The following is a 72,089-nucleotide window of genomic DNA, read 5'->3' on the forward strand; positions in this document are numbered from 1 at the left end:
CAAAGCCAAGCTTTGTTCCTGCCACAAACCTACTACTCCCTTGAAGTTGTCCTGTTGCTTTCATAAAGCTAGACTGTGGCCTAGTCAAAGGGCAGACAGAAGCAAGAGGGTCCCTACTGTGGACATATTCCATCTGAAAACCATTAAGAATCTGCTCCCTCAGCCCCATGTCATTCTCATTAAACACTAATCAAAAGGCCGGGCTCATCCTCTGCTGTGTCCCCTATTTCTCTTAATGCACCTGCAAGTAAAATGAGACAGACTTAATGGACTGAGGCTTTGACTGATTCTCATAGCTCAGCTGTATGGTCACAAGTTGCTTCTCCTGGTAATTTACAAGGGTTCCTGCTGTATGATAAAACACAGGTGCTCAGGCTGTCATCCAGAGCGATGATTTATTAGCTTTCGTGGTACCACAGACCTCAGGCAGCAGGCACTAAATCAAGAGAATATATACTGAAATAATGTGTTTTCCAATGGCGACCCATGGAGACTCTTTAGCTGTTCATGCCCTCTACCCACCGTGGTTGGTTTTGCCATTTCTCCTCATTATTTCAAAGCCCACAGGATTCACTTCCTGTCTTAATTTCTCACCTGCCAGGATGGTCTCGGCACCGGCTTTATTGCTATAGATTTCTAGTTGATCCCTCAAACCACTGAAGAGTTCCAGCTAATGAGTAGGAGGAAAGGAAGCCCAGGGGTTTGCAGGCCTCAGGGACTCAGGATCTGTGTTCTGGTTTCACTTTGATAGAGTTACCAGACAACAAAATCTCACATTGGCCTTTCAAATAACTCTGCCTTGAGGCTTAGTATGTCTGGACATCTATGTAAAACGTTTGGTATACTAAAATTCTCTTCATGGAGATTTGTTAAGAGGGCCCGCCTTTCTGTTTCCATGACAGTGACTATCAATCAAAGTGACTTCTTGATTATCAGAGAGCCCTATGAACATATTAGAGAAATCTTTAATTACTATTAAATGCCTGCCAAACATGGAACAAGGGGAAAAATTACCCAGTCAATCAAAATGGAAGCACAGTGTAGATTCTGAATTTGTAATGAAGGGACAGAGTAGGGCTGCAAAGGGAGTTTCAGGTAAGATAGTAAGCACAGGGGCGAGCTACTCCAAGCTCTGGAAAGATCTGAAAAGAGATATGACAGGAAAGCCAACAATCTGTACTCTCAGGTAAGGTAGCAAGAAAGCAGATGCAGTTACATTTGCCAGGACTTATCTTTTCTCTCATTATCAGTGCACAGAGCAGGGCAGGCCAGACCTCAGCCTCTCGAGGGAAGGAACCAGTCCTTCCCTTCCAACAGGGTTCACCCAAGTCTTATCCTCTTATTGGAGAATGAAAGTAAGAGCAAAGCTCTGACCAAAGCTGTGAATTGCTGGGTTTGTCTTGTGTGTAGCAGTATGTGACAGGTTGGAAAACTGATTCCCCAGAGCAGGAGACAAAAAGGTGAGCAGCCTCTGGGAGATGCTGGCACTAAAAAGTGAAATATGTGGTGGGGAATATGGTGACCACTCAGGAGACTGGGCAGAGGCTCGGAATTAATGTTGATTTAGTTACTTAAAAAGGAAAACACATATAGTTATTCAAGGAAATCTCCAGCACTTGGTGAGTTACCCCTATGACCCTTTGGAAGGGCAGCCATAGTAATGGGGAGACAAGCCCTTGTTTCCGGGACCTGCAGTGTGGAAGGTCTGGGGAAGTGGAGGTGGCTGTGTGGCCAGGTCACTGAGCCGGGCTTGGGAGTTTGGGCATCCTGGTTTTAACATGCGGATGCTTCTTCAACTGAACCAGTCCCTACCAATTCTTTTTGACTCTCCCTTCCTAGCTCATAAGGTTGCAGAAAATTTTTTCTCTTTTTTCTTTTAAATCTTGCAATTAAGAAATAAGGGGGAAATTTGGACTTTCAAGTTTTATTTAATATTTTAAATGACAAGGCCTTGTGTAGCTTAGGCTGGGTGTAAACTCTCTATGTACTTATGGATGAATCTGTACTTCTAATCCTGATTCTTTCTCTTGAGAACTGGACTTTAGGCATGTGGCACCATGTCAGTTTATGTAGTACTAGAAACGAAACACAGGATCTGTGCATACTGGGCCAGCTCTTCACAAACTAAAGTACAATCCCTGCTCTAAGGATGCGGACCTTTGAGATCAATACATGTGGAGATCTCTTCTCTTCCAATTTGTTTTGTATCCAGCCGAAGGCACCCTGGGCACTGTGTTCCTAGCCAGCTCCATCACAGATCTTCCCTAGCCATGAGGGCCTGTTCATCCTGCACAGCTACTTCCTGGTGAGTTTTGGATTGTCGTTTCATTCTGAAATGCCAGAGAAGTCAGCATCTCAAGTTTCCCTAAATAATAGGAGTCATTATGTTTACCATATTTGGGAAAGAAACAAAATGAGAAAGGAAGTTGTATAGCCACACAACTTGATTTCTTTTTTTTTTTTTTTTTTTTTTTTTTTTGGTTTTTCAAGACAGGGTCTCTCTGTGTTAGCTTTGGCTGTCCTGGACTTGCTTTGTAGACCAGGCTGGCCTCGAACTCACAGTGATCCACCTGCCTCTGCCTCCCGAGTGCTGGGATTAAAGGCGTGCGCCACCACGCCCGGCCACAACTTGATTTCTAAGACAGCATACTAAAGATAATTGACTTCATGAGGGAATGAATGAATTCAGTGGAACTATACCTAAATTATACAACCAAAGGACATCAATCAGTGTATCTACCATTCATTTCTCTCCTGTTAGCCATCTATAATAATCATCACCATGATGGTTTACTTTGTTATTCTTGGTAATTTGAAATTTCTACAAGCATGTAATAAAAACTGTAAGGAACATCTCTCCTTCCATTTTTGACTATATAGTTTTTATTAGCCAGAAGTGTGATTTCTATAACCCAATTCTCACAGGTAGAGAAATTATTTATTTATTTTTCAGTTTTATTAGCAAGTCAATAATGTTCAATTTTTAAAGCTTGTTCAATGTTTTCTCTAAGATTCCTAAGGGAAGTATATGCCCATTTCAAAATGCAATTTGTATCACCAGATCACTGTGGAATTGTATACTAATTTATACTGTAACCCAAAATTTATGAGTCTTTACTTCCCCCATTTCCAGCAAATATTGATGATACAGTTTTCCAGCATTGTCAATTTGTAAAGTAAAAAATGTATCTCATTGTTTAGTATAAATCCTCCTAGTTATTGGTGAGACCAAACACTATTTTATGTTTAGTGGCAGGTTTCCTACAAGCATCTCTACCTTATGTCTTTTGCTTCTTCACTCTAGTGCATAAAATGTGCTGCTTTTCTTATTTATTTACATAACTTATAAAACTTTGTGTGCATTCCTTTGTCATGCAGGGGAGTGTGTATGAGAGTGTGTTAGTATGTATGTGTGAGTGTGAGTGTGTGTGTGTATGTGTGTGTGTGTGTGTGTGTGTGTGTGTTGTCATTCCTTAGAGGATGTCCACCTGGTTTATTGGGCCTGTTTCTCATTGGGACTTGGGGATCAGCATTAGGCTAAACTAGGTGAGCCTAGCACTGGGATTGGTGTTTTATGTGGGTACAAACTTGTGTGGCAGCCAGCAACTCTGTTTATGGAGTCATCTTTTCAGCCCATTTCTATTCTTGAAAGTTTGCTTTTCAAATTCATTTACACTGTATTATGTTATATTTTTGTGTGTAGAATTTGAACATACACTATTTTTTAAAATAGATTTTGTGTCATGTTCCTTCCAGCCTGGCATGGTTGTGCACACTTTTAATCTCAGCACTTGGGAGGCAGATGCAGGTAGATCTCTGTGAGTTTGAGGACAGCTTGTCCTACAAAGCAAGTCAAGGGTAGCCAGGACTACAAAAGAAACCATGTATTTAAAAAAAAAAAAAAAAAAAAAAAACCAACAACAACAAGCAACCAAACAAAACAAAAAAACTTCCGTCCAAATTGGACTAAGCATGACTGTGGGTCTCTATTAGTCCCTGCATATTTTTATGATTTACATGTAATTCTTCATTCCTAATTTCTGTGTGAAGACTTCTGCGGACTAGCTAGAAGAATATAGCACAGCAAGAGAAAACTTCATGATTCAATGTCAAGTGGGTTACATTTTTGGAATCAATGTCCAGCTTCTGCTGGCCTTGTGCATAAAGAGGCACAAACATGCCATCTATTTTTGCATGAGTATCAGTCTGTTTTCTTGCCCACTTTGCCCTCTCCCTGCATATTTGCAAAGCTCCTAGCCCCTTGCTGCCTGTCCAGGGCTTTGGCCATCTGCTTTTCTTTGCTCTGTGATAGCCACACCTTCCTGCTGTTGGCCTGCCTGCTTGATTTCTGACCTTGTATTTGTCTGACTCTCCAGGAGCTGTGAACTTTTGCCTTCCTTGTGTCTGCTTAATTCCTACCTCACTGCTTCTCCCTGCCCTTTGATGATCAGTCCTTCTGGATGCCTGTGTGTATAGCTGCCTGCTCTCCTGTCTGCCTGCCTTTCTGCGTGTTGGCTCACCTGCCTGTTTGCTTGTCTGTCTGTCTGTCTATCTACCTGTCTGCTTGCCTGCCTGTATACATGCCTGTCTGCCTGCTTTCCTGCCCGTCTGTCTGTTTGCTCTCTGTTTGTCTGCCTGTTGGCTTATCACACTGCAAATTCAGTGCGTTCCTAAGCCCTCCCTGTTTCAGATCCTCACCACCTGAACTCTTTACATTCTGCTGAAGCATGAGGTTTAGGGGCCAAGACCACGTTTTGCTTCTCTGTATTTCAGAGATGAATATATGACAGCTGACGCATGAGGGCTGGTCAGGGGAACAAGTCACATACAGGCTACATACGCACAGGAGCACTGTAAAGCGGTTTTGCTACTCAGACACAGGCTTTATGCAGAGCAACAGGTTTTCTGTTTGTTTCAGTTAAAAATTCCCCGAGTTCCTGGCTGTGCTATCCTAATAAGAAAAAGCAACTGATTTTTCCCCATGAAATCTTAGGATGCTGGAATTCTTTAGATACTACATTAGATGCCATTTTAGTTCCAAATGAAAACAATTCTTTTTAAACACATCTAGCTCAGGCCTCTGAGAGTTCTGTGAGTGTGCTGCCAACCATATCACCTCTGAACACTTGATGTCCTCTCTGTATTTTCTTCAGCTCACACTGCAGCCTTAAATCCCAATCACATGCCTTGGCCATACAGTTCTTTCCTGCCATTCCCATTACGTCCTCTGACTAGCTCACAGGTCCCCAGAGACTAGGATTCTTCATACCGTGTTGACTATAGCATAGTCAACTTCCTAGTGAGAGTCTCAGGATCTCCCATGACTCTTAGCAGATCCAAAGCTCCTTGGTTCCCACATGCTCAGGGTGCACGGTAAGATGAGACTTAGCCTTTCTGAATCTTATCCCTTCATCTCTAAGGTGAAATGCCAAGTGTGCACAGAGCCGGAAGGCCAAGTGTGCACAGAGCCGGAAGGCCAAGTGTGCACAGAGCCGGAAGGCCAAGTGTGCACAGAGCCAGAAGGCCAAGTGTGCACAGAGCCGGAAGGCCAAGTGTGCACAGAGCCAGAAGGTCAAGTGTGCACAGAGCCGGAAGGCCAAGTGTGCACAGAGCACTTACTGAATGGTGACTTCATCATGGTTCTCACCCATATGCTTGCTTATTTTATTTTATTTGAAGAAATGAGTTAAAACTTGGACCCATTACTTTGTTTTTAACAGGACATGTATCTTTTCTTTCAGTTAACCAGTCCATTCAAAATGAATTATATATATGACACCAAAAACTGCAGAAAGTAAACCTGAAATCATTTCTGTTGACTATTATAACTACGGGCTGTCTATTGCAGAATTTAGAGAAGTAAACTGTACCTGTCACTGATATCTTAAGGTGTGTGTTTTCTTTTTAATGCGTTCATTGTATTCAACAACTATTTCCTTCTACTTGATTTATTCTGTTTTCTTGGACCCATATCTCAGCCTCTTCACCTCAACTTCCTTTATGGTTCGAGTTTTTAGTCCATGACCAGGTTAGACATCTTTGACAACCGAGGGGTGTGTTTTCCTTATATCCCTTGGACTGGCTTTGGATTTCTGGCATCTTCTGGAGTGAATAATTGTCCAACTCTAGAAGTTTTCTCTTTAACTCAAAGACAAGCCTGTCACTGAGGTGATACAGAAAGCATAGTTTAGTCATGGCGTGCACACGGCAGGGCCAGGGTTATAGCTCCTGAGTGTGAGCTCCATTGTGGATCCTAGAGGGAGAACTCTTCAGAAGCCAAGGGCAGCAGCTCAGGTAGATCCAGTTGGATCCTACACGTTGAGCAGGCAGGTAGAAGGCTAGGTTCTTTTTAGTTTCTCCTCTCCAGGGAAAGGGCCTACATCTAGCTACTTCCTGGGCAGAACTGAAAAGTATAGCTTGAGCTCAGTGGTGACAGGAGTGTGCAGAAAGAGTCCACAGGCAGAGCAGCAGGATCAGAGCTATTGAGAGCTAGATTCCATCTCAGTCTAATTTGTGTCTTGCACAAGTATTTGCTCCAGATTTACTTCAATTACTTCAGATGGCCAAAAAAAAAAAAAAAAAAAAAAAAAAAAAAAAAAAAAAAAAAAAAAGACAAAACAAACAAAATAACCTCAAACCATACCTATATTATGAATTTAGGAGCACTGCAACTCAATTAGGTAATATATACAAATGCTTAAAACTGACAGACACAGTAAATATGTAATAGATGGTATTTATTATCTTTGTTGTTTTCCTGTCATTTAAATATTTCTAGTAGTATTTACCCAAAGATAGGTAAGCATTGTTTCCTCGATAGCTACTTAGAGAAGCTTTGTAAGATTTTACATTAGGTCTGTTTCCTTAAAGCTCAGCAATGATGGCCAAGAGAGGGTAAGGTTGGGGTTACATGAGGTGCACCTGGCCTTTAAGCTAGTTAATACAAGCTACACCTGGACACATTTGTCCCGAGACCCAGCTCTAAGGGCTGAGACTCAGCAAGCAGATGCAGACACATAGGGATCGCAAAGGTTTCAGTAGTAACTGCACCACATCTTTGATTCCTTTCTCTTCTATCACCATTAATTGAGAAAACAAGACACTGTATATCTTGATACAAAAGGACCTTTCACCTTAAGGGAACATGAAATGTTTTATTGTGGAGCCATGTGAGCGAGCATGACTAAGGAACATGGACATAGCTTGCTTCCATTGCCATATTCCAATATGGCGGGAGTTTCATAATTACAAGACAAAAAAAGTCATCAGCCAGGGCACTTTTCTAACAATAGGTAGAACCATCATGTAGGTGAATTACCTCGAAGTTGGGAGAATCCTGCTTATAGATCTCAGATGATGGCATTCTTAGTCACTGGGTTGAGAGAAGCTAGAGGTCTCTTTGTACATCCAGAAGTATTTACATAATAGTTATGAGGAGGAAAACCAGTCAGACATAGAGGCAGACCGTGAATGGCTAGGAAGGGGTCTAAAGACAATGCAAGGGAATTTGGCTCAGAACCTGCACCATTTCATTCTTGTGCAATGACAGCAGTTCTAATCTATCAGTCAGCCTTGTAGAATCTTGAACCCAGATTTGCATGTTTTGCGATATAGGTTCAGTTTGTTAACAGACAAATTCACTATGCTCCTAGGGTTCATATGCTCTTAAAGGAAGATGTGTGCAAATGTCTCAGAGACAAATATTTTTTTTTGAGATTTGGAAATGGTATTTATTTTATTTTTAAATATTTCTAAATTTTTATATACATTTATATTATTATACATATATAAAACAAACTACATATAGCAAGAAGAACCACAAAAATCAGGAATTATATTAATGTTACATTCATACTCTTTTGGCTATTTGTATTTGGCAACCTGGAAGGAAACATCTTTCCTATCTTGGTGTGTCTAGCATTCTGAATGTAAGTCAATATCTATCATATCTCATCATTATCAATTTAAAACGTCTATCTAAAAATATCTTAACCCCTAAACAACTAAGCTTAACTATAAAACTAAATGATCTCATCTTCAACCCAATCAGAGATTGAGAAGGATTAAAATTAACTAAGTATACAGGTAGTGCAGGTTAGCAGCTTCCAAAATAAGAAGATGGAAGAAATAGTTTGCTGCCTGAATAGTCACCCAAAACTCTCTATAATGTTGGAGTATCATCTTCAGCCTGCTGGCCCAGTATATATTACAGACATATTTGTGAGGCAGGAACTACTGATGACTTGCTTACCCTGTCTTGGCAGAGTTTGGGCATCGACTCTGCCTGTATTTAAGCTTGCCTATTTTTAGGCAGAATTCTGTCTGTGGCAGAAATGAGGACATTTTGCCCAGTGGCTTGTTTGCCACATTTGAAGCCATCTCCATAAGGAGGTTCTTTGGTGCTCATCATCTTCTTTGAGGTAGGCTGGGCATTGCCAGGAATTAACCTGTCTCATTGTCAATGAATCTTTAAAATAATAAAAAACATCTTTAAATGCCACATTCTGTATGTCTCTAAGGTTTCTGAAGACCTTATCTAAGTATTTCATCTTACCTTTCTGTAGAATCATATCTATCTGTTGCACATAGGATATATATTCTTGTGATAAAAATAGACTAGCCATTGATATTGCCATGAGTTGATGAACTAACAATTAACTGGTATAAGTTACTTATCCTAAACAGCCTGCAATAGCACTTTCAAAGCATTGGAGGTAACCTTGTACACTACTTCAGCTGCATGGGTACAACAACTCATTTTACAGTAGACTATATATAATGTGTGAAGAATAATCTTAAATTTGAATTCTATACCAAATGGATCTAAATTAAACTTATTTTTACTCAATATGCAAAATTATATACCAATGAATTTAAAAATAACCTTGTGAGTAACAATTAAGGCCAGGTCAGAAACCAGTCTTTCCCCCTGTGCTCTCCTATGGGGAAAGGTGATGGGCACAAAAAGATTCTGTAAGGAACAGGGCATCTAAGGAAGCAGTTAGTTAGACTGGACAGGCTACTAGGACAAGCATTATGATCATTCTTGTGGTATTTATTGTTACTTAGGACTAGGGCAGAAGGGCCCAGCAGGAACGAGAAAGAGGCTGATACGCTTTGCATTTTAACTGAGGAAATAGTCTACACAATGCCTCTTATGGATCACATATAGGGGGGAATTGTTGACAGGGAGGCCAGCCTCCGGGAAGACTCCCTGTTGAGCCTGTCTTATGCCTTAAAGGACTGGACAGGAAATTAGTCCCTTAGAATGAAGAGTGTGGTGTGCAGAATCCTAACCAGCTGTCTGGCAAAAAGCCAGTTGAGGCCAGCAGCAGCAGGTGGCTGGAATGATCTAGAAGAGCCAGCTATGTGGCATGAGGTGTATGAGGTGAAACTTCCCCTTTCGTTCTGTGAATGTATAATATACTTTGAAATAAGTCACTATTGATGCTTTTGGAATTGCAATTTGGGAGTAGGCAGATGAAATACAGGGTCCAGACACAGGTAAACAGGCTAGGAGCAGAGGCTGCCCAGTGATGCCAGGTCCTACCTTGACGTCCACAATAGAGTATAAAACAAGTACAGATGAAGCCAGCCTACTAGCTGTCTGGGTTGTGAAGTTGCCATCTGGTGTACAGGTGGAAAGAGGAAAGGCAAAGCCCAGTTGGACTGGGCTTCGAAAACTGTGGTGGGTACTGGTTCATTTGAAAGCAGCTAATACCCTAGATGAATGGTGAGAGACAGATACAGAGTATCTGTGACTCCTTGAGGGATTGTCTCAGAGATGGACAGGCCCAATCTAACCCTACCACCTAGGTGGGTAAAGTAAGGTTGGTGGGGATTCTGAGAAGAAGAACCAACTCTCCTCCCATTGGATGGAAATAGCAATCTGTTGAGCCCGACTTGCTGCCACAGTGCCCTTGGGGCCCTTAGGACCAGTCTTCGTTAGGGGCTGGATGGAGCACAGAAAAAGCATGCCCGTCTGCTGAGAAGGATGAAGGTATGTGGAGTGAGGAGCAAAGGCAGATGAGAAACTTCAGGCCTGTACAGCGAGCAGCCCGGCCTTCTCTACCTGTAGTTCTTTCCATACCTACTGCTCAGCTCTACACAGTATCTAGAAATGCCAGTAAACTGTTTTGCTGCTTTGGAAAAAAGTTATTCTAAGTTTATGTTCTTATTGAGTATTGGTGTTAAATATTTACAATTTGGAATATGTAGTAATTTTGCAAATTAGAATATATAAAATAAGCTGTTAATGGTGACATAATTTGCTGCATCTTAAGGGCGGTATCAGTAGCCATGCTAGGGTCTGATTGCATCCTCTTTAGTTAGTACTTTCTTCTATAACAAGGTTTGTGGGAAGAGCTTCAGAGAGAACTGCCCATAGCCTTGAACCCCAACTTTGGTGAAACCGTTGATAACTTCTAAAGTAATTTCTTCTGTTGTGCCTTAGAAAGCCTTTCTGTTAAATGACATGGAGTCACATTCATCTTCTGAACTTGCTACATCTCTGGAATCTTGGCCTAATGTTATTCAAAGAGAAAAATCAATGCCCTGTCCTGCAGTAGTGCCCTTAGAGAGAAACAGCTGAGAGAGGTCTGCAAGGGCCTGGGTGAAGACCCATTGCTGGACTGCTCTGGCCAGATTTCTGCCTGGCACTTGGCATTTTATCTTCTAAGGATTTATACTAATTTTTAAAATTAGTCATGTTCAAGTGGGTATGCATTGCCTTCTTGTACCTTATTCTTTGTTTTAAGGAGTGGTGATGCTTAGCTGGGCTGTAAGTTCACTGAAGAGAGGAACTTTTCTCTGGGTGTCATTCTCAGGAGAGTCATGGCTACACAACTGCCAGCTGTATGGCTGAACTAAGTGCTTAGCACTATTACATATGCTTAGGAAAGCTCTGGATTTCATTCTTGGAAGCTATTTTTTTTTTTTACTATATTTTTAACATTATGAATTGAATTAAATGATTTTTGAAGATATTTTATAAATAATAGTTATATGAAGTCAGAGTATTTAAAATTAAGCCATGTAATCTTTCTGCTCTAAGATAAATGTAGACTTTGAAAAAAAAAAAAACACTATAAACTACACCCTCCTTGGCAACAAGAGACAATGAGCTGCTTTATCTCTCTGAACATGTTTTGTTCTTTTAGTTAAGAACAGAACAAAATTTCCCCAATTTTTTTCACCATGCTTAATATGGACATACTTGATTTTATTAGGTGTTAGTATCATGTTGATACTAGGAATGAAGGGAATCAGAGAAGAAACTATCAATTTGACAAAATGGAGGCTCTTCACTTGTCTTTCGACGATGCTAGGACGATGAGGGGATGGGACGAGCAACAGTAAAAATAAAAACAATAAAACAAAACCCCCCAAGTATCCAGCAGATAAATCTGTGGTGTGAATACATGGCTCCACACCCTACTGTGCAGACTGTTTTCTCGTTATGGGTCAATAGCGGCTCTAAGCAAGACTATGTTTAAATGACTATAACTTTGAGGAATGTATGGAGAAGGCACATGTCTTTTTCCCTTTCTGGGTTTTATGACAAGGTCTCATGTACTACATGATGGCCTCGGATTTGCTGCTCAGCTGAGGAAGACCTGGAGAGTCTCATCTTGCTTCTACCTCCTGAGTGTTGTGTTACAGGCATGCACCACCCACCATGCTTGAATTATTCGTTACGCAGGGCTGGGGACAAGATCCAGGGCATCCTGCATGCTAGATAAGCATGCTACCTACAGAGCTACATCCTGAGCCCCAAGGCATATGTATGTCTTGATGGTAAATATGAAGCAGAGAACATAATGATATTCAACCAGGAGGGATTTGGGACCCAACTCCTGTTTCGTATTGGCATGAAACCAGACACATAGCAGTGGGAGGGCCTCGTAAACATAATTCACTGAAATGAGCGGGGGATAAAAGGCCCTTTTTGTTGTCTTTTGCAGATAAATTACGCCCGAAGCAGCAGAAATCTTCCTCTCCCATCTCAGATTGAATGCGCTTGTATAATAAACATTTCTGTAACATTCGGCTTCTTTAACCTAGACAGCTCAATTAGGGCTGCGCGATAAAATACAGCGTCTGTGTACTTTGTGAGCACTTAATGTGGCTGAGAGCCTGTTAGCAAGAATCTCAAAGAAAATAGGTCCTGTCAAGTGTTTAAGGGAGTTGAATGGACACTAGGTTTAATGAGCATGCATATACCTATGTATCTGTACATATATTTATACTAGGAAATTCTGATTTTGAATAATTTATTTATTCGTGTGCTTTTTGTGTGAGAATCTCTTGCTCATTATCTTTGTTATTTACTGGAAAATGATGAAAACACTTGGGAAAAGTGTTATATGTAGATGTAGATATGTAGAAGCTGGAAACCTTTTTATGAAAGAGTTATTCGTTTTTGATACACACACACACACACACATACACACGCATACACACACACATGCCTTGTCTGCAGGTAAGTGTGTATGCTTATTGCATATATGCCTGGTGCCTTTGTCAATGGAAGAAAGGTGTCAGATCCCTTGAAGCTTGACTTCTTTTTTTTAATTTATTTTTTATTTTTATGTATATGAATGCTTTATCTGCATGTATACCTGCATCCCAGAAGAGGGCATCACATCTCATTACAGATGGTTGTGAGCCACCATGTGGGTGCTGGGACTTGAACTCAGGACCTTTAGTTAAAAGCACTGGCTACTCTTAACCTCTGAGCCATCTCTCTAGCCCAAAACTTGACTTATAAGTGATATGTTTTATGTGGGTGCTAGGAACCGAATCCAGGTAGGTCCTCTGCAAGAACAGCAAATGCTCTTAAGTGCTGAGCCATCATCTCTCCAGCCCCAGGAACTCTTCTTTAAAATAGTGTATGTTCCTTGGACAAAGCAATAGGTGTCTGAATAGCACTGTTGTTTAGGTTATCACGTGCTCTGACCGTGTTCATTCTGCGTTGCCCTCCTCTGTCCCTGACATCCCTCCTTCCAGCTAGTGCCTCTCCTGCCCCTAATAGTCCTGCATGTTAAAGAAAAGGAGACATGTTTTTTTTTCTCTCTGGGCCTGTCTTATTCTACTTAACATGATAATCTAAAATGTGTTGAATTAGAGAAACACATTTTGCTGGACAAAACTCTATTGTGTATGTATACTGCTTTTTCTTTATCTATTCATGTGTTGATGCACTCTGATCCCATAACTTTGAATCCAGGAACTCTGAAGACTTATAAAGGGTATGTGGGCTGAAGGCAGAAAGGACAAGGGAGTGTGCTGCCTTGGAGTTATTTTCCCCACTCATATGTATGATTCTTTTCATTGGAAAATACATATTAAGGGTTCCCCAGGACTGGCTCAGAGGAGAATCACAGCTGCACAAGTGTTCTGCACATAGCACTGTGGTCAGGGCACAATCACTCCCTGTCCAAATTAACGCAGAAGCTTCTTCCAGACATGGCTCCAGCCTCTGCTGGACACTGTACCGATACCGTAACAAGTGTCATCATTATATGCCAAATGAAGTGCTGCCTTAGGGTTTCTTTTGTCTTTTTCAAGACAAGGTTTCTCTGTGTAGCTTTGGCTGTCCTGGACTCACTTTGTAAACCAGGCTGTCCTCGAACTCACAGCGATCTGCTTGCCTCTGCCTCCAGGGTGCTGGGATGAAAGGCATGGGCCACCATCACCAGCTTGCCTTAGAGTTTCTATTTCTGTGATGAAACACCATGACCAAAGAAAGTTGGGGGAGAAAAGGGCTTTGTTTGGCTTATGCATCCACCTCACTGTTCATCATTGAAGGAAATCAGGATGGGAACTCACAGGGGGCAAAAATCTGGAAGTGGGAGCTGATGCAGAGGCCACGGAAGAGTGCTGCTTACTGGCTTACTCTCATGGCTTGCTCAGCCTGCTTTCTTATAGAACCCAGGACCACCAGCCCAGGGATGGCACCACCCACAATGGGTTGGACCCTCCCCCATCAATCACTAAAAAAAAAAATTGCTCTGTAGGCCAGATCTCATGGAGTCATTTTCTCTGTTGAGGCTTCCTCTGCTCTGGTGGCTCTTACTTGTGTCACGATGACATAAAACCAGCCAGCACAAGGGCACTTCTGGCTTCCAGGCCAAAAGCAATCCCTGTGGCTCACCCATTGCACTGTAACTTAGGTAAACTTTACCAGTCTATGACCTCAGCCTCTGTGACAAATCATGCTATCTTCTGTCTCAGTTCTCTTTACCTGCTTCCCCCGTCCTGCTCTGTGGCCTCTGCTAGGTGTGGCTCTGTCCCCAAAAGTGTCTTGCCCTAGACTCCTTTTTGTTCCATTTTTACTTCTCTTGTGACACACCAATTTCTGTTTATATTGCTATTATTTATACGCCTTTCTCCTCTCCTCTCCTCTCCTCTCCTGTTATGCTTGGGCCTAGCACTGTTTAGCCCACTCTTATTATTTTTTTTTTTCATTTACCTAGAGCATATTTATAAGCAGGCCCTGCCTTCCAGGAGCAATGATAATAGGTTTTTTTCAAAGATATGTAAATAGTTTTCAAGTGTCTATAATAATGTTGTAAGGAGGAATGGGCCATAGTAGTTAGAATATAAAATATGTGTTAGTGTGTTCACCCTTCCCTGGCCCCAAAGAAAACCCAATCACCCTCCAGCTTAAAAGAGTTGCCTCGCCAAGTAAACAGAAAGTTTCAGAACATCAAAAGGTGAAGGATTAATTTTTAATGTTACATGCTGTTTCTGAAAGTGGGTATTTCACATGAGCTGGCTGTGTTTTTCCTTTCCTGGATTCCTTTGTGCTCATGCACATGTTTCCCAGGCTTGTTTACCAGCCTTCAGATCCAGCAGACAAGTGAGACTGCAGGGAATTCCTAGCTTGCACTTCTAATTGTTTCCTTAAATGTGACAGTAAAAATTCATTCAGAAAACTGCAGCAGATTTAGGAGATAAAATAAGGCCTCAGACGGCTGTTAGTAATACAAATAACTTGAAATTTTTTTTGCCAACTGCGTGTCAGCTGCAATTAACAATACGATGTTTGTTTTGGTGAGGAAGGATGCCCTGTGTAGGCAGTCTCTCCCCATACATCAACAATTCTTTTGTAATGTCTTCCTAATTGAAACAGCCTGTCTGGGAGAAGGCAGATGGGCGTGCGGGAAGTGTCCACGGTGTAACCATTTCTGCGCATATAACTCACAGATGCCAGCTCATCCGTGCCTGTGAGCCAGGATGCCCTTGATGAAGGGAGCGACACTCTCCTAGGAGCTTGGGTTACAGATACCATACACTAACTTTTCGGCAGATTGTAGCAAATTTGGCATTGCCTGATTCATATGCAGTGAGATTGTGGGAAGATTTTGAACAAATATTGATTTGTGAGAAGCAGAAGAGTGTCACGATTCCCATTTTAGTTCTCCCCTTTCTCACTCAGCATAATTTTTGTCTACCCTCATGAGAAGTAAATAAGGTATGGGAATGTTGGCACCCTCTGAGCAAGCCAGACTAATGTTTTCTTCTGTAGCACAAAATGTTTTCTGGTGTGTGTCAAAATTGCTTGTGTGCTCTGGTGCCTGATTCCTGATGCTAGCAAGCTCGCACTTGGTTTCAATTAAAAAAAAAAAAAAAAAAAAAAAAAAAAAAAAAAAGCAGCATTTGCCGGCTTACTGAGATGGATTTAAAAGCCAGTCAATTAGCCCAATATTAATCTGCCACCCTTCTCTTGCCCCTGCTGCAGTAATTCTAACCATAAACTATGACTGAACTGGCAACATCCTTCTTCTGATGAGGCATGGCTTAATGATAATGATTTTATCTCATTTGGGGGTATTCTTGTTCCTATGCTCAATCATACGATGTCTTTGTTATTACCATAGACACTGAATGGTGCTATATTGGGAATATTATGTAACAAGTACATTTTAATTTGTCTGGCAGTTATGGATCCTAGTGCCAGCATGGAAATGGACCTCCTTCCTTCCATGTTATAGGCTCTGAGGAATGTCTTCCATGGAAGACTTTTAAGCAGAGAGACCACCTCTATTACTTAACATGGGTGTTGGGCACCAACAACATACACCTTGCTATGGTATTTGACAGACATAGAATGACAGACATTCTGACTAGAAGGTGGTAGTTGCATCTTCAGGATACTCTTCGGAGTTCAAGGTGCCAGAGGGAGAGGAACACAGAGGACAGTGAGAGTGAAAAGATGTCATCTTTTGCAGTGTTCTCAGTTTATACTATATTAGCCATATGGTTTTCTTGTTGTCCTGGAATCTAGGCAACCAACACACCAAGTCAGAGTCAATGTACTCCCCCCACCACCACCTCTCTCTGTGTGTGTACGTGTGTGTGTGTGTGTGTGTGTACACCCAAGTGTGTGCATGTAGAGAAGCTCAGAGGCTAACCTTGGGTGTCTTGCTCCCTTGATTTCGAAAGAAGGTCTCTTCCTTTGCCCGATGCTCACCTGTTTGGCTAGATTGGCTGTCCATCAGTCCACAAATCTGGTGTTATAAGTGAACCTGCACATACGACTTCTTAAAATGATGAGTCCTGGGCCTTGAACTCAGATCTTCATGCCTGTGCAGCAGGCTCCTGGTTCTCAGATCTTGATTCTGCATTAAATGGGAAGGAAATAAAGTGATTTTGAGCTGACTTGCACTTGATTTTGAAATGAATGGGGTAGGTGACTGTTGGTAGCTGCTTTTCTGTGATTCAGAAGCTTCATTGTGCTGAGTGTTCCCAGAGAGTGGGCTGGGAAACAGAGGAAAGAACTGGAGAAGACTGGTATTTGTAGCTCTCTGTCAATTGGCTCAGAAGTCAAGGAAACAGAGGGGAAGACTTCTGGTGACTGAAGCTCTACTCCATCTTTGATTTCCCCCTTTTTCCTGCTATACACTTTAGCCTTATCCTTGATATGGTGAAATTTGTAAAAATCACTCCATTCTTTGTGAAGATAGACACTTGGACAAGACCATAGTGTTCAGACAAGAAACGCCCAAACCAACACCTTCTGCAGAAGAAAGGAGGAGAAAGTATACAGAGAAAACAAAATAAAAACCTTGAAATTCTAGCAAATAAAACTCATGTTTATAAACCTTTGGCAGGTTTTTATTTTCATTGTTTATTGTTTCACTAAGATTACAGAATCTTTGACATTGAGCTCCGTACTCTTAAGTGGTATCCAAGGGAATTCTGGGTATGTGATTAATGACTTTAGGTAAAAGTCATTCATTGGTATCACAACAGATTTTCATGACTGATTTTATGTTCTGACAATTACATAAATTAAGCCAGTAAGCCAGCAAAGTTCACCAATATTTGTCTGGATTTGTCACAAACACTACAATGTCATCAGCATTCATGGCCAATTATACTGCCTATAAGGTTAGAAACAATCTTCCCTGGCTCCTCTGAGGATCTGGTACCCACAGCCCAGTCTTAAAACACTCAGCCAAAGACAGAAAAGCAGCCGTCAACAGCTAATGGTGTCAATGCAAATGGAAGCAGCTGAGGATCTGAGGTCTACCTCCACTCTGTAGCTTCAAAAAGTAGTCTGGTGTGTTGAATATTTTTATGCATTAAAAATAAAGAAATATCAAATGTTAATTCTTTTTTTTTTTCAAATGTTAATTCTTATTTTAAGTCAAGATGTTTTAACAAAGCACAGAATATTTTTAGGTGAGTTATACATTTGTGTTTGATAAAATCTTAATTAGGGTGAGTATAGCAAATATTTAGAAAGGCTATGACATCTTAAATGAACCACAGCTGTTATCGTGACACATAACGTTTAGTTTATTGCCATTTAAATGGCCAGTTTTGTCCTATAATATGGAGAGAATAATTATCACATAACTGGCATCTTACATCTCTTTGTGTGAAGTAAGGAATTCTGGGCGCTAGGGGGGATGACTCAGTGGTTAGTAGCACATACCACTCTTGCAGAGCAGTAAAATTCACATTTCAGCACCTACATCAGACAGCTCACAAACTTCTGTAACTCCAGATTTAAGGGACCTGACACTGTCTGGCCTCTGTGGACACCTGCATTCATATGTATATGCCATGTCCCATAATACACATAATTAAAATAAAGTATACCTAAAAACATGGCTAGGTATATGTACTGGCTAATTTAAGATTACACATACAGATGACCACTTAGTACTTGTTAAGCCTCCTTGATAATTTGATCTTTGTGTGCTTGAGACCTTGGGCTATACAAGATAGCTCACATGCATAGATGTTTTTGAGTGAATATCTTTATTTGTATACCTGAGTAGTTGGGCTATCTTATAAGTTTTTTTTTTTGGTTGTTGTTGTTGTTTTTCAAGACATGGTGTCTCTGTTTTAGCCCTGGCTGTCCTGGAACTCACTCTATAGACCAGGCTGGCCTTGAACTCACAGAGATCTGACTGTTTCTGCCTCCATAGTGCTGGAATTAAAGGTATGCACCACCACCTCCTAGCCTTGGGCTATCTTGTATTAGTCTAATCTCTGGAGGCCCATCGTCTAAGGAGCTGAAGTTAGCCTAGCATGGTATTCTGTTTTTTTGGTAGAGTCAGATTTTACTTTTTGCATTTCTGCAGTTTTTGGAACTTTGTAGCTATCTCAAAGATGAGATCCGTTAGTGGACATTCCCACCATCTGTTTGTTGAGTATTTCCCTTGGTTCCAAAATAACTGATTGCAGTGCATTAAATTTATGTCCTAGTAGTGGTTCCATGGACCAAACCATCAAAGGTAGATAGTCAGTGAAAAAAGAAAAAGAAGACCATTTTCTTCACTTTCTGCTTGGAGAGAGATCATGGGGCAGGTTACAGGAAAGTCCCACTAGAAAACAGAAGATCCATGAGGTTGAAGATATAGTTATTGAAGTTCAGCAGATTGAGGCAAGTAGGCATTTGAAGTAATAATCTAGAAAAGGAAGTTAGAAGGACACCAAGATCCAGAATTCTATGCAAGGATTTTCCACAGGTCTGTGCTTGAATACTGTCTTCATAGTGCGAGAGTCTATTATGTTAGACAGTGAGAAACCAATAGAAAGCTCTAAATGGCAGATGTTGTAGAGCTCACAAAGGGTGAAACAGTTTGTGTTTTGAGAAATGACAGTGGAGGGACTTTTTCTAACAGTCAAAGGATTCATCTTAAAAACAGGCATTAAAAGTATCAGATTGATATGAAACCATCTTGAGAAAATCAGACCCAACACTCTTTAAAGAGAATCGACAATGACCAGGGTCTGGACTACCCAGCAATCATGCCTTGCATTCGGTCAAAATTACCAGTCACATGCAGAACCAGTACATCACAGAAAAGCAAATAGCAAAAACAGGTCTTGAAGTAGTAGAGAAAATTAACTGTCACACAAGAATGTTAAAACAACTACTAGTGCTCTTTCCAAGGAGTTAAAGGGAAACAAGCGTTATTATTATGATAGAAATGGAAGATATAAAAGTACTAACACTTCCAGGGCTAAAAATACGATACAAAAATACAGATTTAAGAAAATCCTGGGTGGTTGGAAGTGACAAGATCATGTAGAAATAAAAAGCATAGAATGTACAGTCAAAATAATCACAACCACACACAAGTAACAAAGAAAAGATTGTGACAGTGAGAATGGCCCTTGTAGGCTCATATATTTGACTGTTTGGTCCCCTGTTGGTGTAACTATTTGGAATGGATTAAGAGGTGTGGCCCTGTTGGAGGAGTTGTGTTACTGGGGGAAGACTTTGAAGTTTAAACATCTATGCCTTTCCCAGTTAATGCCCTCTTTCTGCCTCATGGTTGTTGTCTCAAGAAGTGAGCTCTCAACAAACAAACAAACAAACAAACAGCAAGCACAAACTCCTTCAGATGCATTATCACCATTGTTGCTAGAAAGAAATGTATCTTGAATGTTTATGCAATCTGTTGGAGTTTTTCACTTTTAAATTATATTTATGTACTTTTAGTGTCTGAGCAAAATATTGCCATTTTTCTGTCCCCAGTAGGCCAGGACAGTGTCATCTCTTGATCCTTCTACAACTACCTTCCTAGTGCCAAGTTCACAGGTATAAGCTATCATTCCCAGCTTAGATAATACTATAAATAATTCCTGAATTCCAAGCAATTTGCTTCACTTAATCTAAACTCTTCTTTTTTCTAGTGTGCCCTCCTTGGAGTGTTATAATCAAGGATAACACAAAGGGATCTATTATCAAGCATGGAAGGGAAAATAAATAACTTTTGAAAAATGTTAAAAAAAAAAAAAAAGAAGTGAGCTCTCAACTACTGTTCCAGTGCTGTGCCTGCCTGCCTGTTGCCATGTGTTGGAGGATGGTTTGATGTATTTTGATGTTAATTACTCCTTGCAGTCTCTGTGATCCACTTTTTGACCAGTAAAAGGCCATTCACCTGGGCACGGCAAAATACACAAGTGTGGCTAAGGTTCCCAGGCTAGAGAGACACAGGAATTCTGGGATGAATAAGAAGAAAGCCTCGAAAAGAGAGATAAGAAGAAGGTTACCATGGGTTAGATAGAAAGAAGCACATGGCCAGCGTGGATGAAGATTTGGCTCAGATGAAGAACATTAGCAAGCATTTGGGATTATGGATGGGAGGTAGCTTCATAGAAGTTACTAGAAGCAGATGGCAAAGGATTGGGGCAGGTATCCCCTACCTGCCCCACTATGGGAAGTAGTTTAGGGGATTAAAGTCTGCCCTGCCCCAGGTTAACTAAGGCTACTTTAAGATATAACAGGTGTCTGTGTCTTGATTGATTGCTAGCAGGTTATACTGATGTAATAATAATAATAATAATAATAATAATAATAATAATAATAATAATAATAAGCCTGATAATAACTATTACTAGGCCACTATTGATAATTAAAAACAGCAGCCATGCTCTCTGCCATGATGATAGTGGACTCTATCCCTCTGAAGCTATAAGAGCCAATAAATTCTTTCTTTTATAAGTTGCCTTGGTTATGGTGTTTTTTTCATGGCAATAGAAATGCAAATAAGACAAATATGAAGCATTAAAAAACATAGTTGTTTTTGAAAAGATGTAAAAAAGTATAAAATAATGAACTAGATTTAAGGAAGTAGTCACAAAATATTTAAAGAAACTATAACCAAAAATTCAATGAACATGAATCAAGGTTGAAAATCGGGAAAGAAATAGTACTTTTTTTTTGGCTTTTTTGAGACAGTCTTTCTTTATGTAGGCTTACTGGCCCTCCTGGACTTGTTTGTAGACTCGGATAGCCTCAAATTCATAGAGACCCGCCAGCCTCTTCCTTCCTGAGTGCTGGGATTACAGGCATGCACCACTGTGCCCAGATGAAATAGTACTTTTAAGAAACTTTATAATCACATTTCTGAAAAACCTTGATAAAAGGAAACTCTTATAAACACCCACATTTGGGCATCATGAGAGGAAACAAATCTAGGAATGACCTGGCACTTCTCATGAGAAGTAGAACACGCGAGTAGCCTATGGAGAAACATATCTAAACTACGGAAAGGAGATTCAATCCTTTTAATGTAGAAGCTTCTATCACAAACATACGTATTTTGTTGATTTATGTGCATAAGTATTTGTCTGTATCATGTTGGTGTAATTCTTGTATACTTGGTGCCTACACAGGACATAGAAGGTGTTAGATCCCCTGGAACTAGAGCTACAGACAGTTGTGAACTGTCATGTGGGTGTTGGGAATTGAACCCAGATCTGAAAGAGTGGTCAGTGCTCCTCACTGCTGAACCATCTCTCCAGCTGTGTGACTTGGCTGGACAAGGTTGAAGTCTGACTGCTGTGACTAGCCATTTTGCACTCAGTCGATATAGGCAGACTCTCCTTCTTAGTGGGGTCCTTACTCTGCCTTATCCGGTAACTCCAGATTTTATAAGGGGTGTCACATAGTCCTAGAAGTCACATCCCCTTACACACAGGATAATTAAGTACTGTTTTCTCCTTCTCGTGATAGGGCCCCATGGTATTTACAGTAAATAAGGCACTATATGTAGATGAAGTATCCTGGCTCCCTTAGCCCTAGCAAATCAGACACATTCACCCTCATGACCACCCTCCCTGCCTTCCGCCCCAAACTAACCAGGGCTTATAAATCCTTGATTCACAATTGAAGTTTGGCTTATTTTCTTACTCCACCATGACTGTCTCAGACTGATCGTTCCAGGGAAAAGAAGGGGGTCCTGAAGGATGCACTGGCTTTCCAGGACTTCCCACTGCTCACTGGCATACAGACTTACCTGCTCCATCATGGCAAGACTGGTGCTGACCACTGGGGAATCACCTGCTGAGCCTGTGTCTCACAGGTCCTCAAACCTGCATCTCACAGGACCTGCCTTTGGGTGTTCTCCCGCTTCCTCTACCTGCCTGGTACGGGAGACAGACCAGAGAGCTGAGACACTATGGCAGTCTCTCAAGCCTTTTGGAATGCCCAAGTTCCCGTTGCCTTCTCATTCATGGCCTTTTGACTGGTTTCTGGTGTTTGTCCACTTTCTAGGCTGTGACCTTGGCATGAAAAGCTGTAACACTTTTAGATCTTGTGGGGGTTCCTGAGTCTGTACAGCCTATTGAGAACTGCAGTCTCATTTTAAAAAGAGCTAACTGTAACACTCAGTACCGGAGCTCATTTCCCACTTCCCTGGGAGAGGCTGGGAACATGGCTTTGTGCCCAAGCCATAAGCCTTAACCTCCAAAGCTGCTCCTGAGTGAAAAAGTTCTCATCTGTAGGCAGGCAGTACCCAGACCAGCCTGCAAGACATGGGCTTCAGACCTGCCATTGCCAGATGCAGAATTACATCTAGCCTCACAAAATATGTTTTCTAAACTGTAAAGATGAATGCAAATTATTTTAGAGCACTAGGTGAAAATCTTTGTTATAGAAAGTAGGTCAGCAATACAGAAACAGTGAAAAGACATTCTTTATAAAGTAAAAAATAATTTTTGTTGCTTTCACATTTATTCTAAAAGATAGTTTTGGGTTAAAGAAAAACACGCAACAACAGTTAAACTGTGAGATTAATCCAATATTTAGACGAAGTACAAAGTATTTCACAAATAAGAACTTGGGGGGAAGAGGATTGACCTCATGTGTGACATGGTGTGATAATACTCAAAGATCAATGAAGAATGTTAAAAATGCGTACCATGCAATTTCCTGCTATGAGAAAGAATGAAAGAGAATGAGAAAGAGAGAAGAAGGAAGGGAAGGGAAGTGATAGCGCTGTTTTTATAAAATTATGTTTATTTCTCAGTTTCTCTCTTAACTCAGCTATCACACAAATAATTGAGATTTCATTACATTATTTTAACAAGCTTCACAGCACAAGAACTGAATAGTTATTAATCGGTTATTAACCCTCTAAGCTAATTTGGCTTCCTCCCAGCTTACATGCCAGAGATAATTGTGCTTTGTAGCTTTCCTTGTTTCAGCTATTTTCCTGATGACTCCTAGACCTCTGCTGGTGGCTAAATCTCCTACTTCCTTTCCTGGCTGGCAGGAAGTCCAGCCCTATTTTCTCCACTGCTCAGTGATTGGCTGTAAGCTGTTTAACGGACATTTGGGGAGCAGTATTAACACAACATTTGAGACAGGAGATTCTCAGAACAAGGATCACAATCAGATACTGAGGGGAGGAGAACAAAAACCAGCATTTGAGTTATATAATAACCTTATGCCTACATTGAAGGAAGATGAAGAAGGGAGGGCTAAAGCATAGGAGAGACACTACAGAGAATATGATATTAAAAACTTAAAAGCTGTGCAACAACCTCAAAACAAAGAAAAAACTAGCAAATAAAAATTCAAGTATCATAGGGAATACGTGGGAATTACATAGCAAGGTGGAAGATTTAAAACCCACTATAATGATGACAGTCTTTCACCAATTTGTTTAAAGAGTCAAGTAAAAACATTTATCAGAACGGAGAGAAAAAAACAAAATATGCATAGCTGAAGAGTAAATGCCAGAGGAGAGACATGAGGCACATGCTAAGGCTAGAAAGTAGGAATCTCCACATAAAAACTACGGAAAGCAGATACTGAGTAGAAATATCTATGGAGTATAGTGGAGTGCTTTATAATCATGAAATAGCCATCAAAAATATACAGGACTTTTTGTCTTTGTCAAATTCCAGACCTTCAAAACTCATGAAGCAAAAAACTGACAAAATTGAAAGAAATACTTGGCATATTTCAAATTATAGTTAATTATTTCAGTACCTAACTTCATAGTTAATAGAACAGTAAAATCAATAGCTAGTTTCACCTAACTGGCATTTTATTGAACACTATTCCAACTTTAACAGACCACACACTCTTTTCAAGCACAAATGGAACATTAAATGATACAGGCAATATTATAGTAAATAAAACAAACCTTAATTTTCCAGAATGAAAACTCACAATTTAAATGACTTTAGAAAAAGTCTACCAAATGTCTGGTAAAGAAAATCAGTGTTAACTCTTTCAGAAAATAAGAGAAGTATCTTCTCCGTCACCTGTGATGTTACTATTCTTCCCTTTGTATGTAAACTAGAAATATAGATGATACAAATGAAATTAATAGTAAGATTCATCTACAAGTAGGCACAAAATTTTCAATGAAATAAATGCAAACCAATTCTAGCAATGTGGAAAATGACAATAAACAATCACCAATCAGAATTTATTTCAGCAAAGCAACACCAGTTCAATACTTTAAAACTTATTATACAATTGATCAGATTAACAGAGCTAAGAAGAACACACACAAATTATATCAATAGATAGTAGAATGTACCCTGTTATAATTTAGCCACACACATGATGACTCTAGCAACTTAGGAACTATAAAAGGGCTTTTTCAAGTTGGTAAAAACAACCCATAAAGACCTATCACTGATATGATGATTAATAGAAAATATTTTTTTCATTTAGAAAAGAGGAACATAATAAAGCACTGTTTCCCCTATGATTTCATTAGAGAATTTATCCAGAATATTAAAATTAAAAGTAATCAAAATAAAAAATTTTGGTAATAAAATAAAAATTAAGAGATATTAAAATATAAATTTAGAAGTTGGTAGAATTAATACAGTACCAGAATAAATAAAAAGGCCAGCTACATATCAGTAACAAATAAATTAAAATGATGATTAAAATGTAATAAAAATAGCAGTCAAATACAAACTATGGGTCATAGTTTAACAATATATACAAAATATTTATACCAAAGACAAGAAAACAATATCCGCTATTGCTATCACTATTCAACATTTTTCTAGGGATTTAGTCACATCAGTTGAGCAACAGAAAGAAATGAAAGACAACTAAATTAGAAAAGAAAGTAAGTAAAAGATATAATATACTTCACCAATTACAGAAGAACCATTACAATAAATAACCATTGTGCTTTCTTTTCGAGGATCCAAGATGGCGGCGAGCAGTGTGGACCGCGTTTGGAGGCTCCAGTGAACAATTCAGGGAATTGCACAGATTTCTGAGCCAGGAACACCGAGGTCCGAACATCACGGCAGCGGGAGTGCTCCACGGTTCGGAGGGACCAGGGTGCGGAGGACCTGCGTGCCCCTGCACACGGGAGGAGCGTGGTTTTTCTCTGATCGGAGTGGCAGCGGCAGAGGCAGCAGCACCAGCGGCACCAGCAGCGGCGGCTGAGGTTTGCAGCTCATAGCCTTCCGGTGGAGGCGATTGGTGTGGTGGCTGGTGGGAATTGCTGCGGGAGAGGGGACTCGGGGCAGGATTTGGGTCGCGTGGAGCCTTTGGACCCAGATTGGACTCGGCGGACAGTTCGGCCCCAGAGTCCCGGGTATTGGCCCGGCCCAGCAAACAATTCTGCCTGAGGCACTAACTCAGCGTGGCCATAGCTCCCCTGCTGTGGCGCAGGCGTAGTTGAGCACGCTGCTCCACACTAGGCACTACCTCAGCTCAGCGGCAGCTCCCCTGCGGTGACACAGTCTGGGCGGAGCACTTGGTTTCACCACTGGCGCTAACTCAGAGCAGCCGCAGTTCTCCTGCTGTGGCGCAGGCTTGGTGACGTGCTCGGTTCCATCCTAGGCACCACCTCAGCTCAGCGGCAGCTCCCCTGCGGGGACACAGTCCGGGCGGAGCACTTGTTCCACCACTGGCGCTAACTCAGAGCAGCCGCAGTTCTCCTGCTGTGGCGCAGGCTTGGTGACGTGCTCGGTTCCATCCTAGGCACCACCTCAGCTCAGCGGCAGCTCCCCTGCGGGGACACAGTCCGGGCGGAGCACTTGTTCCAACACTGGCGCTAACTCAGAGCAGCCACAGTTCTCCTGCTGTGGCGCAGGCTTGGTGACGTGCTCGGTTCCATCCTAGGCACCACCTCAGCTCAGCGGCACCTCCCCTGCGAGGACACAGTCTGGGCGGAGCACTTGTCCCACCACTGGCGCTAACTCAGAGCAGCCGCAGTTCTCCTGCTGTGGCGCAGGCTTGGTGACGTGCTCGGTTCCATCCTAGGCACCACCTCAGCTCAGCGGCAGCTCCCCTGCAGTGACACAGTCCGGGTGGAGCACTTGTTCCACTACTGGCGCTAACTCAGAGCAGCCGCAGTTCTCCTGCTGTGGCACAGGCTGGACAGAGCTCTCGGTTCCACCAGCTCTAAGACTCTGGTTGGACACTGTGTACAGTTTGAATCCAGAATTCCTGGCTGAGATTGGTGGTCAGTTCGGGCCCTGAGTCAATAACTGACCACAGCACGCACTTTGGGCCAAAAGGCCCTAGTGGAGCTTGGTGCGTAGTCCCAGCCCAAAAATTCTGGCTGGGCCCTGTGTGCATTTTGGGCCCAAAATCCCTAGCTGAGCTTGGCAGACGGTTCTGGCCCTGAGAATCTAGCTGAGTTCTGCCCGTGGTTCGGTCCCAGTGCTCCTGGCTGGACTTGGCAGGGAACACAGAAGGCTGTGGATACCTTGGCCTGACCCAACGCTCATTCAGAGACCCAGAACAATTGCAGGATCCACAGCAGAGAGGGACTGAGGATCACTGGCTGTGAGAGACCAGAACAACAGGGCTAACCTCCTAACATCCACACCAGTGAAGCTTTGAGCTCGCAGCCTAGGGAAATCGTAAGAAAACAAGTGAATCTATCATCAGACACCCTCCATTCAACTCTGGAAGCTACCCAACAAAAACAAAGACGGCAAGATGTCTAAAGGACAACGAAAAAGCATACGCAAAAAACCCCAAAACAACATGGCGTCTCCAGTTTCCAGCTATCCCAAAGAAAACCACCCAGAGAACTCAAATACAACGGAAATACAAGAAAATGACCTCAAATCCTTAGTAATGAGGATGATAATGGAGGAAACAAATAAAATTCGTAATCAAATGCAGGAAGACGCAGACAAACAGGTGAGAGACATAAAAGAAGCACATAGAGTGGAACTGGAAAAATTGCAGGAAAATGCAAACAACCAGATGAAAGAAATAGCTAAAACGGTTCAAGCTCTGAAGACCTATAAAGAGGCAATGGAAGAAACTCAGGAATATACAAAAAATCAGATGAAAGAAATCAAAAAATCAGTTCAAGATCTGAAAATGAAAATGGATTCAATGATAAACACACAGACAGAAGAAAAACGAGAACGTGAGACCTCAGAGAAGAAGGCGAGCAACACAGAGGTGAGCTTTTCTAACAGAATCCAAGAGATGGAAGAACGAATCTCAGGGCTAGAAGATACAATCACAGATATTGAATCAACCATTAAAGAAAATGCCAAATCTGGAAAACTCCTGACACAAAACATCCAAGAAATTAAGGACACCATGAAAAGAAGAAATTTGCGGATAATAGGCATTGAAGAAAGAGAAGACATCAGACTCCAGGGCCCAGAAACTATTCTCAACAAAATCATAGAAGAAAATTTCCCCAATCTAAAGAAAGAGATGCCTATAAACATACAAGAGGCCTACAGAACACCAAATAGAATTGACCAGAAAAGAAAAACTGCCCGCCACATAATAATCAAAACACAAAACATGCAGAACAAAGAAAAAATATTAAAAGCTGCAAGGGAAAAGGGCCAAATAACATTTAATGGTAAACCTATCAGAATTACACCTGACTTCTCAGCAGAGACCATAAAAGCCAGAAGGTCCTGGACAGAGATCCTGCAAACCCTAAGAGAACACAGATGCCAGGCCAGACTACTTTACCCAGCAAAATTATCAATAACCATTGATGGAGAAAACAAAATATTCCATGACAAAAACAAATTCAAACAGTACCTATCCACAAACCCAGCTTTACAGAAGGTACTAGAAGGAAAACTCCATCCCAAAGGGTCAAGCTACAACCAAAACTACCCAGGAAATAGATAACTATCCCATGGCAAAAACACAACTACACAAACGCTCGACTGGAAACAACATCAAAATTAAGACTCTTAACAGTCACTGGTCATTAATATCTCTCAACATCAATGGCCTCAATTCTCCAATAAAAAGACACAGACTAACCGAATGGGTACATAAACAAGACCCAACATTCTTCTGCATCCAAGAAACACATCTCACCCATAATGAAAGGCATTACCTCAGGGTAAAAGGTTGGAAAAAAATATTCCAAGCAAATGGTCACAAGAAGCAAGCAGGTGTAGCCATTTTAGTATCGAACAAAATAGACTTTCAACCAAAATTAATCAAAAGGGATGAGGAAGGACACTTCATACTTATCAAAGGTAAAGTCAACCAAGATGACATCACAATTCTGAACATCTATGCTCCCAATACAAGGGCACCCACATATGTAAAAGATCTCCTAAAAAAGCTTAAACCACACATCGATCCCCACACAATAATAGTGGGAGACTTCAACACCCCACTCTCACTGAAGGATAAGTCATTGAAACAGAAACTAAGCCGAGAAATAACATCATTAACCAATGCCATGGGTCAAATGGATCTAACAGATATCTATAGAACCTTTCACCCAAACAAGAAAGAATACACCTTCTTCTCTGCACCCCATGGAACCTTCTCCAAAATTGATCACATCGTAGGTCACAAAGCAAGCCTCAACAGATACAAGAGGATTGAAATAATACCTTGTATCCTATCAGATCACCATGCTCTTAGGCTGCAATTCAACAACAACAGAAATAACAAAAAGCCTACACGTACGTGGAAACTAAACAACTCTCTGCTAAATGACACCTGGGTCAGGGAAGAAATAAAGAAAGAAATCAAGGAGTTTCTGAAATTCAATGAAAATGAAGAAACAACATACCCAAATTTGTGGGATACATTGAAAGCAGTGCTAAGAGGAAAATTCATAGCACTAAGTGCCTTTAAAAAGAAATTGGAAACATCGCACATAAGCATCTTAACAACACAACTGGAAGCCCTAGAAAAAAAAGAAGCAGAAACACCCAAGAGGAGTAGACGCCTGGAAATTATCAAACTCAGGGCTGAAATTAACAAATTAGAAACTAAGAAAACAGTCCAAAGAATCAACAAAACCAAAAGCTGGTTCTTTGAGAAAATCAACAAGATAGACAGACCATTAGCCAAACTAACTAAAAGGCAGAGAGACAGTATTGAAATCAACAAAATCAGAAATGAAAAGGGAGACATAACAACAGACACTGAAGAAATTCAAAGAATCATAAGATCCTACTTTGAAGGCATATACGCCACAAAATTTGAAAATCTAAGGGAAATGGACGATTTTCTTGATCAAGTTCACTTGCCAAAGTTGAGTGAAGAACAGATAAACAAGTTAAATAGTCCCATTTCCCCGACAGAAATAGAAGCAATCATCGATGGTCTCCCAACCAAAAAAAGCCCAGGGCCAGATGGTTTCAGTGCAGAATTCTACCAGACCTTTAAGGGCGAGCTAATACCGATACTCTTCAAGCTACTCCAAAAGATAGAAATGGATGGAAAATTACCAAATTCATTCTATGAGGCCATAGTCTCATTGATACCTAAACCTCACAAAGACTCAACAAAGAAAGAGAATTTCAGACCAATTTCTCTTATGAACATAGATGCAAAAATACTAAATAAAATACTTGCAAAACGAATACAGGAGCACATCAAAGATATCATTCATCATGACCAAGTAGGCTTCATTCCAGGCATGCAGGGATGGTTTAATATACGGAAATCCATCAATGTAATCCATCATATAAACAAACTGAAAATAAAAAACCACATGATTATCTCCTTGGATGCAGAGAAAGCATTTGATAAAATTCAACACCCATTCATGTTTAAAGTTTTAGAGAGATCGGGGATACAAGGCACTTTCCTCAACATAATAAAGGCTATATACAGCAAGCCAATAGCCAAAATCAAAGTAAATGGTGAGATACTCAAGGAAATTCCTCTCAAATCGGGAACAAGGCAAGGCTGCCCACTCTCTCCATATCTCTTCAATATAGTACTCGAAGTTCTAGCCAGAGCAATAAGACAACAAAAGGAGATCAAGGGGATCCAAATGGGAAAGGAGGAAGTCAAATTATCCCTCTTTGCAGATGATATGATAGTGTACATAAGTGACCCTCAAAACTCCACCAGAGAACTCCTAAAGCTGATAAACACCTTCAGCAAATTGGCTGGATACAAAATTAACTCAAAAAAGTCTGTAGCCTTCCTATACACAAATGACAAGCTTGCAGAGGAAGAAATTAGGAAAACCACACCCTTCACATTAGCCACAAGCAATATAAAATATCTAGGAGTTACCCTAACTAAGCAAGTGAAGGACTTGTATGAAAAAAATTTCAAAACTCTGAAGAAAGAGATTGAAGATGACCTGAGAAGATGGCGTGATCTTCCTTGCTCATGGATCGGGAGAATTAACATAGTAAAAATGGCCATCCTACCAAAAGCAATCTATAGATTCAATGCAATCCCTATCAAAATAACTACACAATTTTTTAAAGACATTGAAAGTTCAATTCTGAACTTCATATGGAAAAACAAAAAACCCAGAATAGCTAAAACAATCTTGTACAATAAAAGATGCTCCGGAGGAATCTCCATACCTGATCTCAAACTGTACTATAAAGCAATAGTACTTAAAACAGCATGGTACTGGCACAGCAACAGGCTGGTTGATCAGTGGAATCGAATCGAAGACCCAGATATGAATCCACACACATATGGTCACTTGATTTTTGACAAAGAAGCCAAATCCATTCAATGGAAAAAGGATAGCATCTTCAACAAATGGTGCTGGTCTAACTGGAGGTCTATGTGTAAAAAAATGAAACTGGACCCATATTTGTCACCTTGCACAAAACTCAAATCCAAGTGGATTAAAGACCTCAACATAAAACCAGAGACACTAACTCACTTAGAAGAAAAAGTGGGAAAGAGCCTGGAACATATTGGCACAGGAGACAACTTCCTGAACAGAACACCAACGGCCCAGGCCTTAATGTCAACCATTAATAAATGGGACCTCATGAGGCTGAGAAGCTTCTGTAAGGCAGGAGACACTGTCAAGAGAACAAAGCGACAGCCTACAGACTGGGAAAAAATCTTCACCAACCCTACATCTGACAAAGGTCTAATATCCAAAATATATAAAGAACTCAAGAAATTAAACACCACCAAACCGAATAACCCAATTGAGAAATGGGGCTTGGAACTAAACAGAGAATTCTCAACAGAGGAGTATCAAATGGCTGAGAAACACTTAAAGAAATGCTCAACCTCCTTAGTCATCAGGGAAATGCAAATCAAAACAACTCTGAGATTCCATCTTACACCCATCAGAATGGCTAAGATCAAAAATTCAAGCGACACCACATGCTGGCGAGGATGTGGGGAGAGAGGAACACTCCTTCATTGCTGGTGGGAATGCAAACTAGTACAGCCACTTTGGAAATCTATCTGGTGCTATCTCAGAAAAATGGGAATAGGGCTTCCTCAAGACCCAGCTATTCCACTCCTTGGAATATACCCAGAAGATGCTCCAGCACACAACAAGAAAATTTGCTCAACCATGTTCATAGCAGCCTTATTCATAATAGCCAGAACATGGAAACAGCCTAAGTGTCCCTCAGTAGAAGAGTGGATAAAGAAACTGTGGTACATATACACTATGGAATACTACTCAGCTATTAAAAACAAGGAATTCCCGAAATTTGTGGATAAATGGATTGAGCTAGAAATGATCATAATGAGTGAGTTAACCCAGAAGCAGAAAGAATCAAATGGTATATACTCACTTATATCTGCATACTAGCCCAAGGGGCATGTCCCACGAAAGCCTTCACTTACCAGGAAACTGGGACAGAGGGGAAGGCATCCTATTGGGACTCTAAATGAGAGACGCATGGGAGAACAGCAAAATAAAAGGATCCAGAGGGTCCTAGAAATCTACAAGTAGAACAATATGATAGGCAGATTTGGGCCCAGGGGTCCCGCTCAAACTAAGGCACCAGCCAAGGACAATACAGGAGGTAAACTTTAAACCCCTTCCCAGATCTAGCCAATGGTCAGAATATTCTCCACAGTTGAGTGGAGAGTGTGATACGACTTTCTCACATACTCTGGTGCCTCACATTTGACCATGTCCCCTGGAGGGGGAGACCTGGTGGCACTCAGAGGAAGGACAGCAAGTAGCCAAGAAGAGACTTGATACCCTATGAGAATATATAGGGGGACGTAATCCCCCTCAGGAACAGTCATAGGGGAGGGGAATAATGGGAAAATGGGGGGGAGGAATGGGAGGATACAAGGGATGGGATAAACATTGAGATGTAACAAGAATAAATTAATAAAAAAAAAAAAAAAAAAAAGGAAAAAAAAAAAAAAAAAAAAAAAAAAAAAAAAAAAAAACAATAAATAACCATTGTTAGCAGCAAAGTGTCAGGGACAAGATAAATGTGCATGAATCAGTTGTGTTTCTGCACATTAGTAGTAATTAATGAATTATCTTAATAAATGATTCAATTTACAAAATAACTGAAAAGAATAAAATGCTTACTAACATTTATTTGGGGTTGGGCAAGATTTTCATGGTGAAAACTATAAGACATTATTGAGATTAAAAACAAGCAAACAAAACTTAAGGTCATATCAAGTGGAAGAGCTATCTTGATAGGTTTGTAGGCTTACCGTTGCTAAAATTAAGGCTTCCCCATGCAATCTTAAGAATCACTTTAATTCCTATCAAAATCTCAATGAAGGGTTAATTTTTATTTCTTTTTAGAAATGGAAAGGCTAATCTTAAAATTTGTTTGGAAATATAAGTAATCACCAATACTTTCATTAATAATTGGATCCCTGAACACCTACCCCTCTCAAACTACAAAAATCCGATGCTGGACTATGACAAGATGACATGACGAAGATTAGACCTAGACAGAAGTAATTTAAATGTCTCATCAAGCTTAAAGAGGGACATCTGTGATGAAAGGTTATGCAATTTTTGCATCTGAGAATTTTGAAGAATCCCATTCAAGGTGCAAGAGGAGTCAGGTCAAGGTCACATGTCAAGGTAGTGAATCTCTCCAGTGTGTTTTCTTTCAGTCCACACGTAAATGAGTTTGGCTTGTAATCACATGCTTGGATTCTGTGGTCTGAGGTCTTAGGTTGCAAGGGAGAAGCAGTTCTCAAAAGGAACACAACACTAATTCCATGATTCCGAATTATTTATTTATTTATTAAATATATTTTTATTTTTTACATATACATTTATATTATTACATACACACACCCACACACACACACACACACAATAAACTACCTATAGCAAGAACAACCGTGAAACAATCAGAAATTATATAAATGTTACATTCATAATGTTTTGGCTATTTGTATTGGCAGCCTTAAAGAAAACATCTTTCCTATCTGAATGTAAATCAATATCTATCATATCTCATCTTTATCAACTTAAAACATCTATCTAGACCTAAAAACAACCCCTGAACAACTAAGCTTAATTGTAAAACTAAATGATCTCATCTTCAACCTATCAGAGGCTTGAGAAGGATTGAAATTAATTACCTGAGTATAAAAAGAGTGCAGGTTAGCAGCTTCTAAAATAAGGTGACAGAGATAGTTTTCTGCCTGAACAGTCACCCAAAACTCTGTGTAGTGCTGGAGCATCATCTTTAGCCTGCTGGCCCAATATATCTGACAGACATATTTGTCAGGCAGGAACTATTGAAGACTTGCTTACCCCGTCTTGCCAGAGTTTGGCCATCGACTCTGCTTGAATTCAAGCTTGTCCATTTTTAGGCAGAATACTGTCTGTGGTAGAAATGAGGACATTTTGCCCAGTGGCTTGTTTGCCACATTTGAAGTCTCCGTAAGGAGGTTCTTTGGTGCTCATCATCTTCTTTGAGGTAGGCTGGGTGTTGCCAGATATTAAGATGTCTCATTGTCAATGAATCTTTAAAATAATAAAAAAAATATTTAGATGCCATATTCTGTATGTCTTTGAGTTTTTGAAGACCGTATCTGACCATTTTACCTTGTCTTTCTATGGAATCATATTATATGTTAAACCTCGGTAGTATATTCTTGTAATATAAATAGACTAGTAATTGATATGACCTTGATTTGCTCAACTAACAATTAACTCATATAACTTACTTATCCTAAAAAGCCTCCGATAGCACTTTAAAAATATTAGAAGTAAACCTTGTATTATAATTGAGTTGTGTGGCTACAATACTGTATATCAGAGTAGAAATATATATAGTGTTAAGAATAATCTTAAATTTGAATTCTATACCAGTGTATCTAAAATTAAACTTATTTTGTGTCTGGGTACAAAGTTCTCTACCAGTGAATTAAAAATAACTTTGTGAGTAACAAGGCATTAAGTTGAGGAATAGACTCAATAATCTACGTTTGTCCTATCGTCCCTATATATTTCCATAGTATCCCTTCTTTCTTTTCAATCCCTATCTCCAAACCGAAGAAAGAAAGATAAAGAAAAAGATAGACATCGTTGAGTCCAACCTTGTTTTCTCTCTAAATAAGACCAATAATAACTTATGACCAACTCCCATTGAAAATAAACATATATTGCCCAAGAAAGCAATCAAAAACCTACCTAACTCTCCTTAAGGGAAATGTGTCATCCTTCTCTTCAGGTTTCTTCTGGCTGATTTGGGATGAATAATACCATTGTAGAAGCCCAAATAAAATTGGGGAAAATAGTTAAACAAGCTAGGAATAGCAAACCTGGTTCAGTTTCTAAATGTTGAGAAATTCCATGGACTGAATTTGAATCCCTCTGTGGGATCCTCAAGACTGTCAATATGCTAAGAGATAAATGATCCTGACTAAATCATACAATTCTGGCTCCCTGACCATGCTTCTCAGGAAGTTGGCATGGTGTGTGTGTGTACATGCATGTGTGTGTGTGTGTGTGTGTGTGTGTGTGTGTGTATGCATGTGTGTGAGTGAGTGTGTGTGTGCATGCATGTGTGTGTATGTGTGTGTGTGCACACATGTGTGTGCGTGAGTGTGTGTGTGTATGTGTGTGTGTGTGTGTGTGTGTGTTTGTGCTTATGTGCACTCCCAAGCATGCCCCCATGGGGAGGCCAGAAGTAAATCTTATGCATTGTTCCTCAAGTACCTTCCATTTTCGTTTTGAGACAAGTTATCTCACTGGCAACTTGGATAGGCTTGTGGGTCAGTGATCCTCAGTGGTCCTGTCTGTTCTGCCTCCCAGGTATGGGAATCACATGTTCATGCTATCAGCCTGCTTTTTCAAACTTTTAAAGAAAGGATTTCATCAGTCTTCTTTCAAAGCTACTTCAGCTCCCTGTGGTATTCTAAAATGCAGTGTGAAATAAACCTTAGGTCATAAAGTGTATGAGCCACTATTGGTTCTATTCAATTCTGTCCTACTGAGTAATTCTAAGCTGACTTATGCAAAATATAAATGTTACATGGGTATAAACTAAAACTATAAGGTAAACAAATTTTTATAATAAAGTCATAGTAGAGAGAGCTGATTTAGATCAGGGGATCAGAGAAGACACTAAAAAGTAAAATCTAATATGAGATTTGGACGATATGTTTGAACTTGGGGGAGAGAGTGTGGAAAAAAGAATATTCTATACAGAAGAAAGAATATTCTACGAAATGCTCTGAGAACTTGATTGTGGTCTCATGTACCTGTAATATGTGTGATAGAGAAGAAGTCAAAGTTGCAGTCATGCAGGCCTCATGCGTGATGCTAAGGAGTGTGCATTTTATTACTTGTGGGGAGACATTTAGAGACTTAGAGCAAAAGGGTGATGGATTAGTTATTTTCTGCCACTGTGACCAGATCCCAGATGGGAGGCGGTTTATGGAAAGACAGGCTTACTCTGGCTTACAATGGAGGATAAGCTGTAATAGGAGGGAAGGCATAGCTGCAAGAACATGAGGTAGCTGGGCCCTGTGCACCCACAGCGTCTCCAGCTCTTCCTTTTTGTTCAGCTCAGGAGCTTAGTCCATGAGATGGTGCTACCGATGTGAGGGTGTATCTCCTCTGTAAAAACCCTTCCTGGAAAGACCCTCCCAACACAACCAGAAGTGTTTCCCAGATGGTTGAAATCCAATCAGATTGAATGAGATTGACTCTTATAGATGGCAAGGAGGGATTTAAGTTTCACAAAGTCCTTTTCTGCTGAGAAGAGATGGGGGTATTGGTTGTACTAGAAATTGTAATAAAAGGAAGTAGGTCAGCTATGGTATTTCAATAAAGTACCAGACGTCATGTGGACCTCAGCTAAGATGATGGTGGGGACAGTGTGAAAAGACAAGCATGGTTGATGGAGGTCTCAATTTCGGCTCTGTTTCCACAGAATCAGCAGGTGACTGTTCATTTCTGATAATGGCATTTGTGTCTGGGTTTTAGCAGCAGCAGGATTCTCATATTCTTGTTTCTTCTGCTCTATATTTTCTTATTTTATTTTTTTGAGGTTATAATATAACTGCATCATTTCCCCATTCCCTTTTTCAAACCCTCTCATATTTCCTTCCTTGCTTTCTTTCAAATTCATGGCCTCCTTTTTTTCATTAATTGTTATGTGTATGTGTGTGTTTGTGTGTGTGTGTATGTGTGTGTGTGTGTGTGTGTGTGTGTATGTGCATGTGGGTGTGTGTGTATTAGTCTTCTGTTGAAACTTAAAAATTTCAATGACTTCTATTTTTACTTACTAAAAATACCCAGCCTTCTTTCAATGGTCAATGTCCACATTATATATTACTCACGTAGAGAATGCATGGTAATGATATATACACAAAATTATATATTTTATAACAATAAACTTGTATGTAGCATATATATATATATATATATATATATCTTATAAGAAGAGAATTATTAGTCCTAACATGATCATTATCGAGTCACTCCATATGGCCATTTGAAGGCTGCAGAGCTGTACACTAGGTAGTGGCAAGTCAGAGAAAGGAAAGCAGGAAGACAGAACAAGAGTGACTGATGATGGCTGCTTGGATTCTGGTGTCACTGGTGTGGAGCACCAACAAATTGTGCTTGCTGAAGAAGAACCAAACTTGTGCATGTGGGTGGATGTGAGCCTCCTCTTCCCTGGGCGGCGGTTGGTCACCAGGCCACAAAGGCAGGATGAGCAGAGGGCAAAGTGAGGGGCTCAGAAGGCCACTAGCATGATGGAGAATGACACTCTGGGAACCACTTCAGGGAGATAGTTCAATTTTATTTGGGGAGAACAAAGGCTACGTAATCCTGTAGCTTTGGAGAGTGGGTGGAGGGCCCCCAGGTTCAGGGGGAGAGCTAGCAGGGAGCTGTTCCAAAGGTCATATACCAAATGTGGTTAGGGGCATCTGTGCCTAAAGACACTCTCCAGATGAGGTCAGGCAGAGAACAGGAGGCCCTGCTGAGGAGAGGGAGTTCTCCATCTAGGGGACTGGGAGGACTGCAACCTCAAACAGTAGGGTCTTCCCAACAGGTGCACATCCTCCTTTCTCTGAACCCAGAAGCCTATTCGGTGATGCCACTTGCTCTTGTTAGGGGATTGCTGCCTTCAGTCAGCGGACCCATATGCCACCTTCCCAGACATTCCAAGAGTGTACTTTGCTAATGGTCTAGGCCTCTCAATCTAGTTGAATGAGCAAACAGATGCACCAGTCACCCCAAAGACTTCATGATGTCATCATTTTTATTTGTTTGTTTGTTTGTAGTCTTGTGTGTAGCCTTGGCTGTTCTGGGCTTGCTTTGTAGATCAGGCTGGCCTTGAACTCACATCCATCAGCCTCCCTCTGTCTCCCTGAGTGCTGGGACTAATGGCATGTGCCACCACTCTCAGCTATGTCATTAATTTTAATAACTGGGTAATATTCCCTTGTGTAACTGCACCACATATTTTTTATCCATTCTTCAGTTGAGGGATACCTAGGTTGTTTCCAGGTTCTGACTACTACAAATAAAGCTGATATGAACACGAGTGAGCAAGTGTCCTTGTGGTGTGGTGCAGCATCTTTTGGGTATGTGCTGTAGCTGGGTCTTGAGGTAGGTCTATTCATGATTTTTCTGAGAAACCATGAACTTGATTTCCAAAGTGGTTGTACAAGTTTGCACTCCCACTGGCAATGGAGGGGTATTTATTCCCCTTGCTCTACATCCTTGCAAGCATGTGGTTGTACAAGGAGTCTCTTCTATATCGTCTGGGTGCAAAACCTGTCAGTTAAAAAAATGTGTGGTCTATGCTTGAGGCAGGAATAGTTGGGATATCCAGCAGGCAGAAGGCTGTGAGATTTCAGCCGGCAAGATGTGAAGAGGGCAGATGCATGATGTCTGAGCTCAGGTAGAGCTAGCCATGTGGCAGAATGTAAATTTGTATAAAGGGTTATTTATTTTATTTTAAATAATTTATTCAGATTACATCTAGATTTTTATCCCCTCACTTGTATCTTCCCATTCCCCCTCTCTCCCTCCCTCCCTCCCTTCTTTCCTCTTTTGCCCTATTCTTCTCCCTCAACCTGTGAGAAAAGGGACCTCCTCTCCTACCATATGATGGCAGCCTATCAGGTCTCATCTGGATAGTCTGCTTCCCCTTCCTCTGAGTGCCACCAGGCCTCCCCACCAAGGAGAAGTGGTCATATAGGGGGTGCCAGAGTTCATTTCAGAAGGAGTCCCTGCTCTCCCCACAAACATGGAGTAGGAGCTGTCCATTGGCTAGATTTGAATGGGGGTCTAGGTTCACTGCATCCATTGTCCTTGGTACAACAATTTGTACAGGTCCCCCTGGGTCCAGATCCGCCAGCTTTGATGGTTTTCTTGTGGGGTTCTTGGACCCTCTGGGTCCTTCTATCTCCCCACTCTCACCTGGAGTCCAATAGTGAGTCCTAGCATCTGTCCTGATCCCCCTCTGAATAAAGACTCTCAAAGGACATCCATGTTATGCTAATATCCAATTATAAGTGAGTAAAGGTTATTTTAATTCATGAGATAGTTAGTAAAGAGGCTAGCTATATGGACTAGATATTTGTAAATATATTGGAGTCTCATGAGTCATTATTCTGGGAGCATGGAACTGAGGGGAGAAACCTCCTCCTCCTCCTCCTCGTGGTGTTACCTGAGTGTTTGATATTAGTCATTCTGACAGGTGTCAGAATTGAATCTTGGAGTAATTTTGATTTGCTAACAAGAATGTTGAACATTTCTTCAAGTGCTTTCAGCCATTAGAGATTCCTGTCAAGAATTCTCTGTTTAGATCTGTACCCCATTTTTCTACAATGGAAAAAAGTAAATTATTTTATTTTCATATACATTTTAATAATAGCAAAAAGTACCACAAAATCTTACCAGTGAATTTGAAGGCAACATCTTATAAATATGTGAGGAAAAGCAGTGGCTATGTTTGTTGTAATAATACTTATTTATTTATTTATTTATTTATTTACTTTACATCTAAGTCACAGCCCCTTCCCTCCTCTCCTCTCAGTTCCATCCTCCATCCTCATTTCCCTCCCTTATTCCTCAGAAAGGAGGAGCCCCCATCACCCCAGATCTCTGTTGGCTCTGTTGGTCTTTTTGTGAAACTCTTGTCACCAATAGTTCCTTTTATCCTTTCCCCCAACTTTCCACAAGACTCTTTATGCTTCATCCAATGTTTGGCTATGAGTCTCAGCGCCTGTTTCAAACCACTGCTGGATGGAGCCTCTCAGAGGACACTCTGATAGGCTCCTGTCTGCAAGCATAGCAGAGTATCCTTAATAGTGTCAGAAGTTGGCTCTCTTCCATGGGGTGGGTCTTAGATTGGGTCAGGCCTTGGTTGGACATTCCTTCAAGCTCTGCTCTGTCTGTTCAACTATGTTCATAGCAGATTTATTTGTTATAGTGATATGTCTCTCAACTAAAGGATGGATAAAGTAACTGTGGCACATTTACACAATGGAGTACTACTCAGCCATTAAAAACAAGAAAATTATGAAATTTGCATGCAAATGGATGGAACTAGAAAAGATCATCCTGAGTGAGGTAGCCCAGAACCATAAAGACACACATGGTATGAACTCACTTATAAGCAGATTTCAGCCATATAGTGCAGGATAAACATACCACAATGCACCGACCCAAAGAAGATAACTCACGAGAGGACCTAAAGGAGGATGCTTAAATCTCAGTCAGAAGGGGAAATAGAATAGACAGAGACAGTGGTTGTAGAGAGAGACAAGGTAGAGAGGGAGCTCAGAAAGTAATAAGAGTGGAGATCAGACTTGGGAAGAGTGAGGGGTCAAGAGTACAGAAGGCCTACAGAGCAAAGAGAAACTGTGGGTGGGGCCATCTCTGTGACAAGCTGGAGACCTAAGTCAGAATAGGCCTCTGGGAGGTATGAGGAGGACTTTAGCTTAGACTACTAGTATCAGGAGCCATGGAGACTGAAGGGGACACCCTTTAACTAGTCAAGATTTCTAGTGGATGGAGGAGAACACCAACCCACCCACAAAAACTTTGATCCAAAACTTACCATGCCTACAAGATGAGCAAGGATAAAGATTGTACTCCATATTTCAGTTGGGTTATTTGGCTTATTGTTGTATAGTCTCTTTTGTTCTTTAATATATTTTTAATATTAGACCTTTGATGGAGGTAGGGTTGGTGAAGATCTTTTCCCATTGTGTAGGCTGCCATTTTGTCACTTGACAGTGTCCTTTGCCTTACAGAAGCTTTTCAGTTTCATGAGGTCCTGTTTATTAATTGTTGATTTAGTGCTCGAGCTGTTGGTGTTCTGTTTAGGATCTTGTCTCCTGTGCCAATACATTTAAGGCCATCATTCCTCACGTTCTCTTCTATTACCTTGCTTTACATTGAGGTTTTGATCCACATAGACTTGAGTTTTATGTGTGGTGATAGACAGGAGTCTATTTGCATTAACCTACAGGAAGACATCCACTAAGTGTAACACCATTTATTGAAGATGGTATCTTTTTTCCTTTGTATCGTTTTGGCTTCTTTGTCAAAAAATCAAGTCTCCATAGTTGTGTGAGTTTATTTCTGGGTTTTCAGATTGATTCCATTGATCAACCTGGCTGTTTTTATGTCAATGCCATGTGGTTTAGGTCTCATATAGTAGCAACTGCTACAGCTGTGTAGTTCAACTTGAAATCAGGCATAGAGATTACTTCAGAAGTTCTTTTATTGCAAAGGGTTGCTTTGGGTAATCTTTTTTTAAAGTTTGTTCTTCCAAGGTCTGTAAAGGATTGTGTTGAAATTTTGATGGGAATTGTATTGAATCATATTGATTTTGATCCCTGAGCATGGGGAGATCATTCCATCTTCTGATCTCTTCTTCAATTTCTTTCTTCAAAGACTTGAAGCTCTTGTCATACAGGTCTTTCCTATGCTTGGTTAGAGTTACACCATGATATTTTGTATTATTTGTGACTATTGTGGAGGGTGTTGTTTCCCTAATTTCTTTCTCAGCCCATTTATTGTTTATATAAAGGAGGACTGACAATTTTAAAAATTAGTTTCTTAATTCAGCCACTTTGCTGTAAGTGTTTATCAGCCTTAGCAGTTCTCTAGTAGAACTTTGGTGGTCACTTTTGTATACTATTATATCATCTGTGAATAGTGATACTTTGACTTCTTCTTTTCCAATATGTGTTCCCTTGACCTCCTTCAGTTGTCTTATTGCTTTAGCTAAACATCTACCCATAATTTTAAATAAATAAAATTAATCTAAAAAGACTACATCATCACAAAATATGTGTTATACTGGGAAATAAAGCCATCAAACATATAAATGCTTGAAACTGTTGTGTTGTAGATTAAAGTATGAAACCAGAATGTCCTCATTATGAGCTCTTTGAAAGCACAAGTTTTGCCCTTTCTGTCTCTGTATTGCAGTTGTATCATGTAGAGTCTTCCTCTTCATCTGTGGTTAAAGAGAAAACGCAACTATTATTAACTCAACCTTAGAAGCATTTCTTCCCCAAACCAGTTGCCTTTGAGCCATCAGGAGACATGTTGACCTACATTTTCTTGCTTCTCATGTTGTGATTGTCCTACAATGTATCCTTCCACAGTCCGGACAATCTTCTTGTGAGCTGATGCCTAATGGCAATAAAGCATCTAAAATTAAAGGACTGGTGAATGAAAACATCCCAAATTAGAACCCATACTTAAGAATAGATTTACAACATACCCCACACTGATTTTTACTTTCTGACATGTGTTGTGACAACTGTAACCAATGTTTCTTGGTTTTATTTAATAGGATAGCAAAATCTCATGTCTGAGAATTTATATTACATCTCTCTCAGGGGCACAGTTGCTTTCCTCTTGAAACTAAATTCAGGTGTACCCTGGGATTTCTTTGACTTAAAAGGCTCCAGTGTGTTTAAAAATTTTATAGCTTCTGCTAGAATTTTAGGATTTTCTGAGATGTAAGTCTCTGATTCTGGCTCTTGTGTCTGAGACTTTTTTCTCTGTTAGGAGAAGAGCACCCAGCCCCAGACCACCCTACAGGGACAGGTCCGCTCTGAGGATTAATGATAATGTTTAAGAAATACAGGGTTCTGTAGATGAAATATGCCTATTTGCTTCAAAACAGTAGTGACTGAGGTGACACTTTCTGGTTATCAAAATTGAATCAAACATGTTTATCACCTTAGTGCTTCCCTTGTGAATGCTCACCGTACACACAACTAGCATATGCATAACTTATTAGAGTATCTTATAGATACAACTGGATGAGCAGAATACAGCTGAAATTTAATAACAGTTAATTTACCAAGTGCTTTATCACAGTATTGGCAGAAAAGACCCCTCAAACTATTTGGTGTAGTTAGCAATAGAAGTGTCCAAAATCTTTCAGATGATTTGATCTTATATCATTCTTTACAGAGATTCTGCACTTCCTTGGCAATGTTTTTTATTTGGGTTTAAGAGCAACTTATATGGTAATAACTGCCTGGAGTGTAAGGCACCTACTGTGTGTCTTATTCATGTATTTCAACTTATTACTGTTGGGGTTTTCTGCACAAATCCCTTGCTTTATTTCACTTGCACCCAAGGAATTTTGTTGTTGCTGTTGTCGTCGTTGTGGTTATTTAGCAAAGCATTGTGCATGCAAATGGAAAGGTTGTTGGTACCTTCCAGGAATTAAGCCCAGCTGGTGGCTGTCTCAACTTCCATATCTAATTAATATACACAAATGATAATTTACTAATGATACTAGGCACTGTCCACCTTGACTAGGTTTATAGTAAAATATTTTAGAAACATTTTGTTTATACTTTACATGTTTTCTTCAGGATGGAGGAGTTTTTTCTAGTCTGAAACAGCCAAGACACTTTAAATTATGAAATACTTGGAGGGGGTTGTCTTCTATGAGAGTCAGGATCAATTAATTTTTGATAGACATTTTGATCATTAGATAAGGAAAAGTATATATAATGATTATTTAAAAGCTCAAATATATGCAAATAAGAAAATAAGTACCTAAGGAAAAAGTTAGATCTTTAATAAGAATAAACCAATCACATTTCAATCCTTCTGTCCACAGTCCATTGGTCTTAGGTACTGGGTTAGCAAAGTCTGATTTGGTTTGGTTTTAATAAAATGTTTGTACTGAACCTGTAAAATAGTTTAGATCATTAAATAGCATTATCATACTTAATAATATCATCAAATATTTATTGAGTTTTTTGCATAATTCTTGGCATATGGGAGCCATTAAACAAATGATTCTTGAATTCATTAAATTATATTGAATAAAATTAATTTTTAATATAGAGAGATAGCACTGAGGTGTGTTCAGAGCAAAGTGCAAACAATGCATCTAAAATTAAAATCTACCACGTCTGTCTGTTTATTCTAGACCATATTCTACGCAGTACAGTTGTACTTTGGATCCAAATGTAGTCCATTTTTATTCTTACGTTAGTCTTAAAAATAGAAAAGACCTAAAACGGTAGCCCAGTAAGGCTTAGAATTCACTATGTAGCTTAGGATAGCTTTAACACCTGGCAGTCCATTTGCTTCCGCCTTGCCTGAGCCACCATGTTTGGCTTTATTCAGTCTCTCCAGGCCAACCTGACACACACCTGTATGGAATGAAGCCAGGAGCTTGAGTTAGGGCCTTCTAGGTGCATGGTCACAGTGCTAGCCTTAGTGCTTGGAGGAGTTGGACAAATCTCAAAGGAAAAGAGCATTTAACATATTTCCCTCTTCCACGGAGTCTCTTTGAATGTCTTTTATAGAACTCGAAGTTGTTGCTGTTAATTTAATGGTATGGCCTAATAAATGTTTATTACAAGGCTTATAACTATTATGGCGGTGATATTTAGACCACTATCATAATAAAAAAATACAGACACTTGCTGTCTTTTATAGAATAAGCTTTTTTACCTAGGGCTGGGACGATATTAGCCCCCTACAGTACCTCCCAACATCTTTCATCTATCTGTTCTAACAATTTCTATCTGGGCTACTTTCCATCCATAATCCCAAGATACTTGCTGAGGTTTTCATCAGGGTCATTTTTCCCCATGTGGAACTTCAGAGTGGCTCCCATGGCAATTCTCTTTCTTCCTCAGCTGACATCTGTCTCCTCCTCCTTCCCAAGATCCTTTCTGTCCCACAAGCCCACAAACTTACGCTCCACCCCTTCCTTCTGCCCTGTCCAGCCAGGTATTGGCTTTTTTATTGGTCAAACTAGAATAATTTCTCAGGCAAGGTGCTCATGTGGGCAGCAACTAGATCTTGGGAGCCAGAGATTAGCATCAGAATACACAGCGCCAGACTGGCTTCCAACACGAAGTCCTAAGCTGCTACTTAAATGTGGTGGAGTAAGCACGGGCAATAAATCAGTCGGAGTCATTTTTATCTGTTATAGGTTTCTCCTATCGAGTCATCCTGCACATTAACTACATTTAGGGCTCAAATGACTAAAATAATATTTTCCACAGGTATCTTGAAATCTATTTGACTGTGGAAGCCTTCCCTCCCCCACCTCTAATTAACTCCCACTAGTATGGTAAGGATATATATGTATACTGTTCTCTTCAGCACATTTTTTGGCAACATTATCTGAAGTTGCTACCAGTAATTTATACTGGTCACTAAATCAAGGTGAAGACAAAGAAAACAGAGATTCAGAGTATTAGAAAGAGTTGGAGACAGAAGCCAGGAGGAAGAAAGAATGAGAAAATGATAGCGGTGACGGTGACCCTCTTTCATTATGTAGTAAGTGGTGGCCTGCTACTTTATAACTCCTGGTGGGTATCACATGCAAACATTAGGGGCTACGGTGCAGAGACTATTGTCTGTGGTGATTCAGAAATAAAACGCATTTGAGTCAAGGAGGCAGAGCGTATTAAGATAATTTAATTTGAAACATGAATGGAATCTATGTGAGATAAAAATCAATGAAGAAAAAGAACACAAAGTGGTAACAGTGGAATAGCCCTTGAAATCTGATTCCCTCTTATTCTACCTCAAAAGCTCCCCACTTAAGATAAAGCACACTCGATTACTTTGTTGATAAGCTTTCCAATTTTCCTAAGTATTGTGTCATGAAATTCTAAGTCGCGCCATTTAAAGTGTGAGCCCGTTTCCTCACTCCTTGAGTGATTACGCGGCTAGTGGAATTTTGCCGTCTCTCATCCAAATTCTTTAATTCCCTCTCTTTTCCAGGAAGAAGGATTTAAGCTGTGCTCAGAAGTTCTCCTCTTGGCAGCAATATCCTCTTTATTTCTGAACCCATCATCTTCAGAGCTTTTCACAACGAGACAAGGAGAAACTCTGCATCAGTGCTGGTTTACTGGGGAGAGAACAAAAGAGGATATCTGTGATGTCTTGGGCAAGGAGCTGGGTTTTTCTGTGACTACAACTATGGTGAGCACAAAGGTAGTCTGTGTGGATAGTTAGCAGTGGATAACTGCCTCGGCAGAGCGTTGGGCGGTGTGTGGCTTTTCTATTCTCTTTCAAGTCAAGTTGCTGGTTAGAAAAGAGAGTCTTTATTAGCACTGGGTGCTTCTTCAAGGACAGCAAAAGCAGTGTGGGAAGCAGGTGCCCATGCTCCAGAGGGATTCTCGATTGTGACTTTGCTCCCTGAGTGCTTTTGAACACATATGAAGAATGTATTCATCTTCCTTCAGTTCAATAATTAATGCAGCTGTCCCTCCAGCTACTGTTAGAATAACAAATACAGGCGACTCCAGACTCTAGAGGGATTTCATTGAGGAAGCTTTATCTCATGTGTATTTTGGCCTTGGTGAATATATCATTATACATTTCTAATAGCACAAAGCAGACTGACTCTTTTAATTTACAGGAATTTTTGTGACCTCCACAAAAGAGGAAATAATGGACAGTTGAGAGGAATACCTTATTGCATTTTTTTTTATCATAAGAGAACAAAGCAAGGTAGTAATGATTCTTCTTGCTGTGCCGCAGAACAAGCTGTGATTATGAGCCAGACTCTTAGCACTCAGTATAGGTGATCACTTTTCCTTCAAAACTCTGCTTATTCTTTGCAGAGCTTGTTGCCTCTGAGAGGGATTTAAGACCAGAATATCACCTGAATTCAAAGGAAACTGAAACTGAAGCAATTTCATGGGAGAACACATACATACATACATACATACATACATACATACTTACAGGCACACAGTCAGATAGACAGACACATCCACAGATACACAGATAAACATAAGCACACATGAACATGCACATGTGCATAAGCATCCACATGCATACATTCCCAGTTTCTGCTGTGTCTGCCATCATGGAGGGAAGTGAGGCTGTCTGTTTGATTTATGTGTGGTTCTGTTTCTGCTCAGAGTCAACAATGACCACTCATTAACCAACATCTCAAATGGGCCTTCCATTGAATAGAAAGAATATTTTACCTCGTATGAAACTGATATCTCAATCATAAATTGCTACTACTCATCTTCTTTTTCTGCCTGCTTATTAAATTCATTAAAGAACATTGACATCATCTCTGTCATTATACTTGGACGTTAAGCTTTAATCTGATGTACAAAATAATGTGTTTTCAAATGGCCTGTTTAGATCATGGGTTCAAACTGCCATTTCTCTCCCTCATGTTGATAAAGGTGTCAACTTGGTTTAGGCCCACAATTGGTCTTGAAAACAACAGCAATTAGGATTGAAAGACCCAAGAGTCAGGTGTGATTCAGCTGCTGGAATACTGCTTATGAGGCCAAGAAACAGTTTCAAAATTGACCAGTTATTATTTGGAAGTGCATGGTAAGCCTCACACCAGATTTGTTGATTGGAATAAATACTAGCTCTTGAACTGTGTCTGGCTGAATAATGATTTTGGTACACTTAATATTATAAGTTGTATTCTATTCATTTATTTTTCTGCATACCTTGATAAATCTACCTTTTTTAAATGTAAGTTTAAAAAACCTTAATGGAGACAAAAAAGCCAACACTTCTCTTTTCTCAATTCAAGTAGATTATGTATCAAATGTTCACTACATCTGTGTCGGGTGATTTGGGAAGACATATTCATTTTTATGTATAAAAACTAGCTCTGATGAAGTGGGGAGGTAGTATCTTTTTACATTTGAGGGTATCTATTTGCAAGTGAAATGAAAAGGTACCCAAATTTTAGCTAGTTCTACATTGGTACCAAAATTTTTGTTGAAGCTCCTATTTTCATTTTTATGTTTTAATAAAAAAGTCAAAACCAGTTTTCTTTTTTTTTTATTAATTTATTCTTGTTACATCTCAATGGTTATCCCTTCCCTTGTATCCTCCCATTCCTCCCTCCCTCCCATTTTCCCCTTATTCCCCTCCCCTATGACTGTTCCTAAGGGGGATTTCCTCCCCCTGTATATGCTCATAGGGTATCAAGTCTCTTCTTGGTAACCTGCTGTCCTTCCTCTGAGTGCCACCAGGTCTCCTCCTCCAGGGGACATGGTCAAATGTGAGGCACCAGAGTATGTGTGAAAGTCATACCCCACTCTCCACTCAGGTGTGGAGAATGTTCTGACCATTGGCTAGATCTGGGTAGGGGTTTAAAGTTTACCGCCTGTATTGTCCTTGGCTGGTGCCTTAGTTTGAGCAGGACCCTTGGGCCCAAATCTGCCTATCATAATGTTCTACTTGTAGGTTTCTAGGACCCTCTGGATCCTTCTACTTTGCTATTCTCCCATGCTTCTCTCATCTAGAGTCCCAATAGGATGCCCTCCCCTCTGTCCCAGTTTCCTGGTAAGTGAAGGCTTTCGTGGGACATGCCCTTTGGGTTAGTATGCAGATATAAGTGAGTATATACCATTTGATTCTTTCTGCTTCTGGGTTAACTCACTCATTATGATCATTTCTAGCTCAATCCATTTATCCACAAATTTCGGGAATTCCTTGTTTTTAATAGCTGAGTAGTATTCCATAGTGTATATGTACCACAGTTTCTTTATTCATTCTTCTACTGATGGACACTTAGGCTGTTTCCATGTTCTGGCTATTATGAGTACGGCTGCTATGAACATGGTTGAGCAAATTTTCTTGTTGTGTGCTGGAGCATTTTCTGGATATATTCCAAGGAGTGGAATAGCTGGGTCTTGAGGAAGCCCTATTCCCATTTTTCTGAGATAGCACCAGATAGATTTCCAAAGTGGCTGTACTAGTTTACATTCCCACCAGCAATGAAGGAGTGTTCCTCTCTCCCCACATCCTTGCCAGCATGTGGTGTCGCTTGAATTTTTGATCTTAGCCATTCTGATGGGTGTAAGATGGAATCTCAGAGTTGTTTTGATTTGCATTTTCCTGATGACTAAGGAGATTGAGCATTTCTTTAAGTGTTTCTCAGCCATTCGATATTCCCCTGTTGAGAATTCTCTGTTTAGTTCCACGCCCCATTTCTCAATTGGGTTATTCGGTTTGGTGGTGTTGAATTTCTTGAGTTCTTTATATATTTTGGATATTAGACCTTTGTCAGATGTCGGGTTGGTAAAGATTTTTTCCCAGTCTGTAGGCTGTTGCTTTGTTCTCTTGACAGTGTCTCCTGCCTTACAGAAGCTTCTCAGCCTCATGAGGTCCCATTCATTAATTGTTGACATTAAGGCCTGGGCCATTGGTGTTCTGTTCAGGAAGTTGTCTCCTGTGCCAATATGTTCCAGGCTCTTCCCTACTTTTTCTTCTAAGTGACTTAGTGTCTCTGGTCCAAACCAGTTTTAAATCACAAGTTTATATTTTTTATTCAAAAGAAGTTAACAAACAAGGTGTCCATGAATCATAGTATAATGTCGACATGGCACAATTGCCACTATATCAACGACAATTATGATTAAAATAGGCAGCCGAGCACACGCCTTTAATCCCAGCACTTGGGGAGCAGAGCCAGGCAGATCTCTGTAAATTCAAGGTTAGCCTGGCCTACAGAGTGAGTTCTAGGACAGCCAAGGCTACACATAGAGAAACCCTGTCTCAGAAACAACAACAACAAAACCTAAACAAAACAAAAACAAAACAAAGCAAAAAGATTAGGCTTCTTTTGTTGTTAACTAATATTTGCTACAAAGAACAAGGGAACTTATTTTGCATGCCTATTTGTATGGCAGTTTTATGTATACACCAAAGATACAGCATTTATTATTTAAATACAAGCTAGATAAATGGATAGGATTACCAGAGTGGGGCCATTCACTCTGCATTACTGTCCATATGGTGAATATATATAGAGTGATAATAGGGACAGTTAAAGATATGCCAATTTCAGTAATATTTTAGCTGCAAGTAATCTGTGTTAATTTTTAAAAATCACACCTGATTTCTAAAATCTTTCTGACAACTCACTTCTACTTCTTGCTTTTAAATGTTAAACACATTTTTTCTCTCTCAAACTCTATTTACTGTTTCTCAGACTCTCTTACAACATCCTCACCATTATCAGGATCAAAACAGAGTCAGGCCATCTCATCTTTAATTTGCTCATTTTCAGTTGGAATGAACACTACTGCTCCTGTCCAGACCTTTACTCCTTATTCTGCTAGTCTCTCTCATTTTCACCTAAACTGGTGTTCAGGCTCTGAAATAGATCCTGTTATGTGGAAAGAGTCAATTAATTCACACTTTGATCTAATAAGATAGGTTCTATACTTGGACAGGATTTGTGGGCATGACTGTAAAGTCCCTCGCGCCGGCCCTAGTGGAATCCTTGCATCCAGCAAATGGCTAGACATGTGGAAATCTTTGCCGACTTTCTATATATGGCTTTCCAGTGCAACAGTCCCAATTCCACGGTGCAAATTATCCTTTTTGAAATCTGAAATGTGTTGGAGGTAATTCGGAAACAGTTTCTTCATATAGAGAGTGTTTAATTGAGGATGGAGCTGCACAACGCACGTGTTTGCCTTGATTGTCATCAGGTGGCTAAAAAGCAGGCAGTAAATGAATTTTTTTTCCATCTAAATGCTCATAAAAGCTATTGGCTATCTCTGTTACAATACCAGCTGGTTGGAATGAAACCATTCTTGATAGAGTTATCAATCATACATACTATAATTTTCGTCCTCTCGTTCTGAGCAGCAATCTCACTGAAGTTTCCTTTTAAAAATTAGCCAAAAAGCATCCACGTTTAATCTCCAAGCTATTTGCTGTGCAGCACCACAGCTTCCGATTTAAGTAGATTACAGTCTGAAAGTTGATTTGTAAGTCATAAATTTCCCACCAACAAGAATTATTTGTTGCTCATACTCAGCTGCCTCCTGTTTATTGTTAACCACATACTGTAACTCACTGCCTGGTACAGAAAAAGTATTAAGCAAAATTGTGGGATTCATGACTAAATGCAATGTTTATGCTGGAAAACCAAGGGGGGGCAACATGAGTAAATGAGTTCATTGTTCTCTTGTGGCGTGGCGCCAAGCTCATAGACACAAATGCACTGCATGAAAATGAACTCTTTGTCTCCCCTCACTGAGAGGACGGAAAACTGCTCAGTTCTTGGAAATGTCTTCCTCAGCACTCCTTTTCTTGCTTCTGGCTTGCTGTCCTCTCCTTCTAGTGCTCACTGAGTTGGCTTCTTGTTCTTGCATCTCCCCTCTGCAGTTTTATACATTTTATTCAAACTACCGTTCCTGAAGTAAGAAGGGAAACTCCATTTTCCCAAATCTACCTGTTCCTTATGGTAACTATAGAAAAACACACCAAATATCTTTGAAAAGAAAGAAAATAATCACAGAATCCTGCAGGCCCTCTTCTATAGTTCATAATTTCCTTTCTGTTTTTTTCATGACAAAGTGTTACATAAATTCTGAAGAATCTTTTCACTCTGATAGAATGATGGAAATGTGTGGGTTTTTTTTTTTTTTTTCATTCTAAAATGTAGGTGCTTAGGCTTTTGTTGATACTGACCAGTCTTGGCTCAGAGTCTAGAACTTTGTAGGTCTTCATAGACTGTACCATGGCTAATTAGCTTTCATGAAAATGATGCTGATTACAACCTGCTTGCAAACCCTATTATAATAACAGTGGCAATTCTCTTTTCTTTGCACATTTGAGCATTGGCTTGGGCCACACTATGTTGATGGGGAACAGCCTTGGCAGAAGGCTTGATTCAAGGCTTGTTGGCTTTAGATGTCTTGTGCAGGGCCTGTGTGCAACTCAGAATGTGTTCTAGCATGCTCATGGACGAATGTGCAAGAAACGACCCAGCTGCACAAAGCACATCTCCAGCCTTGGCTTGTTCTTGTCTCATTGGCTAAGGGAACCATCTGACTTAGCCATAAATGAGAGACAGGAAGGCGCAAAGAATAGAACTATGGGAAGGTAGGGAGTTATCACCCCTAGGTGAAAAGCTAGAGGCAAATTAATGGTCACCTCTCCATCTCTCGTAATTCAGATAATTCCCACAGCTTTCAGACATGGTGTGATGATTTCTTTTCTTTGAAAGAGCTATACTTTCTTGACTCTAGCTGTCCTTTCTGCCACCTCCCCTCTTCTGGTTCCTTTTAATGTCAAAATTCCTTGGAAAAATTTTCTCATAGTTAGGGTCGTTTCTTTCCTCTCAGTCTTTTGAAAAGGTACTTTAAAAATCAGTATTTTCATAGCTGAGTAGTATTCCATAATGTAAATGTACCAGTTTCTTCATCCACTCTCCAATTGAGAGACATCTAGGTTGTATCTAGATTCTGTCTATTATGATATAAGGCTGCCAAGAACATAACTGAGCAAATGTCCTTGTTCTATGGTGGAGCATTTTTGGGGTATTTTTCAAGGAGTAGAAATCTTGGTCTTGAGGAACCTCTATTCCCAGTTTTCTGAGAAAAAGCATGATAGAGTCCCAAAGTGGTTGTACCAGTTTGCACTCCCACCAGCAATGAAGGAGTATTCCCTTTTCTCCACATTTTCACCAGCATGTGCTGTCGCTTGAGGTTTTGATTTTAGCCATTTTGATAGGTGTAAGATGGAATCTCAGTGTCGTTTTCATTTGCATTTCTCTGATACTAAGACATTGGACATTTCTTTAAGTGTTTCTCAGCCATTTGATATTCCTCTGTTGAGAATTCTCTGTTTAGTTCTGAGCCCCATTTCTTAATTGGGTTATTTGGTTTGGTGGTGTTTATTTTCTTTAGCTCTTTATATATTTTTGGATATTAGCCCTTTGTCACATGTAGGGTTGGTGAAAATGTTTTCCCAGTCTGTAGGCTGTCACTTTGTTCTGTTGACAGTATTTTCTGTCTTACAGAAGCTTCTCAGCCTCATGAGGTCCTATTTATTAATTGTTGATCTTAGAGCCTGGGCTGTTGGTATTCTGTTCAAGAAGTTGTCTCTTGTGCCAATGAGTTCAAGGCTCCTCCCCACAAGGAAATCCTGAAATTTGAAGGCAGATGGAACTAGAAATGATCATCTTGAGTGGTTAACCCAGACCCAGAAAGATACACATGGTATATACTTACTTATAAGTGGACACTAGCCCAAAAGGAATGGCCTCTGAGGGTCTTCATTTAGTGGGGGATTGGAATAGGTGCTGGTACTTCCTACTGGGACTCCAGGTGAGAGAGGTATGGGGAGAATGGGGAAACGGAAGGACACAGAGGGTCCTGGAACACTACAAGCAGACCATAAAAACTGGTGGATCTGGACCCAGAGGGGTCTGTTCAGACTACTGTACCAACCAAGGACAATGCATGCAGTAAACCCAGACCCCCTATTCAGATCTAGCCAATAGACAGTAAAGTCTCCACAATTGTGTGGAGAGTGGGAACTGACTCTGACATGAACTCTGGTGCCCCCTATTTGACCACTTCCCCTTGGTGGCAGGCCTGGTGGCACTCAGAGGAGGGTAAGCAAGCTACCAGGATGAGACCCATATGGTGGGGAGCAGGTCCCCTTCATCATAGGTGTAAAGGAGGGAAATAAAATGAAAGAGGGAGGGAGGGGGAATGAAAAGATACAAGTGAGGGGATAACAATGTAAATAAATTATTTAAATAAAAAACTTAAATAAATAAATAAAATCAGTATTTTTCTTCTCATCTCTCCATTGAAACTACCCTCCTCATAGACACTTTAGAGCCCTGACTGGCCCAAACTGCTGTTAGCTACTTGTTTTATTTAATTTAGTCTCTCAGTGGTACTGTTTCTCTGCGCCTGTTTGGGGAACACCATGACACCCGAGCTTTCTTTTTAGTCTCTCGGCTGCTGCTTCTCAGTTGGCCCCTCTGACTTCTCTGTTCCTCATCTTGTCACTTACTAGCTGACTCCACCAGACCTACTGTCATTAAATACAAACTGGGGGTGGATGTTTCCTAAGCGTGCTTTCCAGGCCAGTTGCTCCTCCTGTATGTTCTAGAACTGTAGACTCAACTATGGACATCTGTTTTGAAGACAAATAGATGACTCAACTGGCAATTTTAAGATAGAACTACAGTTTTTCTTTTATCTCTTTCTTCCTTCCTTCCTTCCTTTTTTCCTCCTCCTCCTTCTTTTCCTTCTTCTCCTTCTCCTCCCCCTCCTCCTCTTCCTTTGTCTATATATGTGTCCCTCATAGCTAATGATTAAGAAAAAATATCACATTTGTACATGGTCATTCAACATATCTCTCTGTCTGAATCACTAACATCACTAACACAGTGTCTTTCTTTTTTTTAGGTTACTTTATTCTCATCCTTTTTTCTTGTCCTCCTAGCATCAACTCACCATAGATCAATCAGAGAAATCACTTAAAAATATTTACATGTTTATAGGACCATGCTATCTCCTTCTTAAATCTTCAGCAAATTGTAGGCTTCTTTTTTTTTCTTTTTCTTTTTTTTTTTTTTTTTTTTTTTTTTTTTTTTTTTTTTTTGCAGCTCATGACTATTTCTGAGATACTGCAAAGTAAGATGTAAATTGATCTAATTACTTTTTTAGTTACCAGGCTCTTGTTTATTTGGAGTGGTTCCATGCTGTGGCTTGCTTTTGGACAAAGTGTAAATTGGCCTAGATTAATTTAGGATACCATTATGACTAGAAATATTTATCCTGGTGACTTGAGGAGCTTGAGCAGGGCAGACACTCAAGCAGTGGCTGTTCTGTTATTATCACTGGGCTGCCTTGATTTTATCTTTAGATTGAAATGTGAAAAGGAAATATATTTTCAGAAATGTACAATCTTATAAAGGAAGTGGTGTATAAATAAAAGTCTATTTTCATGAACTTGATATCACACACTATGATTTTATATTTTTATTTATTCTTTGAGAATTTCATACAATACATTCTGATCATATGTATTCTTCCCTTAAAACTCATCTCAGATCCAAGTCTCTATGTGTACTGCAGCATGTTCTCTCTCTCATTTTCTCTCTCTCTCTCTCTCTCTCTCTCTCTCTCTCTCTGTCTCTCTGTCTCTCTGTCTCTCTCTCTCTCTCTCTTTCTACTTTCTGTCTCTCTGTCTCTGTCTCTCTGTCTCTTTCTACTTTCTGTCTCTCTCTCTGTCTCTGTCTCTGCCTCTTTCTGCTTTTTGTCTCTCTCTCCTTTCCTATGGAGTCCAGTTTGTGTTGGCTATCTACTCCTGGGTGTGGGGCCTCACCTGGAGAAGCTACATGATTTTTACTTTTTTGGAAATTGGAAAAATACATGTATTTATAAATGTAAATAAAAATAACAAAGATGTTATAACGGGTTCTAAATAAAGTGGCAGATAAGGACATATTATTCAGGATCATGATCTATTTGTTAATATCAGATTCCGGAATGTTAAATAAAAAATGTATATAAGAAGAAGAGTCACAAAAGAGAAGCTGATATTGGCTAAAGGTGGTATTATTTTAGCAGAGACTCTATTAATTGTAATTTTTAAAGAAATTAAGTATCTTGATAAATGCTTGTTTAATTTTCCTTCATGAGAAGCAAACGTTTAGGTAAGAATTCAGATGTATTAATGATGAAATGTAGAGATTTTTGCGTTTCCTTGTTTGTTGTGCCCCAGCAACATTAAGTGTTTCTGAAGTAGTGAGATGCCAACATGACCTGCATGCCTTGTGCATCTCCAGCACTCCAAGTCCCACGTGGCAGACCAGTAACCTTGTCCTCTTCTAAGATGCAAATGCAGATTGTGTGCCTTGAACTCCATCACCTCACATGTTCGAACAGCCCAAAATGAGGAGTGATGGGTCTGCTTTTAATATCTTGGAACTACTGGTCTCTGAAATGTCACAACTGGAGATTTCATGGTGTCGTTAAAGGTGAAATAAAACACGAAGGGATTTCAGGGGAGACATCCCTATGAGTTGGATGTGACAAGGCTGTTTGGCAGGGGAAGGCCTGGGGCTGGTGTGGTGTACCTAGACAGGTCTGCCTGCCTGCTTGTCGCTCTTGATCTTCTTTACCCCTCAGATACTCAGGCTCCTGAATTTGTGTTGGATTAATATTCCAGGTATTTGTTATCAATTTAAAATTTGCTTGGAAAGAGATAAAATATTAAGCATAGCACTTTATTTTAAAAGTACATGCCCATAAGCATGTTATTCAGTAGGTGAATAGTCTACCATCATCTATACTTTAAATTTCCTTCAGGATCTTAAATATATACTAAATGTTATTGCAAACATTAGATAGTAAACTGATAAAGTTGATGGAAGAAAATATTTAAAAGCACAGACATGGGAGACAGGGGAGATGGTTCAGTTGGTAAACACCTGCTCGTAGGCATGGGGATGTAACTCCTAGACTCTAGTAAAATCTGCCCTGTTGGCCAGTGTCTGTAACTGTAGAGCCGAGGGTGGGTGATGGAAGTGGAGATAAGCAGATGCCCGGAACTCCCTGGTCTGTGAGCCCAGCCAACTGCTGAGCTCCAGACTTAAGTGAGAGACCTTGTCTTTAAAAAGCCAGGTGGTTACTCTAACCAAGCAAGTGGAGGACTTGTTTGAAAAAAACTTCAAGTCCCTGAAGAAAGAGATTGAAGACGACTTGAAAAGATGGAGGGATCTCCATTGTTCGTGGATTGGGAGAATTAACATAGTAAAAATGGCCATGTTACCAAAAGCAATTTGCAGATTCAATGCAATCCCTATCAAAATACTTACACAAAAATTTAAAAGACATTAAAAGGTCAATTCTCAACTTTATATGGAAAGACAAAAAACCCAGAATAGCTAAAACAATCTTGTACAACAAAAGATCCTCCAGAGGAATCTTCAAACTTGATCTCAAGCTGTACTATAGAGCAACAGTAATTAAAACAGCATGGTACTGGCACAGCAATAGGCTGGTTGATCAATGGAATTGAACTGAAGACCCAGATATGAATCCACAAACATATAGTCGCCTGATCTTTGAAAAAGAAGCCAAATCTACTCAATAGAAAAAGAATAGCATCTTCAACAAATGGTGCTGGTCTAACTGGATGTCTACATGTAGAAAAGTGCAATTAGACCCATATTTGTCACCATGCACAAAATTCAAGTCCAAGTGGATCAAAGATTGCAACATAAAACCAGAGACACTAAATCGGTTAGAAGAAAAAGTGGGGAAGAGCCTGGAACACATTGGCACAGGAGATAACTTCCTGAACAGAATACCAACAGCCCAGGCCTTAAGGCCAACAATTAAAAAATAGGACCTGATGAGGCTGAGAAGCTTCTGTAAGGCAGAAGACACTGTCAACAGAACAAAGTGACAGCCTACAGACTGGGAAAAGATCTTCACCAACCCTACATCTGACAAAGGTCTAATATCCAAACTATATAAAGAACTCAAGAAATTAAACACCTCCAAACCAAATAACCCAATTGAGAAATGGGGCTCAGAACTAAACAGAAACTTCGCAACGGAGGAATATCGAATGGCTGAGAAACACTTAAAGAAATGTTCAACGTCTTTAGTCATCAGAGAAATGCAAATCAAAACAACTTTGAGATTCCATCTTACACCCATCAGAATGGCTAAGATCAAAAACTCAACTGACACCACATGCTGGTGAGGATATGGAGAAAGAGGAACACTCCTTCATTGCTGGTGGGAATGCAAACTAGTACAACCACTTTGGAAATCTATTTGGCACTAGCTCAGAAAAATGGGAATAGGGCTTCCTCAAGACCCAGCTATTCCACTCCTTGGAAAACACCCAGAAAGTACTCCACCACACAACAGGGACATATGCTCAACCATGTTCATAGCGGCCTTATTCATAATAGCCAGAACATGGAAACAGCCTAAGTGTCCCTCAGTAGAAGAATGGATAAAGAAATTGTGGTACATTTACACTATGGAATACTACTCAGCTATTAAAAACAAGGAATTTCTGAAATTTGTGGACAAATGGATTGAACTAGAAATGATCATAATGAGTGAGTTAACTCAGAAGCAGAAAGAGTCAAATGGTATATACTCATTTATATCTGGATACTAGGCATGTCCCATGAAAGTGTTCACTTATCAGGAAAGTGGGACAAGAGGAGAAGACTTCCTATTGGGACTCTAGGTGAGAGAAGCATGGGAAAATGGGGAAATAGAAGGATCCAGAGTGTCCTAGAAACCTACAAGAAGAACATTATGACGGGAAAATCTGGGCCCAGGGGTCCTGCTTAAACTATGACACCAGCCAAGGACAATATGTGCAGTAAACATCAAACCCCTACCCAGATCTAGTCAATGGTCAGGGCATTCTCCACAGCTGAGTTTAGAGTGGGATCTGAGTTTCACACAAACCCTGGGTCTCCATATTTGACCACTTCCCCAAATGGGGAGGCCTGGTGGCATTCAGAGGAAGGATAGCAGGCTACCAAGAAGAGACTTGATACCCTATGAGCATATGGAGGGAGGGGAGGTCCCCCTCAGTCACAGTCATAGGGGAGGGGACTAGGGGGAAAGCAGGAGGGAGGGAAGAATGGGAGGATACAAGGGATGGGATAACTATTGAGTTGTAAAATGAATGAATTAATAAAAAAAAAATTAGAAAAAAGCCAGGTGGAAACAGGAAGACAGACACCCAACTTCAACCTCTGGCCTCCACATGCACATGGGCACCTCCACACCGACACATATGTACAACATACACACATACGTGTGTGTGTGTGTATGTGTGTGTGTGTGTGTACAAAGTGTAGGCGTTAGGTGTTTATAGAGGGCACTAAGGAAAAGGTACGTGGACAGGCCAGGAAGATGGCTTAGAGACACCATAGAGCAAAGACACCATAGAGGCTCATGGCCTGAGCTTGGTCCCTGGGACCCATGTGGTAGGAGGAGAGCAATGGCTCCCACTAGTTCTTCTCAATCCTTCACAAATGCACTGTGGCATCATGTGTGTGTGTAAACACATAATAAAGAAATGTAAAATTTCAAAAAGTTACATGGGCCAGTTCTGAAGAAATGAACACATAAACTGGGAGATAATATTGATGAGTATTAAACAGCAAGTAATATGATGAAGTTTAAGGTTGTTGAGAGGAGTAAAATGCCTCTGTTGAGTGATTACTGTAGGAGTTCAGAGGTGGGAGGACGTGTTCTGACATGAAGGGATTAGGCCATTTCTTAACAATACAGCAGTACAGCAGGAAATGTGTTGTTTGACTAGGTGCTAGGTCTTGGTCAGAGAGTGAGGAAGGGGTGTGGCTTTGCAGAGATGAGGTACCACAGTGAAGCTAACTCAGGAGTCTTTTCTTCACAGACGCAGCAGTGAAGGAAATGAACGTGTGTGTGCTGTGCACTTGAGAACTGACCTGGGTCGACTTTGACTCATGAGGCTGTGTTGTTTCCTTTGCCAATGTCTTCTTAAAAGTTCCCGTGTCACAGGAGAAGAAAGCAGGAGTGGCTTCCTCTGAAGAGTAGGCCTAGGCTTTTTCTTTGAACCGTCAGTGACTTGGGATGAGTCTATTTATTTCTCATCTATAAAATGGAACTGCTAGATAGGATGACCTTTGAGCCATTTTCAATTCAGAGATTCCTCAAGTTGGTAGAAAAAACTGATCTGGGAAGGCAGCTTTTCAGATAGGCAGGCCGACTACTTGACAACTTCCAATTCATGCTGCCTAAGTCACCCCTTTCTCATCTTACTTTGGAAGGAACTTGGTTATCCTCAGGGACACTGTATCTGCTACTTCGGACCATCTAGACCCTTAGGTGTGGAAAGTCAATCTAAGAGATTTCCCCTTTGGTTATTCTGCAAGAAGAATACATTACTTTTATTTTGTTATATGATAACCGTTTGAGAGGAAAATAGCTTTAATGTTTCATAGAGTCAGATGATTTTGAAAAGCCTGGAGAACATTATTCTTATCATGGCTTAGCAGGTGTCCCCGGGTCAGAAGGTTCTCTAAATATTTAATACAAATCTCACGAAGATCTGTCTGCCTTTTTCTTTTAAACCAGTTGCACACTTAATGTTCATTAGGAAATATGTATGCATCTGAGTTTATAAAACATAGTAATCTTAATTTGGCTCTTCTGTCAGCATCAGGTAACATTTGTTACATGCTTGCTGCTCCTGGGGTATTGTATTGTTCATAAGGGATTCAATATATTAGGCTTTTCTCCCTCAAGAACACTGCAATCATCTATTCAGGGTTAGAAATAGGAACTGAGGCAGTGGGGAACAGTTAACACACAATGACACAATAGGTCAATGCAAGGTTTGCATTCTTTTAACTGTCTTTGATATGCTGTATTTATCTACATACCTACAGTTATTGTACTATATGTTCCTTTTTTTCTTTTTCCTTAAGTGTGGCAGCTATAGCCAATTTGCATATCAACCACCTTCTGTGCTATGCACATCTCTATAAAACTTTATTCTACAATCTGGAATAGAACTAAAATATTAGAAAAATAAATACATCATTATTAACCTGTCTTAGCCAATGGCAGCTGTTGGAAATGCAAACAGGAAGCAAAATGAGTAAACTATGATACTGTGATTCTACAACAGCCCCTAATTTGCCCACAGCCTGAAGGAAGGAGAACAGCAGGTGGCCAGGAGTGATTTTCCTCTTGCAAGTCTTTGTGTTGTCACAGAGTGCAGTGCTGCAAAGAGTTCCAAGCTTCCAACAGAATGGATACAGATGAGTAGGACTCTGTTCTTGTCTGAAGGGAGGGTATCATGAGGTAACCTCTATGCCCAAGATATAGCTATGTTGTTTCAGGACTATGTCCAAAGTGATAGCAGACATCTTGTCTCAGTCAGGTTATATTGCTATCATGAAACACCATGACTAAAGCAACTTAGGGAGGAAAGCATTTATTTGGGTTACAGTCTGTGGTTTAGCTTGTCTAATAATGGCTGCCTACCAATGGAAAGTCCAAGAATCCAGTATTTGTTCAGTTCACAAGGCTGAATGTTTCAGCTGGTCTTTAGTATTCTCTGTAATCCTAAAGCAGTGGGCTATAATGCCAATGGAGGAATGGAATTGCCAGTGAAAGCAAGCAAGCGAAGAAAGCAAGCGTTGTCCTTCAGGGTTCTTTATATAGGCCCCCAGAAGAGGGTGTGGTTCAGATTAGAGTTGGATCTTTCTACCTCAGAAGAAGCAGACTACAAGTGCGTCTTCTCACTTTAAATGACTTAATTAGGAAAAGACTCCTCATAGGTTTACGCAGCCACTTGGATAGCCATTTGGGTATCTTCAAAGATGGTAGGCAGAATGTAGGGGGAAAGGAAGGATGACTAGGAAGAGAAGAACTCAAGCATGCACAAGTGTTTGGTTCCCAGCTTTCCTTCTGCCATCCGTCCTTTCTCCTACATCCTGCCTACCATCTTTGAAGATACCCAGAGACCAGTTCTGCACACATTAGATACTGGAAAAACAGACACAGCTGAACACTCTGGTAAGAGTTCCTTTGAAGTCAGTCATGATGACTTTTCACAGTGATGACAGTGCAACAGAAAACGGGTGTAGGTGTGCTTCTACTCTGTTTCATGTATCTGTGTGGTCTTTTGGCACAATTTTAACTTGCTGCAAGTTATGGCACTGTGCTGTGTGACACCATTATGTATTTGCACATTGTAATTGCAATTATAATGAGCACAAACTATTCTAGTGTCATGTTTTAAATCTAAGTTCTAGATGTCATGTCTTCTTAGGTTTTAAAGATGATCTCCCCTGTAGTCATTAACAAACCTTTCCTTTGTAGACAAATCTTCCTTGTTTCTTCTTTTCGTCTGATGATGTAATTGATTGTTACCATCCTGAATTGTCCTTTATTGTAACTTTTCTTTTCAACCTCACTCAGACTCAATGTTCTTACTGTTTTCATTTTCAGGTGTTGGGCACCCATCTAAATTCTAGCTTCACATGTTAATCATGATAACTGCCTTTACTTCATGGTCACTCTGGCCACTTGTACAGCAGCTATCAGGAATCAAGTCATCATCTGTGTTCTTGTTTTGTAAAGGGTAGCAGTATGCTTGAGATATGACGGGGAAATAATTACTGCCTGGATATGGGCCAAAATTTCTCAGTATGGGTGGGATTGGGGGTGCCTAGAACCCTTGGCATTGCTGTTTTGACCCTGTGGAATTTTTATCTCATCAATCCAATAGTTAACATTCAGGAACTAGCTGATTAAAAGCATAAAAATTATACTAGCAAGTAAATAGGCCAATGCAGGAGAATGGGACAGCTGTGACATGGAATCTTCAGCCTGTACAGTAATGACTGGTACATAAGAGATGATTAATAAATTTTTTCCTAATAATTAGAATGTAAACAACTTAAAGCTGACCATAGCCAAATATACATATTGACATTTTATTTTTGGCAAGTGAATGAATCAGATATACTTGATATAACATGGACTTAGAAATTCTGACTGAGAAAAGAATCAGACATAGAAGGAATCATGGACTTACATACATAAACAGTAAAACAAAAATTTATTTTAAAAAAAGAAGCAAAAAAAAAAAAAAAAAACAACAACCAAAACCAAAAAACAAGAAACTCAAACCAAACAAGAAACAAAACAACAAAAATTCCCACAAAAAGCAAATCATAGTGGCATAAGTCATAATTGACCACTTTAAGTTTTACAAAAGGTGATTGGTAGAACATTTCAATGTGTTTTTAGATGAGAAGATGGATCTTGATAATAATTTAGGTAAATAAAAATAAAAAGTTTGAAGTAGATGGCATGTTACAAAGAAAACTGGCTCCAGAGCCAGCTCTGGCCTGGCTCTGTTCTTTCTAGACAGTGCTTTCTTCTTGGAGTTTTCTGATATGCAGAAGTTTGACAAGACAGATGGAGGCAGCTCACAGTTACCATGTTGACACCTCAGTGGCTGCTTCATAGCATTCTGCGTTCTGCGTGACCACAGCTGCAGTTCAGGCAGTGTGTAAAACGGAGAATCCCAAGTTCTCTGTATAGAACATGCCAGCAAGAAGGAAGAGCAGTGCCCTGGACGAGGTCATATTTAGACACAGGAAGACAGGTGGTAGCTGGAAGGCAGAATTCTAAAGAGGGATGATGTCATCATCTTAACCCCATGAGACTAGAGGTGAAAGCTAAGTGAGTTTACTGTGCCTCAAGAAAAACAGGGTTAGAGACTGGATTAGGAGAAACCAAATCATGGTCTCAGGTGTGGGACCTAAGAAATCACAAACCAGGAAAATAATTTCCCGCTCAAACCTACTTACTTGCTAGTAACCTGATTTCTGTTATATATTGAATCCTCCACTCACTCAGTGGCAAAACCCTTGCTTCTCTCTTGTTTCTGCTAGACTGCCAATGGGTCTGAGCAATTCAACTCTTAAATGCCTCCAGATATGTCCCATCTTTGTCTCTGCTGTCACCAACTGAAATCTATATTTTATTTTCTCTCTTGCTTAATCTAGCAGCCTCTTAATGAGTCTACTGATCTCAAATACATCTTTCATAGACTACTGTATTTTAGATAATGCTATCACACCAGTTTTCATCAAATAAAGATTTGACCCCGGTATTCATAATATTGGTGTTTTTTGTTTTTTCTCATAATATGGCCTTCCTAGCTTCAATAGCCAGAATCCTCCATCTATGTTTAAATCTTGCCTCATCTTCAGGAAAAACTTAAACTTTTACTGAGTCCACTAGACTTAGTTTTCTTCTTTTAACTCAGGCTGTGTCTCAGTCTCCATGTGAGACTGAGCTATATGGTAGGAATGAATTCAGAGAACATAGGATGAGCCTCAACTTTTTGACTTATGAATGGTTTGACCTCGTGGAAATAAATCTTCAGTGTTCTTATCACTATTATTGTATACATGCAAGGAGCCTAATGTTGACATCGTCTCTGAAGAACTAACTTGTAGACTCACAAATGCACCAATCCCTATTATTTGTACTCAGTTTTGTTCCCATACTACCACATTCAGTAGATATTAAGTTAATTGAGACCAAACTTCAACCATAATTTAAGTTGAGGGAACTTAGGACTCCTAAGTATTGGAGACCATAGTCAAATATCAAATTCTCATAAAAAGAAGCTGGAACAATGAAGCTATGGAAGAAAATGTGATGTATACTCAGAAAACAATTCTAAAACAAGAATTCTGTTTTTTTCCTTTTCTGAAACAGGAGTGGGAGTGTTATAAAATATTGCCTTCCAAGTTCATTACTTTGAAGAGCATAATTCCCCGTTAGTTCAGTTTTGACATGTGTCTTAAAAATAGAATAATTACATAGAAAAGTAAGTTCAAGATGCTAAGATTATAGGTAACCTTTGCTTTGCCTTCTTATTGTATTTTCCTGAAATTTCTGTAGTGGCCTTGTGCACTTATCAAGCTATTTAGAAATCCCCACTATGGGGCTGGAGAGATGCTCAGTGGTTAAGAGCACTGTCCGCTCTTCCAGAGGTCCTGAATTCAGTTCCCAGCAGCCACATGGTGTCTCTCAGTCACCTATATTGGCATCTGAGCCGTCTCCTAGTGTGCATGTTTAAATGCAGGCAGAGCACTCACACATAAAGTAAATAAGTAAATCCTTTAAAATGAATCCAGTGTCATTATCTAGTCTACTAATTTCAATAACGTTTACCCAAACCATTAGGAAAAACTCAGCTACTGGAGACTCAGAGTCTTGTGCATACTTTTGCGCTAAGGATTTGTGAAAGCATCGCCTGAATATTTCTAAATACAAGTAGTAATATTTTTTCATGCTACTTTATCAGAAAGACCATTCTAGGAATTTTTAATAGAATGATATATAACTTTCTCAGCAAGGACACACACACACACACACACACACACGAAGTACTGCCACACACTAGTTAGGACTTGCTAAGGTGCACAAGAAAGAAGGCCAAAGTGGCCTCACATATAGATAGCAGCTCAGCTCAGTATATTTGTGTGTGTGTGTGTGTGTGTGTTACAAATTATTCCAATCTGCCTCACAGCCCATGAAGTAGAATGCACTTCTCATCAAAGGTTTGGGATAATGGCATTTCAGTTTTACAACTATAATCTTTATGTGCATATAATTATATGTAATTGAGAACTTGATTCTTAAAATGTCGTAATAGTGAGTTAGTCTTACTATAGAGCCTATAAATACACCTTGTGAAGTATTTATTAAATGGTGGGAAACACTCACTTGCTTTCTCACCAAATCCTTTGTAAGTCCCTCACTATGTTAGATATCGCTCAAATTTGGAGGTTATAAGCATCAATTAAAACAAAGATTTCTGTTCTTATGTGGCTTACACTGCAGCAAGAAAGATTCACAGTAAGAAAATTAAATGATATGTGCAGATGAATAGTTTGAGGGCTGACAAGAGGACTTAGCAGAGAAAGGTGCTTGCTGCTAAGCCTCATGGCCTGAGTTTGATCCCCGGGGACTCACACAGTGAAGGGAGAGAACTGATTGTCCTAAGTTGTCCCCTGACTTTTATCTTTTATGTGTGTGTGTGTGTGTGTGCCATGGTACAGGCTCACCTGCCTCACCAAAAATAATAAGTATGAATGGTTTAAAATCGGGTGGGGTGGCTCACAGCTGTGATAATCACAGTACACTGGAGGAAGACACAGGAGGGTCAGAAGTTCAAGGACATCTTCAGCTATGTGGAAATTCCAAGGCCAGCCTGGGATGTAAGAAGATCCTGTCTTTTAAAAAAGCTAAATGGTGAAAATATCACAAAGAGTGTACTCACTCCAAATGTACTAGTTAATTTAAAGGAGATGATTAACAGGAGATGGTATGGCTAAAAGGGAAAGAAAATTCCAGTTGCAGGCAGTGAAATAGCGGTGTCAAAGGCCCTGGGGTGTGCATCCATGTACTTGTGAGGCATCAGTGATGACAGTTTAAGAGAGAGCTTTGCTGAGATCATGTATTTTGTTCATCACTTCCGCATACCTCTCCCTCCCTGTCTCTGTCTCTCAGTCGCACGTTTGCTTTCTATCTTTGGCTTTCCTGCTCCTGTTTTACTTTCCACTCGCTTCCTCCTCCCTCTTCTCTAAAAGGGAGGCTAGTCCATGCATGAGGATGTGGAGAAAGTACAACTAGTCACTTGAGAAGGAACATCAATAGAAGAGAAGAGGGCCACAGGACTTCTGGAACCATCCTGGCTCACTTGAGGTAGGATATATCAAGTGAGACAACCAAGCAGGGAGCCTGTGCTCGGCAGCAATTCACCTGCGGCAGCGCTGGCTGGCATAGGTGGAGACTTATTGTTCACCAGGGTCGTGGTTTAGCAGAGAAGCCATGCTGAAATCCAGGAGGGGTAGAAGATCAAGGAGGATGAAAATGAATTATAATAACTAACCATGAAAATGTAAAACTGGGTCAGAAGGGAAGGATAGTCCTTGCATGCACAAGCCATGACTGCGTAAATAAGGCACAGGCTGTGCATGCAAGGGCCATCGAATAAACACTGTCAGCCGGAGTATCAGAGCACTCAAGCTGCCGAGGGAGAATGTGCTGGATGGAGAGAGGAAGTTTGAAATTGAGAGTTTTGGAAGGTTTGCAGCTGCTAACGACTGGGTTTAGGGTATACCATGGACATGAGTGGTTAAGATTATGTAGGGGACAAAATCAAGGGGCTGAGGATGTCAGGCACAGGAACACTCATCCACACAGATACCTAAGCCATATGAATTACAGAATGAAGGGACTTGGTTTGTGTTTAGTGTATGCCCAGGATCAGGATGGATTCATCCCAGGGATGCAAGGTTTGTTCAACACAGCGGATCAACGAATGTGACACAACACATCACTGGAAAAAGTTCAGGAAAGACAGGTCATTTTAATACATAGGAAAAATGAATGTGGTAAAGTTCCACACCTCCTCATGTTAAAAACACCAAGAAAATTAGGTATAAATGAGATGCACATAAATATAATAAAAACCACATACAAATCAGCAGCTAATATAATACTAAATGAAGAGAAGCTGACCACTATTTCTCCAAGGCTTGGAATAAAACAAGGAAGCTGCTTCCTGGAAAGTCTAGTCAGAGCAATCAAGAAGAAAATGAAGGCATCCAGTAGAGGAAAGGGAGGGGTCAAATTGTTCCTGTTTACACCTAATACCACAGGGAAAAAATCAATACCCAGACTATAGAAGAAACTCCAAAAACACAAATAGAAAAAGAAAACCCACCCACCCTGTAAAAGGCTACAAATGGGCAATAGAATTAAATAAATATATCCCAAAAGAATACATACAAAGGGCCAAAGGTGCATGAGTAGGTTTTCGGCATTACAAATAACCAAATTAAAACCACAGTAAGATATCACTTCATCTTAGGAGTGACAGTTAGCGTAGATAAGACTAAAGATACAAGTTTTGGTGAAGATGTGGAGAAAAGGAATTCCCTGCATGTTGTGGATAAGGATGAAAAGCAATATGAAGAATAGCATAGAGCTGCCCTACAATCCAGCTGTTTCAATACTGGGTGTATATATCTTTAGGAAACAAAATTACTGTGTCAAAAAGACATTTTTTGTTGCACTGCTATTCATAGCAGCCAAGACATGGAAAAAATTTCTCCATCAGATGTGGATTGTTAAGTGAAACAGAGGCATGTGTACAGTGGAATCTGGGTGAGGCGGTGCTCCCCTGAAACCCCAGCACTCAGAGAGGCAGATATAAAAAGTTCTGTCATTTGTCAATATGGATGGATAGAAGTAGAGATCAGGATGTTAAGTGGAGTAAGCCAGGCACAGAAAGAGAAGTTCCACGTGGTCTCCTTCATGGCTGGAATCTAAAGAGGTTGAGAAGGAAAGAGTGCTTACAGAGCCTGGGGAGAAAAAAAGGGAGGGAACAGTGGGGAATGTTGACCAATGAAGAGTTAGTTAGAAACAAGGAGTTTCTGTGTGATGCTGAACGGAAGGGTACGTGAAGATTGCAGTGTTGTACTATGCACTCCAAAGTCTAGAAGAAAGCATTTTGTAAAGTGTTAACATGAAGCAATGATAGGCTTTGGAGGAAATAAATACTGTTACCCTGATTCAAACACTAAGCAGGTATTAAAGCACCACACATAAGCTCATTAATCCTAATATTTTAAAATGTTTATTATTTTTATTAATACTAATAGTTTTTAATATATCAGCTAAAAATATATCTCATGAAAATGGTCTATAGCTTTTTTTTTTTGCAGGAAAGTTATATAAAATGTTTTTAGTGCTTTTCATTTTAAATTCTTGGTTGTATTACATGTTGGTCTGTTTTAAAGGTTAAGTTGACACAACCTAGAACCATCTAAGAGGAGAGTCTTTGTTTTCCCTTTGTCAGTCTTTCACTTACTTAGATAAAATATCGCTTTTCTTTCTCTCTTACACTTTCTTTCACTGTTTTTCAGAAATTTCTCATTTTTAATTATTTCTTTTATTTTTGAGATTATAATATAATCATAGAATTTTTCCTCCCTTCAAGCCCTCCCATATATCATTTCTTTTTCTCTTTAAAATTTATGGCCTCTCTCTTCATTGCTATTGCATGATATATGTATGTACATACACACACATGCCTACTTATATACACACATACACATACATACATACATACACACACACATACATTCCTAAGTCTAACCTGCTCAGTGTGTTTAGGGTTACCTGTATGTATGTGATTGAAGAACTGACCACTTGGTGTCGCATAGCTAATTGGAGTGCTCTTGCCTAGGGAGGACTAATTCTCCCACTTTCAGTATTCTTTAGAAGCCTGTAGTTATCTGTGTAGGGCTGAGACCTCCTGGGCTGTCCCCTGTCCACATTAGCATGTCTGTTGTTGCTGCCCTTGCTCAGCTCATATTTAGGCAGTTGTGTTGGTGACACTTTATGTGTGTAGCTTCTGATATTCCTAGGAGACACAATCTCACAGCAAACACCCCAGTCCTCTGGTTCTTACAGTCTGCTCCAGACCCTGGAAGGATAGGTATGGAGAGGAATTGTCTAGATCAGGTTGGGCTGAGGGCAATTATGTGTGGGCTTTTTCTTCCTTGTTAGTTGTGGTAAGAACCTAGTAGTTTAACTGTGGCCATGCTATAAAATGTTTGGGCACTGAACTTTATAGGACAGGAGAAAGCTGGATGAAAAGCAAGATCATAGGCAGCATAGGTTAGTTTCTCTCTGCTCTTGTTTATGGATGTGGTGTGACTATCTCCTTATGTTCCTGCCTTGATTTCCCTCAGTGCAGGCTTGGAACCCAGAACTGTAAAATGAGTAAACCCTTCCCCCCTTAAATTGTGTTTGTCGGAGTGTATTATCCCAGTGACAGACATTGTGAAGTGAGATGTGATTCTGCTGAGTCTGAACCCTCCTGCCTCTTGTGTGGTAGCTGATGTGTGAGCTCATGTTAGACTCTGTGGTGTGATATGGAAGGTTTTAGTTGAGGAAAGTCCTAATCCATAGAAAATTATTGTGTTTGCCTCTGACAGAGACAGGACTGTGAAATCAACCTAACACTGGAACTGCGATAAGAGTGAGGCAAAATCTAGGGGCGGATTTTAAAGAGATACTGAATATCAGAGTCACAAAAGTTGTTTGTCTAGGAACCTCTTTTGTCTCATCCTAGACCTGGTCTTGCCAAGAACTAGTTCATTTATCATGGGATTGGGGCTCACCTTACATCTAATGCCAGTGGTCCCAAGGCTGTCTCTTGTAATTTCTTTAACCTCATTACAGGATCCTGATTCTACAAGAGTCTCAGGCTTTGTTTCTTTCTCACACAGAGGACTTCAAAGCTCAGAATCATGATGCCAATGACACAGGAAGCTATTATCTGGGTGAGGTGGTGCATGCCTGAAATCCCAGGGAGGCAGAGGTAGGCGGCTCTCTGTGAGTTCAAGGCCAGCGTGGTCTACAAAGCAAGTCCAGGACAGCCAAGGCTACATAGAGAAATCATGTTTCAAAACAACAACAACAGAACAAAACCAAGCAACCAAACAAAAAAGAATCTGTGGGGGTCCACGCGGTGGGCATGGGTCCGCGGGGTTTGAAAGATGAGGTCCTCAATGCGTTGTGAGGAGGATGACTGTGTTCCAGATCAACACAGAAATGTTCATCTCCGAGAGCGGCTTGATTGGGAGGAAACAGTGCAATGTATTAGAAATACCCAAGTCAAGATCATCCAAGATGGCATCGATTGCACACTGTGTCTGATCTGTGGAAAAGCAGTGATTACACAGCCACCAGAGGACCATACTGAGAGCTCCAAAACACAGTGCTGGTGTTTCCCAGAAAGAAAGAAATCCTGTCATGTGCGTCATCCTTGCCCTCCCACTGCAGGACCACGGGACCACGCTCAGGTAAGCTCTCAAGGACCCTGGGCTGCCCGAGTGAGTACTACACTGCCCACACCACAGGCCTCACAGACCTCCTCTCACAAGCCAGGGCCACGCTCAGTGCTGAGAGCTGGATCATGCATAGGTGGATACTAAGGGCAGCACCGAGGTGGGGGCCCATGGTTGATGGAGCATGCGATGGAACAAGAGACTTGGGAGGCGCAAATCAGCAGAACCACAAGTTCCCTGGGACAAGAAGCTGAGCTGGGCCAACATGAATGGTTTTTGCGAGCTACTCAATGAAGACCTTGAGGGGCCTCCACTTGCCACCTGCTTGATGGCCCACAAGATCCAGTACCCACAGGAGTAGGAGGCTATCCAGGGCCTTGACGGCCAGCAACAATCTGGCGAACTGAAGGGAGCAGGAAATCTGGCCCTGAGTACACGGAAGCAAGAGAGCTGACCCTGAGGATACAATAACAGAAGAGGTGGCCCGTAGGGTGCAGGAGCAGGTAAGCCAGCCCTGGGAACAAGGGAGCCTGAGAGCTGACCCTGCCTTGAGGACACAGGAGCTGGAGAGTTGGCCCTGCCCTGAGCACATGCAAGTGGGAGAACCGACCCCACCCCGAGAACGTGGGAGCAGAAGAGCAGGCCTTGCCCTGAGGATACTGGAGTTGCTAAGCCAGCCCTGCCATGATGACATGGAAGTGGGAGAGCAGGCACTGCCATGATGACACCGGAGCAGGAGAGCTGGCCCTGCCCTGAGGACAAGGGAGTGGGCCCTGATCCAGGGCTCTGAGTGAACTTCACCCTAACATCTACCGTATGTATGACCTGCTGGAACACATGAAGGGGCCAGACCTGCAGATTCAAAGATTAAGAATCTCCACACAGCAACAATGGGATATCCAACAGCAGTTCCAGTGAGGATATGGTAATGATAGTGTCGGCCTCAAACCAGACCCATGACTAAAAGCAATGAACATTTGAAAGTAAACATACGTGGACAAAAGTCTATACTGTGTGATACACTACAGCTTTTGTGACAAGATTTTTTGTTTTTCTGTTTGTTTTATTTTACTGGGGGGAGGAGAGGGATTTTGGTATATGATATATAAATCATAGACATTTAGTAAAAGTAAAAAAAAAAAAAAAAAAAAGAATCTATGTTTTGGGGCCACCTGGCTTTTAAAAATATGCTTTGTTTTAGGTTCACTTCATCACAAATGATAAATGTATTTAAATGTTATTTAATTAAAATTTCATTTTATTAAAGTAGAAGGAGCTGTCGAAATATATAACCTATGGTATATATGAAATTGTTACCTAATTTTTTAAAGATCAGAATTTTCATGATATAGCTGATTAGAAAAAATACATTGAAATATTAATAGCAGAATCTGTTTCCCTTAGAATGATTAGTAGACAGAAAAATGGAAGCAAGAGCCCGAGTAATGAGTATTTGCCAGAATGATTAGTTTGACCTTCAATAATAG

Source organism: Acomys russatus, chromosome 15 (assembly GCF_903995435.1).
Source record: "Acomys russatus chromosome 15, mAcoRus1.1, whole genome shotgun sequence".
Taxonomy (NCBI): Eukaryota; Metazoa; Chordata; class Mammalia; order Rodentia; family Muridae; genus Acomys; species Acomys russatus.